The following is a 72089-nucleotide window of genomic DNA, read 5'->3' on the forward strand; positions in this document are numbered from 1 at the left end:
TGTTTAGTGCTGTGAACTTCTTGTTCCGATATTTCGTTAGTTGTCGTACCTGCATTGTAAATCAACCTCGTTTCTTCTTCCCCTTCCAAGAATGTCTGTGCAACCAGTGCTGCTGCCTCTAAGGTCAGGTTCTTGGTCTCTATGAGCTTTCGGAATATTTTTGCGTGGCCTATTCCTTCAATGAAAAAGTCTCTCAGCATTTCTCTCCTCAGTTCAGTGGAGAACTCACATAAACTAGCCAACCTCCGAAGTTCCGCCACGAAGTCGGGTATGCTCTGGCCCACACAGCGTCTGTAGTTGTAGAACCTGTGTCTGGCCATGTGTAGGCTGCTCGCTGGCTTCAGGTGGTCTCTTACCAGTGTGCTCAATTCTTCAAACGACTTGCTTGCTGGTTTCTCGGGTGCCAACAGATCCTTCATGAAAGCGTATGTTTTCGAGCCACAGCTGGTCAAGAGATGGGCTCTTCTCTTGTCTGCCTTATCATCGCCACTGTAAAGTCCTTTCCCCTCAGTACAGATTCACACGAGGCATACAGTGAAGTCAAGGTCACTCTGGATCTGCACCTTTATTTCACAGCTCTGGAATGCTGCACTTGCCTGAGACCTGTCCTTATATACCTGTCTCTTGCAAGTGCACCCCTGGTGGTAAGGTATGCTGGTGGTTACAGGTCATATCTTATTACAGTCATGTATAGTATGTTAGGATACAGTTATATATAATAATGTAAGATACATGACAGAAGGGATCCCACAATCCCTTGGGAGCACCTGTATATAAGGAGGCCTCACAGGCTGGAGAGGCACTCTGAGATCTGTAATAAAGGACTATGGTCACACCTTACTTTGAGCTTGCAGTATCTAGTCTGACTCTTTATTCAAGACATAACAATGACCATCTCCAACAAGCGAGAGTCTAACAACCTCCACTTGATATTCAATGGTATTACCATTGGCAAATTCCCCACATCAACATCCTAGGGCTCACCATTGACCAGAAACTTAACTGGACCAGCCACATAAATACTGTGGTAACAAGAGCGGATCAGAGGCTGAATATTCTGCGCTGAGTGTCTCGCCACCTGACTCCCCAAAGCCTTTCCACCATCTACAAAGCACAAGTCAGGGGTGTGATGGAATACTCACCACTTGCCTGGATTAGTGCAGCTTCAACAATACTCAAGAGGCTTGACTCCATCCAGGACAAAGCAGCCTGCTTGATTGGCACCCCATCCACCACCTTAAACATTCACTTCCTCCACCACCGGCACACCGTAGCTGCAGGGTGTACCATGTATAAGATGCACTGCAGCAATTCACCATGGCTTCTTCGGCAGTACCTCTGAAACCCGCGACCTCAACTACCTAGAAGGACAAGGGCAGCAGGCGCATGCCCTTGCAAATTCCCTTCAAGAAATATATCACTGTTCCTTCATCGTTCCTGGGTCAAAATCTAGGAACTCCCTTCCTTACAGCACTATGGTAATATCTTCAACACAAGGATTGCAGCGGTTCAAGAAGACGGCTCACGACCACCTTCTCAAGGACAATTAGGGATGGGCAATAAATGCTGGCCTTGCCAGCGATGCCCACATCCCGGAAAAATGTTTTAAAAGCTGGGGATTTGAGTGTTTTGTTCACTCCTGATTCCACTGCTTGCTTCCACATTTAATTACTAGCCACTTTTTGTCCTAAACAGCTATTAGAAACAGTGAAAGAACCATTAAAATTATTTACAGTCTTATCAAAGGTTAACAACATTTTTGCCCCGATGAATGACCACTTACCTTTAAGTGGCTACATTCCTTTATAGCTTCCCATTTGCACTTGTCACCATATCTTTAAACTGCTGAGATCAATTAGAGGGTAATTGGAACTACACAGAAATTTCAGGTTACAGGTCACTAATTGGCTTTCTTTCTCTTAAGATTATTTTGCATTTATAACAAGATGTGGTGCTTGGTGTGTGATATCTGTATATCCGCCCGTTAGCGCCCTCGGGATGAAATGAGGCTCAACCAAGAAGCTGTCATTGCCCGGTGCACTTTCAGAGGGTGCTCCCGAAATTTGGCTCCATGGCGAAAGCGATCCGCTGTGCATAGTGATGATGTCCTCACTGCCGGCGCAATGGAGTGGGGGGCACTACCGGTTACTGCCACCGCTAAACTCCCACGGAATTTAGCGGGAGTCGTTAACGGCGCCTTGCCCAGTCCAAGGTCGTTTGCGCTATGTTATCGCTCCCAGGGGTGCTAATGGGAGGCACAAATGATCCCGATTTCTCTCCCTTTGTTTCCTTTTCTATTGACATGCGACACAGAAATTTGAGTGTGACTCTTAACTTGTGACAGGCACAAAATGCATGCTAGACATACCAGAAACCCTGGGTTTCCAAATTCTGATGGAAGTGGGAGCACACACTTAATGTGTCCCTCTCCTTCTGCACGGATATCAGAGTAAGAGGCAGAACTGTAGGTATAACATAATTCGCCAGAATTCTTGGCAGTTACACTTTATTTGCATGAAGCAGGCATAATTACTTGCCAAGACCTGCTTCTGGCAAAAGTAGGGCCAGTAAAATTTACAGGGTAATTGATTGTTGAGTGATTGCGAAAGTGGAAAATTAAACATTCAAAATTAAACAATAAAATGTTTTTGAGGTCTTGGACCATTTATACTGTGGCAGGGTTCTCCAGCAATATCTCTCTCTATTATCTAAGGTGGGTTCTCCTGTTTCCCCTGCCCAAAATATGGAAATGCACTTGATCTCAGGATTTGGGACTGAGTCAGGAAAGAATCCAATCATTCATAGAATCATAGAATGGTTAAAGCACAGAAGGCGACCATTTGGCCTGTCGAGCCCATGCCGGCTCTCTGCAAGAGCATCTCAGCTAGTCCCACTCCCCTGTTTTCAAGATATTAAGGGGAACAGATCTGGAGAAACTATTTCTGCTGGTTGGGGATTTAGGACTAGGGGCACAGTCTAAAAATTAGAGCCAAACTTTTCAGGAGTGAAATTAGGAAACACTTCTACATAGATTGTACTAAATCTGGTATAAAGGGTCCCATTATCTGTTTGAGTCATGAACTCAACAGGAAAGGATCTGGACTATATTAGGCTATTATACAATATATAACATCCATTTATATAGTACTTCTTACGTCCTCAGGATGTCCCAAAGTGCCTAACAACCAATAAGTTACTTTGCAGGTCTGTGGAGAGAGAAACAGAGTTAACGTTTCAGGTCGATGACCTTTCGCCAGAACTGTTCTGCTGAAAGGTCGTCGACCTGAAACATTAACTCTGTTTCTCACCACAGATGCTGCCTGACTTGCTGAGTATTTCCACCATTTTCTGGTTTTATTTCTGTCTTCCAACATCTGCAGAATTTTGCTTTTGAATAAGTTACTTTTCCTGTAGTCTCTTTTATGTAGACAAACACAACAGCCGATTTGTGAACAGCAAGGTCCCACAAACACCAAAAGAGATAAATGACCAGATAATGTGCTTTGGTAATGTTGATAAAGGAATGAATTTAAGTCAATTTGTTGTTTAGGCACAAAATGCAGAAAAGACTATCAAAATAAATTCTTTGAATTTACATTTACACAGGAAATAACTCAAAAGAAGAATAGTTCACCACTCAGTCGAATAACCATTAGCTAATGAAAATTGTGCTAATGAAAACATTTATTGAAAGGGACCATTTGATGAAGCATTGATTCAGTCCTAAGTTTCCTTAATAGGAGTGACTAATAAAAGGAATGTTTTGTTTGTCAAGGAATTTTCCATTAAGAGACTTCTACTTGGTTCAGGAAAGTAATGGCAAGAAGGAGGATCAAGGGGTATGGCGAGAAAGCAGGAATGGGGTACTGAAGTTGAATGTTCAGCCATGAACTCATTGAATGGCGGTGCAGGCTAGAAGGGCCGAATGGCCTACTCCTGCACCTATTTTCTATGTTTCTATGTTTCTATGTTTTCTATGTTAAGAAGCACTGATCCTAGGGAGGTAGTTGGCGATCCAGGAGATGGAGGTTGGCGATCCTGGAGGGGATGAGGAGGGGGGTGGGGTATCGGCGATCCTGGGGACGAGGAGCAAGTTATGCTTCAGGTTTACAGATTCTTGGTCAGACCGCATCTGGAGTACAATTTTGGGCATTACACCTCAGGAAGGATATATGGGCCAGATGCCACATTGAAGGCCAGCAACTTCTAGGTGTGCAGAACACCCGCCTATCACAGGAGCTGGGCAGGTAACATAAGCAAATGAAGCCCCAGGCCCAATTTTGCTTGAGACTCAGGCCGATATTGTTGGGCGCTGTTGCAAACGCGTCACCCATTTCTCCCCCAAAGTTTTTCAAGAGTTTGGCTGTTTTATTCAGCGGGCCTTCTGGGGCTTCCCATGTGCCGACACGTTACAGCTGATTGTGCCCAGAGAGAATATTTCTGGAGCTGTTGGACTGAGGCATTTGTTTAACTTTTTTTGCGAAGAAGAATGGCACACCTGTCTCATATACGTTAAGTTCGTTTGGCGTGGTTTCAGTTGGGGAGGGGGGAGGGAGGGGTTATTTTTTTCCTCAACTTTATTTGAGCTGGAAGTTTTTGAACAAGGAGTACTGTGCACAGTGCCAATGATTAATGCAATTTATTTGGAATCGTACGGGGGCACACATGCACAGGGAAAGGTGTAAAGTACACACAAAGACCATCCTGTCCGCGCTTTGTTTCATTTGGAAGCTCTTGGTAGCAACTTAAACAAGGTCATTCAGACAGGTGGAGCTAGGGCTGGGACTCCTGGTTGTCGGTTTATTATCTTGGAGCTAGGAAGTGAGACCAGAGCAGTGACATGCAGCTCGAGCTCGGAATGAAGGAGGATTGGTGTGCACACTTTGCCACTGTATTTGTGGAGATTTGTGCACCTGCCAGCAAGGAGTTAATGGCTTCAGGAGAGATGGGGAAGCGAGAAAATGGATGAGAAAAAAATTCCAGTTTACAATATCTCAACTGAAATTTCACATAATGTGGAATAAATATAATTTATTTTTTGCCTGCAAAAAATATTGCTTTTCTGTTTTTTTTCTGCTGACAGAACTATCAAAGCATCACTTAAACCACACTACATGGAAAATGAATAACTGCAGTGTTTTCCCTCTGGGTCTCTGCATTCTAAGCATGCCACTTTAAAAAATGCCCCAGTGGGGTACTGAGGAAAACTGTTCAGAATGATTTTCATCAGTTCAAGGGCAATCTAAAGCATTTTACAGCTGGTTTATTGCTATTCTTCTGCTGTTTAAACTGTCTTTCATGTCAAATGTCTTTTCCTGCTTACAAATCATCAAGAAGAATTCTGGCGACCATACTGCTCACCTAAGCTGCTCCAGGGGTTCCTGCCTTTGATCAGTTGTATCATTTGCAATTGAGTTAAAAATAGGAAGCTGCTGGGATAAGCCTCCTCTCTGTTCATAGCCTGGGCTTCCCTTCTGTGTTTAAACTCACTGCTTTTTTTAAATATACAGCTTTGTTGTTTTTCTTTATAGTGTCTGTGAACACAAAGTACAGCACAGGGGGTGGGGAAGGATTTGGAAGTGCACCTCCTTGTAAATCTACTGTTCAGCCCGTGTTGAATGGGGCCTCTTGGTAAACAAAGCGGATAGTTAATCCTATCAGGAAATGGTAGTTAGTACATGTACATGGGGGTGGGTCCACCGTCCCACTCCAAAAAAAGTGTTTACAATGTTTAAAAAAGAACACCAAGTGGAGTAATGTAGCTCTTCGCTTTGAGAAATGGTAGTTATGTTATATATAAAGGGAAGGAAGAAAAAATTGGACGAAGAGTCACTCTGGCCGGTCTGGCAAACCGCCAGTCATAAAACAGCATGCGCAGAGGTCAGGGAGCAAATCACTTGGTTGACCTCTCAACGTGAGGCAATGTTTGGCACCAGGGGGGGTATGAAAAGGAAAGCAGGGAAGATTATACCGCAACTTGTTATGTGAAACATAAAATGGACTTTTATTCTTTTTAAAACCTATGATAAACAAAGAGTTTTATATATCTTGGTCCCAAAATTCCTGGTTTGGAAGAGGGTGTGAGATCGGGCGACCTAGAACTTGGGGCTGCCAGGATTCCACCCATTTAAAATGGACCTTAAATTCTAGCCATAGGGGTTTGGAGGTGATGGCATGAGCAGATCTTCTGCTTGCCTCCCCTGCACCTAGGGAGCATACTGGAGGGAGTTCCTGGGGTTCCCTGGGACGTCCTCACTATCTTTCCTTGAAAGGGCTCGGCGGAACACATGCCATCTTGCAAAAGTCATTTTGAAGCTTGTTGAAAGTGTGAAATCTTTACTAGAATAAGATAATTTATCCCAGAGGGGACTGATTTCCTCTTTGAGCATTGAATGGCTTCAGTGGGAGCCAAAAACCTTTAGGAAATAATTTTCTATTTGGGCCTCGAGCAGACCGAGATGGGTGGATTGGATGAGGCAGGGTTAGAAACATAGAAACATAGAAATTTACAGCGCAGAAGGAGGCCATTTCGGCCCATCGTGTCTGCGCCGGCTGACAAAGAGCCACATGGCCCTTGGTCAGCAGCCCTGAAGGTTATATATAAAACTATGAACAATGAACAATGGCGGAAAGGTAAAGAGCACCCCACAACTGCAACACCCCTTGCACTGAAATATTCTACACTCCACCCAACCAGAGCCATGTGATCTCTTGGGAGAGGCAAAAACCAGATAAAACCCAATCAGGGATACACCTTTGCAGGCGATGGCAGTCTGGGGATAAATGGTTACAGCTTCATCATAGCAGCAGAATACAGCCATATAGTTCACATGCTAGATACGAGACTCCCAAAGCAAGCGCTCTACTCGGAACTCCTTCACTGCAAACGAGCCAAAGACAGGCAGTGGAAACATTATAAAGACACCCTCAAAGCCTCCCTGCTAAATTGCAACAGCCCCACTGAACCTGAGGGTCCCTGGCCAAAGGCCGCCCTAAGTGGAGGAAGTGCATCTGGGAGGGCGCTGAGCACCTCGAGACTCATCGCCGGGAGCGTGCAGAAATCAAGCGCAGGCAGCAGAAAGAGCGTGCGACAAACCAGTCCCACCCACCCCTTCCCTCAGCAACTGTCTGTCCCACCTGTGACAGAGTCTGTGGCTCTTGTATTGAACTGTTCAGCCACCGAAGAACTAATTTTAAGAATGAAAACAAGTCTTCATCGATTCCGAGGAACTGCCTATGATGATGATGATGATGAGGAGCAGAATAATAAAGGATTATTTTAAACGAACCTGCCCGGTGTGAACAGGGTGGGTTCGAGTCAGATGTCCTTTTACACCCTGGCCGATTTTACGCTCCATTGAAGCCCACGGAGAGTAATGAAAGCCCTGCCCCATGATCTCCCCTCCGACCCATGATCACTTCAAGTCGGCACCCACCACATTCTCTCCCCTGACGCATGATATAGCTGACTGCTGGCCAAGAAACGGTGAAAAAAAATTGCAAATGAGGTCCTGTCGTTAAATTTGGCAGGACCTCTGCATTACCCACGTTTCCGGGTTTCACAGTCGCTATGACTCTCCACCCTCCCGTCCCTCCCTCCCCACCTCCCAGTAAGTACCATAGCCAATGGGTCCGTGTGTGTGACTGACTGACGTATGAAGTTCTTCACCTTGGCACAGAAAATTCCTTTAATCTTCCATCTCCTTCCTCTCCCAAGAGGATGATATACTGTCATGATAGGACTAAATGCCATGTTACAATCTTTCTATTGTTTTACCCTTATGCAACCTGGTTGTTTTTACTATGTATGTGGCTTACACCTTCATTGGTGTGCATCACTACATAAGAAGATGCAATGTAGCTAAAATTAGTGCAAAGCCTGTCAGAAATGACAACCACAGCAACACGGCCAAATAACACTTAGATCCTGAAATTATGCAGTGGGATACGAATGTACAAATGTTTTCACGTGTGTCTGAATTGTTTCCCCCAGCAAAGGTATTAACCAGTTTAAAATAAACAGGTTAACATATCCACTGAAATAATAGAGAGGAATTTTAGATAAATGCATTAAAAAGTTAGGCCCTGAAATTCCATGTGAGTTCTAGTGGTCTCTCATCATAACTCCAGTGGGGGATTAGTGGAACCCCCAAGGAAAGGGTGTAAATGGCGGGGGTTCTGCTGGGATACTACCAGAGTTACAGCTCAGCTGCTGAATTTTAGAGCAATATATTCGAATATGAAACACATAACTTCAATGTGTTAAAGCCTAGAATCTCAATTTTTTTTTACATAGCAGTAAATTGATAATAATATGAATGACAGGTGGAAAATTAGCTGCAGTGCAGCTTAACCCCAACTTTAAAACTGCATGCTGTACTGCAGCATTGTGAGTTCTCTACCCCAACCATTCTTATATACCTGCTGAATGAGATTGCCAATTGGTGCCACATTAGGAGCAGTAGTGTCCTGCGGTAATGTGCTCACTAGTAGCTATGTTTAGACTATCCAATCTCATTTAATAAAGGACTATATCAGAGAGAAGAGACATTCAATACTGTTCCACTTTACCCCCCTCTTACCTTTTCTCCCTATCCCTCCCTGACGGCTCTCTCCTGTCGTCATGCCTCCTTTCATCTCTCCTCTCTCAGATACTCTGCACTCCCAAATCCCGACCCCAATCCTTCATTACTCTTCAACCTTCTGCTGCCGTCCCAGGCTTGACTCCCACTTAGATAAGCCTACAGCTTCCCTCTGTGCCTCTTTTGGCATCCTACAAAGGGTCCATCGAGGCACTCGTCACTGCCTCCTTACGAACAGCAACCCCAACTGTCCCATCCTACGCTCTCACCAAACTTCCTGCCCAGCACGTCCACTGGGAGCTAAGCTTGCTAATCCCCTCCCCATCCAACTCATTCCCCCAGTGCTGACCCAGTGGACGCTGGCAGTGGGGCAGCCATCAGCGACCCTCTCCGCATCTCCCTCCAGAATGTCCATTCGCTTGCGAGCAAGGCCCTTGCCATCCATGAGCTCTTCGTGGATGATTGCATTGACATCATGTCCCTGACAGAAACTTGGTTGAGGGGCGATGACACCTGACCCTTAAATGAAGCCTTCCCACTTGGCTATGCATTCCACCACTTGCCCCGCTCAGACCGTTGTGGTGACGGTGTGGCTCTCACCAGCAAATCACACCTTGGTCTGACCTCCTACTCCTAGAATCATAGAAATTTACAGCACAGAAGGAGGCCATTTCAGCCCATCGTGTCTGCGTCAGCCGACCAAGAGCTATCCAGCTTAATACCACTTTCCAGTTCTTGGTCCATAGCCCTGTAGGTTACAGCAATTTAAGTGCACATCCAAGTATTTTGTAAGTGTGGTGAGAATTTCTGCCTCGACCACCCTTTCAGGCAGTGAGTTCCAGACTCCTATCACCCTTTGGTGAAGACATTTCCCTTCATATCTCTTCTAAACCTCCTCCAAATTACTTTAAATCTATGCCACCTGGTTGTTGGTCCCTCTGTCCAGGGAAACAGGTCCTTCCTATTCACTCTATCCAGGCCCCTCATAATTTTATATACCGCAACCAGGTCTCCCTTCAGCCTTCTCTGTTCCAAAGAAAACAGACCCAGCATTTCCCATCTTTCCTCATAGCCAAAATTCTCCAGTCCAGGCAGCATTCTTGTAAATCTCCTCTGCATCCTTTCCAGTGCAATCACACCTTTCCTGTAAAGTGGTGACCAGAACTGCACGCAGTACTCCAGCTGCGGCCTAACCAGTGTTTTATACAGATCAAGCATAACGTCCTTGCTCTTGTATTCTCAATCAATCATAGGCAGTCCCTCGAAGTGAGGATGACTTGCTTCCACGCCAAAAAGGGATGAGTTCACAGGTGTTTCAATGAAGGACCTCATACTCCAGCTCCTGAAATACATTTCGAAGGGTGGAAGATGCCTGTGTGTGGATATTTTTAATGTGTGGTGGATGTTGCACCCCAGCCACCACACGGGCTTGACAGAGCTAGGTCTTGGTCCAGTGGCAAGTATTACCCAAGATGACTGGAGACCAGCTCTGCTGCACAGACTTAGCCCACACACATATTGCAGTGTGGGCTGGCCTGTGCTGCCCCTGGGCCATCGCCTCTGCTGGGGCCCAAACTCACGCCTCTCCTGGGCCCTGGATCACATCCCTCTACGAACTCTTGCCGCTCCTTTGCCCCTCCTGCCATGCCTGCCCGCAATGCAATCAGCGACCTGGTTTTGCAGCTGTCGCCCTCCTGCAGCAGCATGCGCTGCTCCCTGCAGGGGTATGCCGCCGCATGCTGCTCCCTCCAATGGCCCCATATAATAAAGTCAAGTATTCCATATGCCTTCTTAACCGCCTTATCTACCTGGTATGTTATTTTCAGAGATCTGTGGACCCGAACTCCAAGGTCCCTTTGTTCCTCTACACTTTTCAGTGTCGTACTATTTAATGTGTATTCCCTTGCCTTGTTAGACCTTCTCAAATGCATTACCTCAAACTTATCCGGATTTAATTCCATTTTCCACTGTTCTGCCCATCTGGATAGAGGATTATTGGTATATAAAAAGGAAAAGGGTGGCTAGAGTAAATGTTGGTCCCTTGGAGGATGAGACCGGGGAATTAGTAATGGGGAACATGGAGATGGCAGAAACCCTGAACAAATATTTTGTATCAGTCTTTATGGTAGGGGACACTAATAATATTCCAACAGTGGATTGTCAAGGGACTATAGCGGGGGAGGAACTTAACACAATCACAATCACTAAGGAGATGGTACTCAGTAAGATAATGGGACTAATGGCAGATAAATCCCCTGGACCTGATGGCTTGCATCCTAGGGTCTTAAGAGAAGTAGCGGCAGGGATTGTGGATGCATTGGTTGTAATTTACCAAATTTCCCTGGATTCTGGTGAGGTCCCAGCAGACTGGAAAACTGTAAATGTAATGCCCCTATTTAAAAAAGGAGGCTGACAAAAAGCTGGAAACTATAGACCAGTTAGCCTAACATCTGTGGTTGGGAAGATGTTGGAGTCCATTATTAAAGAAGCAGTAGCAGGACATTTGAAAAAGCAAAAATTGGTCAGGCAGAGTCAGCATGGATTTATGAAGGGGAAGTCATGTTTGACAAATTTGCTAGAATTCTTTGATGATGTAATGAACAGTGTGGATAAAGGGGAACCAGTGGATGTAGTGTATTTGGACTTCCAGAAGACATTTAACAAGGTGCCACCTAAAAGGATACTGCACAAAATAAAAGATCATGGGGTTGGGGTAATATATTAGCATGGATAGAGGATTGGCTAACAAACAGAAAACAGAGAGTTGGGATAAATGGTTCATTCTCTGGGTTGGCAATCAGTAACCAGTGGGGTGCCGCAGGGATCAGTGCTGGGACCCAACTATTTACAATCTGTATTAATGACTAGGAAGAAGGGACTGAGTATAATGTAGCCAAGTTAACCGACGATACAAAGATGGGAGGAAAAGCAATGTGTGAGGAGGACACACAAAATCTGCAAAAGGACATAGGCAGGCTAAGTGAATGGGCAAAAATTTGGCAGATGGAGTATAATGTTGGAAAGTGTGAGGTCATGCACTTTGGCAGAAAACAATTAAAGAACAAGTTATTATTTAAATGGAGAAAGATTGCAAAGTGCTGCAGTACAGCGGGACATGGAGGTACTTGTACATGAAACACAAAAGGTTAGTATGCAGGTACAGCAAGTGATCAGGAAGGCCAATGGAATCTTGGCATTTATTGCAAAGGGGATGGAGTATAAAAGCAGGGAAGTCTTGCTACAGTTGTACAGGGTATTGGTGAGGCCACACCTGGAATACTGCGTGCAGTTTTGGTTTCCATATTTACGAAAGGATATACTTGCTTTGGAGGCAGTTCAGAGAAGGTTCACAAGGTTTATTCCGGAGATGAAGGGGTTGACTTTTGAGGAAAGGGTTGAGTTGGCTGGGCCTCTACTCATTGGAATTCAGAAGAATGAGAAGTGATCTTATCGAAACGTATAAGTTTATGAGGGGGGCTTGACAAGGTGGATGCAGTGAGGATGTTTCCACTGATAGCGGAGACTAGAACTAGAGGGCATGATCTTAGAATAAGTGGCCACCCATTTAAAACTGAGGTGAGGAGAAATTTCTTCTCTCAGAGGGTTGTGGATCTGTGGAATTCGCTGCCTCAGAGAGCTGTGGAAGCAGGGACATTGAATAAATTTAAGACAGAAATAGACAGTTTCTTAAACGATAAGGGAATAAGGGGTTATGGAGAGCAGGCAGGGAAGTGGAGCTGAGTCTATGATCAGATCAGCCATGATTGTATTAAATGGCGGAGCAGGCTCAAGGGGCCGTATGGCCTCCTCTTGCTCCTATTTCTTATATTCTTGTGTTCTGACCGGTACATTGATATCTTCCTGCAGTCCGCAGATTTCTTCTTCATTCTCAATGGGACAGCCTATTTTAGTGTCATCTGCAAGCTTCTTAATCATACCCCCAACATTCAAGTGCAAGTCATTGATATATACCATAAAAAGCAAGGGATCCAGCACTGAGCCCTGTGGAACCCAACTGGATACAGCCTTCCAGTCACAAAAACACCTATCAACCATTACTCTTTGTTTCCTGCCTCTGAGACAATTTTGGATCCAACTTGCCACTTTGCCCTGGATCCCGTGGGCTTTTACTTTCGTGACCAGTCTGCCATGTGGGACCTTATCAAAAGCTTTGCTAAAATCCATATACACTATATCATATGCACTACTCTCATCGACCCTTCTGGTCACCTCCTCGAAAAATTCAATCAAGTTAGTCAGACACGACCTTCCCTTAACAAATCCATGCTGACTGTCCTTGATTAATCCATGTCTTTCCAAATGAAAATTTACCCTGTCCCTCAGGATTTTTTCCAATAATTTTCCCACCACTGAGGTTAGGCTGACTGGCCTGTAATTACTCAGTCTATTCCTCTGGCACTTTCTCTTCCTTTAAGCATTTCACCGTATTCCACCCCTCTCACCTCTCATTTAAAATTCTCCTTCTCTGCTGCACACCCAAGTACCATTACAATCTTATTACCGATATTACTTCACTGCTTTCCTCCCTCAGCCGCTGCACCGAACGACTTCTCATCCTCGGTGATTTCAAACTCTATCTCGATTCATCATGCTCTCCTCTGAGTTCACTAGCCTCTTATCCTCCCTTAATTTCTCCCTCCATGTAAACTCTCCAATCCATATTCACGACCACCCCTCCACTTTGCCATCTTTCGTGGCCTCGTTACTCCCATCGTGTCAATCGCAGATAAGACAATCTCTGACTACTTCCTCGTATCGCTCTGCACCCACATCCCCCTTCCACCGCCCTGCTCAACCCTACCTCCTTCTGTTTCCCCCCTGGAATAAACTCTCTCCCAACTCTCTTACAACTGCACTTATGAACTCCCAACTCTCCAGCCTTTAGCCCTCCATTCATGATGACATTTCTGTAGTTTCCGATCTGCTCAATCACATCCTCACCACCACCTTTGATGCCCTAGTCCCTATTAAAACAATTTCTCTCTCTCACCCTGGCCGTTCCCCCAGTACAGCCCTCATTTTCACTTCCTTAAGTCCAAGAGACGCAGACTTGAATGGATGTGGCGGACAACCGGTTTAGCCATTCACCACCAGATCTGGCTGGATCACATAAAGCATTATTGAATCCTCCTCTCATCTGTCAAAATTGTTCACTATTCCAGAATCATTCTGAAATGCAAAGATAAACACCGGCTTCTATTCTCCACTGCTAACCATCATCCGAAACCCCGCTCCACAGTCTCCACCCTCACCTCCGACAATAAATGTAAGGAGCGCATGGACTTCTTTGTCTCCAGGATTGAGGCCATCTGTTCAGCTGCCTCTGCCTCTTCCCTTCCTTCTCCCATCCCAGCGGGCCAAACTTCCTCTAAGGATTCCCCCTGCCCTAGCCCTGACCTCACAATGTTCTCCAGTTTCTCTCCGATCACCCCTCATGACCTCTCCGAGCTTATCTTGTCCATGAAACCAACTTCCTGTTCCCTTGACCCTATTTCCAACAAAATGCTGATCACGCAACTTCCTTTCTGGCTCCCATGTGAGCTGACACTGTTAACAGTTCTCTCTCCTCAGGTATTGTCCCCCTCTCCCTCATAGCTGCCATCATCACCCCTCTCCTCAAACAAACAATCCTTGACCTCTCTGACCGCTCCATAGAGGGAGTGCTACGAAGATTCACCAGACTGATTCCTAGGATGGAGGGATTGTCCTGTGAGGAGAGATTGAGCAGACTAGGCCTACATTCTTTAGAGTTTAGAATAATGAGAGGTGGGGGTCGAAATTCAGGCCTGCCAGAAAGCTGGCGCACTTACAATTTTTTAAGTGTTTTAACTGCTATCTCGGAAGAGGTCGACTCTTAATCGATATTCAGGCCTTTGGCTTCTTTTTTGAGCGGACTGGAAGTCGGTCATAATGGGGGCAGATACGCGGGTGACGGGCAGAAGCGGAGGCGGGACAGATTCTCCGCCGCTGTCACTCAGCAGCAGAGTGGTGGTGATGTCACCACATATCTCCCCTGCTTTAAATGGGAAATAATCAGCCATTATTTAGGATCAGCCACAGGGCCACCAGGGAGGGTTTCGGTCGGGCCAGTGGCCTGGCACCCAAGTGGGCTGCCAGGCTGCCAACCCCAGCTGAACCCATAGGCCATGGAAGTCGGCCAGCAAAAAAACTAAAATGGCGGTCCCGGCAGTGGGCCCTTGCCTTTAATGGCTGCCGCGCAGCCAGGGCTCCCAGTGAGAATAGAAGGTGCGCCGACAGAAAAAGAATGGGGTTCGGACCTGGTTTACCATGGTTTAGAATGCGTAGTGCCATGGCTGAATCATGATAGGGTCCCCATCATAGACATCGGGCTCGTGTGTAGGCTGGTGCTGATGAGCGAGTGTCGGCAATTTCTCGTCATATTGAGGAATGGACCCTTCTTGTTGGTTGCCATCTCGGGAGGAGAGGAGCTTGAGTCGTTCGGTGCTGCATCGATGTGTGCTGGGACAGCTGTTCGTTCCGATACGGATGGCCGAAAGCTCGGGGCTGCTGCTTGAAGCCGATTTATTGGGGCAGACCTAGCTGACATGCCAGCGAGATCTCGGAATTACATGGCATGGTCATTTGAGGTCTGTTCTGGTGAGGTTCGGGGCCAAGCTATTAGTTCATCTTGCTCGGCTTGCAGTATCGCATCTAACCTTGCTTCTCTATGGCGGCGGTTTGTCTAGCATGAAATGTTTGGAGGTCTGCCTTGGCCGTAGCTCATTTTGCTAGTTGTTCGGCTTCCACTTTTGCCCTTGTCTCTTCTTCTGCTGCCCTTGTCGTGGCTTCTGCAACTGCCCTTGTCTCTTCTTCTGCTGCCCATTGAGCTTTCAACTCAGCTGTTTGTTTTGTTATGGCCTCCTCAAAAGCTGCGTTCTCGGCTGCAGCAGCAGCATTGGCTAGAGCTTTGACCCGGCACTCAGAACTGAACTGGGTGATCTTGAGCTCCTTACTGCATGTCCGGACCATCTGCAGACGTTTGAGCGTGATTCTGAGTGCAGAGCCTCTCCATTGTGTGAGCAATAGTGCTGTTCCTAAGGTTACAGTTTTTTCGAAAGGTTGATTTAGTTTGGTGGGCATCTTCCTTGAATGTTCCCATTTTGTCTTGGGTGTAGAGATCCTTGAACACAGATAATAGCTCAGTATACGTCTGGAGTGCCAAGCGAGCTTCAGTCAAATCCATTTGATTGGTGGTTTCATCATCCGGGGCAACTTGTAGGTTTTCAAGAATTTGTTTGGTTTTCCCCCAGTGTTGATGTTGTTTTATTTTCCCTGCTTCCACATCATTGTTGGGAGCTTTCAAAGTGGGATGTCTCTCTCTCTCTCTGGTCGACTCAAAGGGTCTGTAGTACTGGGAGCGATCTCATCGAGCTCTGGCTGTTGAATTTCACCGTGAAGGAGGATCAACGTGATATCAGGGACGCCTGACATGATGATCTTTTCTGTGTAGTGACCACTGGGCAATTACTCACGGGTAATTCTTAAGTCGGTTCGTCAAAGTTATTTTCACTGTACTGGATTCTGTAAGAATGTAGCTTGCGGCAAGTGATAATTCTTATTTTCCCAGCGAGTGTCAACAACAACACCAAGAAATATGACTAAAGATCAGAGCTTCAGAATCCAAATCCTTTAATAAATGTATGCAGTGAACTGTAAAACAGAAACAAAACAGACTCTAGATTTCTTACCGTACATCAAAGAGAAAACTACAATAATCCCCAAACGATTGGATAAAGCAGCAATAAAGAGAAATTATTTTCATAACTGTGACTCTGGAGGGGTCACATAAACAGAGGTCTAATTCCTAAGTAACATTAAGTTAAAGATTTCACAACAAAATGGAGAACTGTCTCCATGCTACTGGCTTCACTCTGTCCTGAATCTGAAAGGACGCCACCCAGTGACAGGAAACGGTAAGACACGATATGGTCTCTCTAAGATGCCAAAAAGCATCTCAGTCCAGCACAATGCTATATGCAGCACAAGCAGATGGATCTCCTAACCTAATGATTTTCACAAGCTATGGGGAGTTCAAATTACAATTTTAACCTAAAAGTTTCGTTTTTGGCTTTTTTTATGCTGGTGACATCACTGGAGGTCCTAGATTACACCTGATTCTGCTGACAAGCTCTTCATTGGAAGTCCCTTTATGCGTCAGTGAATTGCAAGATTTGACTGTTCAAAGAATTCTAAATGTACAAGTGCCAAAATGAAATGCAAAACAAGTATTGCGTATTCAACTTTTAACATGTCGAGAAAAAAAAGGACAATTAAATAAATAATGTGCCTCGACATTGGTTACCACAGACCTGTAAACTTTTTATTATTAAATCCTTGAACTAAAAATGGATACAGCTGTCTAGGCTCGCTGCAGGCACAGTAGCTGTCAGTTGACCCTTGATTCGCACTGGCGGTGGTTATAAGAAGACTTGCATTTATATAGCATCTTTCACGACCGCCAGACTTCCCAAAGCACTTTACAGCCAATGAAATACTTTTTGAAGTGTAGTCACTATTGTAATGTAGGAAACGTGGCAACTAATTTTAACTCAGCAAGCTCCCACAAACAGCAACGAAATAATGACCAGATAATCTGTTTTAGTGAAGTTGATTGAGGGATAAATATTGGCCCCAGGACACTGGGGATAAATCCCCTGCTCTTCTTCGAAATAGTGCCATGGGATCTTTTATGTCCACCTGAGAGAGCAGACAGGACCTCGGTTTAATGTCTCATCTGAAAGACAGTACCTCCGACAGTATAAATAGAGCTGGAATATCGTGGGCTGTCCCGACCTGTGTGAGAACACCACCGCAGGTCGGGGCTATAAGTAGAGCTGGAGCGCCAAGCCCTGGAACATCGTGAGCGAAAGTGTGGCGAATGAGGGTACGGGGCCCAGAAGAGCCGAGGGCCCAGAGGCAGCACGGGCCTGCCCACACTGCGATATATGCTTGCACTACATCTGTGCAGCAGAGCAGGTCGCCAGTCGTTCTGGTTCAACCCTTGCCACTGGATAAAGGCCTAGCGCTATCGAGCCCATGTGGTGGCTGATGTGCGACAGTCACCACATGTTAAAAACATCCATGCACAGGTATCTTCCACCCTCTCAATTGGAGTTCAGGACTGGAACATCAGGTCCTTCATTGAAACATCTCTGAACTCTTGTGGAAGCAAGTCATCCTCATTCAAGGGACCACCTATGATGATATGATGACTGTATTGGAGTGTCAGAGTAGATTTCTTTGTGCTCAATTCTCTGGAGTGGGATTTGAACCCATAACCTTCTGCCTCAGAGGTGAAGGTGCTACCCACTGAGCCACTGGCTGAAAGCTTATAGAGGGTCCTAGGCCTTGCACTGTGTGAAATAGCACATGTGAAATAACACTGAGGGCCAAGAACTTTAGTCCACTTTCACTCCTTGTAGGCGAGTGTGAATGATATTGACAAAGGATCCCATCTGAGGAGTGGGAAGAGAAGCCATTGCAGGAGCTGCTCTGGCTACGATTTGCTAGGTAAGAGGGGAATCAAGTAGGGGTAGCTCCACAGAACTAGATAATGGTTGAAAAGCATTGCAGGTGATGTGGTTGACAGTGTCTAAGGGAAAAGAGCAATCAAAGCAGACGAGGAGGGTTAATGCAATACAGTTACAGTGACAGAGAATGCCAGTTGTGACTTTAGTTATGGCTATTTCAGTGCTGTGGCAGGGGTGGAAACCAGATTGAAGAGATTCAAACATGGAGTTGCAGCAAAGATGGGCATGGATATATGAGGCAACAACATGTTTAATGATTTCAGAGGGGAGAGGGATGCTGGAGATGTGGTAGTAGTTACATAGAAACTAGGTGCAGGAGTAGGCCATTCGGCCCTTCGAGCCTGCACTGCCATTCAATGAGTTCATGGCTGAACATTCAACTTCAGTACCCCAGTTCTGCTTTCTCGCCATACCCCTTGATCCCCCGAGTAGTAAGGACTTCATCTAACTCCTTTTTGAATATATTTAGTGAATTGGCCTCAACAACTTTCTGTGGTAGAGAATTCCACAGGTTCACCACTCTCTGGGTGAAGAAATTCCTCCTCATCTCGGTCCTAAATGGCTTCCCCCTTATAGTTTGCGAGGACAGAGGGCTAATGGTTTTTTGAGGTAGGTGGAGGGGGTGGGTGATGACAGCCATTTTAAAGAGCGGGGGGGGGGGGTGGGGGGACAACCCCTGAAGACAGGGAATTATTTGCAATGTCAGCTAGCATGGAGGCCAGGAATGGAAAGTGGGGGGTTAGCGGCTTACTGGTATGGGCTCTGGGGAGCAGGATGTGGGTGTCACAAACAAGATGAGCTTGGAGAGGGAATGAGGGGAGATATGAGAGAATCTCGAGAGAGATTTGGGTTGAGGGCTAGGGCAGGGGCAACCCTGGGGGGAGGTTTGGGTTGGTGGGAAAAAGGAAGTGAGGGAAGTATCGAGGCAGCTGAAGGTATGTTCTCAACCTCAGTGACAAAGAAGTCCAGGAGTTCCTCACATTTGTTGGAGGTGAGTGTGGAGGGGGCAGGCGAGAGGGGTTCAAGGTGATTGGTAGTGGAGTAAAGTTGGGAGTTATTTTTGCATTCCAGGATGATCCTGGAGAAGTGGGTGTTTTTGGCAGAGGAGAATGAGAGCTGATGGAGGGAATTTTTACATAGAAAAGTGAGTGTTGTGGGGGGGTGGTTAAAAGGGATGAAGCTGACAGTGGGTTGGGAAACCGACTCAAATCCGCCAACTTCCGTTTTTAACTGCAGTGCTTTCAGCTGCGTGCGAGAAATCCCCATAGGAGAGGTAGGTTGGTAATTGAAAAATATTAAGACACAATTAGGAGCTGTTAAGAGGCAATTAGGCGCTGTTTTAACTGCAGATTTGAGCTTTTACTCTGAGTGCACACATTTCCCGGGCTTTCTGGAACTCCCAAGTGAAAGCAAGCTGAGATGACAGCGCAAAATGAGGGGGCTGACCAAATGATTGCCAAACAATCCTGTAAGTACTCAGACCTCATACCTGCTGCCTTGCTTAAGTGAAAGGCTTCTTGAGAGTGTGCTTTCACTATTTAGCAACTGATTTCCACTACTTTGGAGGTCATTTCTGCTACTTTGAATTTTTGTGAGCCTGATCTACTATCAAGCATCAGTTTAGCATGGGTTCTATTTATGCAGCTTTACTTTGGACTTCAGGTGAGGATCAAGATGAGTATCGGCAGCAACATCACCGGCAGCAGGAGAAGCACCAGTAGCCTTCTCCTCACCCACCTGCCGCTGCACAGGAGAGAGGGGATAAGCACAGGGACGCACCTCGCAGGAGGCAATACGGCAATACCTCCGACACAGGGTATATAGGCTGAGGATCAGCTTCCTGGGCATCTCTGAACACCACTGCCTCAGGAGGCTGAGGGTATTGCATCAGGTGGTCGCAGACATTTGCAGCCTCCTGGAAGAAGGCCTCCTGCCAAGTGGAACTGGTGGGCATGCTTTGCCAGTGGCTGTCAAAGTCACCCCCACCCTCAATTTCTTATTCTCTGGCTACTTCCAGGGATCTGCAGGTGATATCTGCAGAATCTCACAATCTGCTGCCCACACAAGCAACTCTCAAGTGACCGATACCATGTTTGCCAGGGCTGGCAATTATGTGCACTTTTCAACAAATAAGGCCACTCAGGATAATATAAGTGAGCGTGTGGCTTTGCGGCTCTGGCTGGCTTCCCACAGGTTCAGGGGGTCATCATGTGGTACACATGTGGCAATCAAGGCGCCCTCACCCCCCTCAAGTTGGTGTTTTCATCAACCGCAAGAGCTTCCACTCCATCAATATTCTGCTCGCATACAACCACAAAAAGATCACATGCAGGTGTGTGCAAGATTCCCAGGCAGCTGTCATGATGCTTTCATCCTGTGCCAGTCCACCCTCCCAGAGCTCTTTGGACCTCGAAGCAGAGTTATTGGCTGGCTCCTTGGAGACAAGGGCTACCCCCTGAAGACATGGCGGATGACATCCATTAGGAACACAAACAATGAGGTCCAGGAGAGATACAATCAAAGCCACAATACCACGAGAAATGCCATCAAGCAAGCAATCAGAATGCTGAAGATGCACTTTAGGTGCCTGGACAGATAGGAATAGGTGCACCTGTAAGGTAAGTGCGTATAAGGAGTGATGTGCTGGAGTCAGCGTGGGAAGAGAATCTCCCTGTGGGCCCTTACAGAACACAGCATCAGCTCTTGGGAGGCACCATTTAAGCGAGGTGCTGCCTTGCCACGTTGGGATTCCATTAATGCAGTTTCTTCCTCTGTTCCCCAACGTGGACAATCCTTCAACATTCATCTTCGCAATTCCCTTGAAATAGTTGAGCTGAAATAGATTCACGTGTGCCGTCATCACACCCCGCTCAGGTTAATTGGTCGGGGAACTCGGAAATCAGATGCTAATGCAGTGGTTTTGTTAAAAACCCACCTGCAAATGTTCTGCTGAAACCTCTGCGTTCCCAACAAGCTCCAAGGCTCCTCTGCTGCCCGTGCTCGGACAGTAAAAATTCCAGCCATAATGTTTGATGTGATCCAGCTAAATCCAGTGATGGATGGCAAACCAATTGTGCATCAGATGCATTCCAGTCTGTGCCCCATTGCCATGAGGGAGTGAGATGAAGGCCATACCAGGGAAACAACTGGGATGTGAGAGAGTAAAGGTTTTGCCGGGTACAAGGGCATCAAAGGTGGAGGAGAGTGAGTGATTTAGCAAATTGACAGCTACAGAAGTATCCTGGTGAATTGGGGGTCAAAGGCCATGCAGTTGGGCATGCTGTTTAGAATTACTCTCATGGGTGTCCATTGATACTATGATCAACCTAATAACATATTGTTTCCCCAATGTTTACACCCTTCTTTCAGCATGTGCCCATGCCATACCATGAGCTATCTGCGAGGACTGGCAGGTGGCCTACTCACAGGCTTCTGTCATTATTACACTGTAACCACTCATTAGTTTTATGAAATAGGCATTAGGTTGATTTGTGCTTCAGCTTTCTCTGTGGGGAAAGCACCACTTATCCCTTATAATCTCCACTCCACTCCCCCCTCCACGGCCGTTCCACCCTCTGCTGCTCCTGGCCAGTTGCTAAACTAAGGTTAGCAACTCACTTGTGGTGAAATTGCGTCCATTCCAACCATTTGGAGCTACAGCAAAGGCACTGCCTAATAACATTTGTACTTTAGATATGTTTAAATTGATCTAAATACCCAACCCAACTAATAATGCTGTGATAATGATTTTCAATATGCAAAACATGATAAGCCATGAATCCTTTTTTTACAAGCCAGTCTTTTAGTGCAATTCATTGTAACAGCTTCTCATGGGAGAAATAAAAGACTGCTGGAACCATCACACGTGGGCAATGTAAACCATGGGGCTATTCCCTCCCCCTGCTTTTGTTTAAAGACTTGGTTCATGTTATAGAAGGACTTAACTCAATTTCAGTCATTTAACTATCTCAACTGATGGATTGGTATCTAAGGTATCCGATCAAATGTTTCACTCTGCAGTCGGTACAGACAGAGGAAATGCAACACTGCCTTGTGGCTGTAAAAGCAGTTGGACAAATTGAGACCTGAGGGGTACCACAGTATTTTTGTGGCTTATTATAAGGTAAGGGAATTATTGGACACCTCCAGCTGCCATTAATCAGACATGGAGTCTGACTGGAGCCAAGGAAGGGGCCTGTGGGTGTATTCAGCTAAGTGCTGGGGAAATGCAATGAGACAGAGACAAATGTTTTTTAGCCTAACAGCGCTGAACCATGTACTTTCACAGTCTTAACATGCATGTTAGAATCGATTTCGTTCATTTACCCCCACTGTCTACTCAACTATTTGGTTTGCAGACTGACAGTTTTATATTTTTATGTGTTTTTCAGTTCAATTAATACTCGCAGCATATTCAAGTAAACAAGATACTCAGCAAAGGCCAACCATCTCAAACAGTTTCATTTTCACTGCATGCATGACATTTATGAGCAGCACAAACAGTGTTACTATTGTAGCACACTGGCTTTCTTACAATATCATAATAATCCATTTCCACTGCAACCTCTGCATATATAATAGACTGAAGTTTGTGCATTGCATGAACTGTCAGAAGTGTATATATAAGAGTTAAAAAGAGAAAGGTTTGGAGATAAAAAATTTTAAAAAGCAGTGCAGTGTTTCAATCTCTGAAGTGCTGTTATGATTATGCACAGATTGCATTACAAAGCCTTAAAGCACGGCTGGAAAGTAGATGTGTACCTGGCACACAGGGCTCCTGCTTTTTTTAACCAAACGTTCCTTGCATAATTTGAAACATCTTCCTGTGCACTGTCAAAAACAGCCTTATAAATAATATGGAAGCACTGCAATTGTAGTACTGTTCTGCAAAATAATGAAGGAATATGCTCTGTTTTACATCTTGTTATTAGTCACAGTGAAGTTATGCTGCAAGCCATCAGCCTGACGGACCATTAGGAGCTGGCTGCTCCCTGGTTGGCGTGCTCACATGTGCCAAGGCAAGCTGTCATGTGGCAACTGTGGGGCGGGTGGGATGGAGTAGAGAAAACCTTAAGCTGGGTTTTTTTGTGCATGGAGGAATTTCTGTGGTATCTGGGAGTCCTGTCAGCTTTGAATAATGAACAGCACTTGGAGCTACATCACTGAAAATTTGTATAACATCAAGGAATAAAACTACTTTAATATCTTCTGGTCAGTGCTCGGGCACACAAGCTGCTCTTGATTTACTCTGTGGCGGTATTAATGCTGGTTGTCATTTTTTCTGCAATGTCTCTAAACATATATGGTGGGAGGGGTTGTATCTAAGATGCCTCATCATTTATTGTTTTTTAGTTTTTTTAAAAGCTTAGAGATTAGTCTTCTCATGGGCTGACAATCTGTATCTGGCAATCTGCTTGCCCTTTCTGCTGAAAGGGAGGGGCTAATAGACATTCTGACAGATTGACCAAGATGGCTATCACCCTTCTATAATGTATTTGCTTCATGAGTTCTTTGCTTAAGAATTCATAGCAACACATTGTTATTAAGAACTAGTTGGTTTATTAGCAAAGGTTTAACAATCGTAACATCCACCAGGCTCACAACCACATGCATCATCATGGATCCCCTGAACCCAACTGGCTGGGGTTTTATGGAGTCTTCTGAACATCACGTGATTGGCTAAGCTACTCACAACTCAACAGCTCTACAACCCTGCGAGCATACTCACAGGTGCATAGATTACATCTTCCACCCATAATCTTTTCATTTAGAACAAGTGTGATGGGTTTTCCAGGATCACTCTTACAAGCACCTGACTTCCATCCTGACCTTTCAGTTGAAATGTCTAAAAAAGTTATTTTTCCAGAACTTTTCTCTGGTGCTAACACAATATGTGCTGGCATCTTTGGAACCAGCCACTGATGCAGAGCCAAAACACTGAAAACTGAATTTTAGTTCTACACATAACACCAGCACTCAGAACATATTATTGAGACACCTTTGAAGGGGCTATACTAGATAGTTACCCCATCAGGATCATTTTTTCCGAGGCTGCAGGACTGGTGCGATGTGAGCTTTACATTCACAAAAGTTGTCAACCCCTCTGGATTCTCTGGGGTCAGTCCTTATTTAATATTGAAGACAAGCTCCCAGCCTGCATTGGATCTTGCTTTTGAGATTTCCAAATCAGAGGGAAAGGCTGCAGTTGGAATTGATAGGGATGTTGCACTTAAAGGTAAGCGGCCATGATTTGGGACAAAAATTGTTTGTAGCCTTTCCAACAGCCAAGTGAGGATTTAAAAAAAAGCCTGGCTAGAGAGAATTGCAAAACAAATGTGAGTAATTGAGTCTGTAGACAGGTTCCTTCAACTTATAATATTTCAAGATTACTTATCTGCTTGTATGACATGAGGACACTCAATACAAGGGATAGACATGAGCTGAAGGAGGAACCAGAAATGGCAAGCCTATGACTCACTTTAAAATCATCTGGTGAAAATGAAACCGCTGGCCTGTCCAGACTCATGATCAGTATCTTTCCGCTCTTGTTATGTCTTGTCCCCTATTCACTCACACATACGTAGTCATGCACACACTCAGACAAACAGCACACATATGCGTTCATTTTATGAGTGAGTGGATCTGGAATGTCCGATGGCAGCTTGCATTCATAAAATTGACCCAATAGTACTTTGCAATGTTTGAAAGTATGTCTTGGAGCCACAATTCTCACACATGTTCCTTTTCTGTCATTGCCAGCCCACCAACAGAACAGCATCTCAGAACATCCTACATCCCTCTCATCAGTGTTTGCAAACGCGAGCACAGCTACACACCTCCCGAAGAATAGTTAGTGAGTTTAAGGACGTAGCATGGAGTGAGTCACAGTGCCCAGTTGAGGAGGAGCAAGTGGTGATGGCAGGGAAGTAGCTATCCAGATGGTCACAGGCTGCCATGAATAACCTCTGTACTTGGGGAACTGGAGCATTGTGATGAAATTAGGCAAACATGAAATGTTCCTATTCCTATTCATCGGAAAATGGAAAGAAACTGCTGACCATATTGACCAAAGTTTGATACATGTGTGGGCAGCACATTGGCTGTTGCTGCAAATGATCCTGATGCCAGCCTGCAAGGAGGTGTTGAGAATGGTGGTGACCTTCATTGCATTGGCAGTGCTGTGCCTATGGTGTAGATTGGCTGGAGGTGGCCTTGCAGCGGATGACACAACTCGGTAACTGGCTTGTTACTAATGTGTTAGTTGTAAACACTGCTGTTCCTGATCATGGCCAGGTAGGTATGACAGGGCCTGAATGTACAATTCAGAGCATAATAGCAGGTGTGGCATTGTAGACCTGGAGGCTGCTGATCTCCCTGGTATGTCTTCCTTAATCTTTTACTACTTCAGCCATGAAGTACTGGCTCGGATTTTCCTGCAATGCCCAGGTTTGGTGACATGCACTATAAATTTAGCTGTACAGTGCGACGATCTCGCCGTCAATAGGTTCCTCCATATTTTCCTGCAAATCTAACTAGAATACGGACAACGAGTCAGGCGACAGATCGAAAGCAGCGTGGCCATTTTTCCCAATGATTTGATAAATATATAAACAGGATGTCAATGTAAAGTCTTAAAACCAGCTTTTATGCAAAGCTGAAGTATGGCTCTCATCAAAATTGCGACTATTACCAGGCCAATCCCTCCTCAGCAGGACCGGTCAGCCTGCATCCGTTTAAATCATATTGTTGGTGTGTCATGAATTTGAGTACGGAGATTCCATGGGTGCACTGAGCCTGTTCTCTGATTCAGACCGGCCCATATCTAATTGTGCAAATAAAACAAAAATGATCTTCAGCAGTAATACATGTCAAGCCATCAGTGTCATTGGTTTTCAGTCTAAGTGGAAAAACTATTGAGAATCCAGCAAAATTGCAATTGCTATTGTTTTTAGTGGGGGCAGAGCTATGAAAATTAGCTTCAGACTGTTTATGACTAGGGATGACTCTGTCTTGTTGCCCGTATTCTAGTTAGATTTTCAGGAAAATATGGAGGAACCTATTGACGGTGAGATCGTCGCACTAGACAGCTAAATTTATAGTGTATGTCACTTAGGAAAATATGAAGTACCTTAAGTGATGGCGTAAGTCATTTACTCCATAATTTACTCTTTCTCTTGCGCAGTTCAGGGGCCCTGATGATGTAGATTTGCCATTATAATGGTGCAACTCTCCAGGAGAATCTGGGCCACTGTATTGCGAGAGCTTTAAACACAGATCCATCATTCATTTTAACTTGATTTGCACAAGTGACACGGACTGCAGCTTAAAGTTAAATGCGTGTCGGTACCTCAAATTAAAAGAATGGGTAACCCGACCCCAAACCGCCCACTTTCAGTTTTAACAGAGGCAGGTTGGTGGGTGTCGACCTCAGGAGGCGAGTCAGTCAGTAAAATATTTTAAGGAGGCTGCGTCCCTCCATTTTAACATTGCTTTTATTTTTAACACCTGCAGGCAGGGAGGTGTGAAGGGCCAGAAGGAATAGGTAAATGGCTTTAGAGCACTGCATGTGGGCCATGAGCAGCAGGAATGTTTCTCCCCCAGCCCAACAAGCAAACCTGTAACCTCTCCCGTGATCTGACTGACCGCCAACCCCCCTCCCCCACGAAGGCCCACCCCACTCCCCCACCTGCAATCTGACCGACCCCTACCCGATGACTGTTCCCCTGCCAATACCAGGTCCCCGGCTGTAGCCTGGAGTCGCAGGCCTATCCGCCCGACAGCCAGCGAGCCTTCAATCTGGCTGGCTGCAGCCGGGAAATATAATTTAAAAAAAATCAGGTCCTTCCATTAAATTCAGCAGGAATCATAGAATCATAGAATCATAGAAAATAGGTGCAGGAGTAGGCCATTCGGCCCTTCGAGCCTGCACCGCCATTCAATGAGTTCATGGCTGAACATGCAACCTCAGTACCCCATTCCTGCTTTCTCGCCATACCCCTTGATCCCCCGAGTAGTAAGGACTATATCTAACTCACTAACTTTACGGCAGAAGGTCAAAAAATTTAACGCTCCCGCCCATTTTATATCGCTCGCGGTAACCCCCATTTTCAAAAGTGGAGACTAGGTGGTTTGAGAATGTGCGAGAAGCCGGCGATCTGAAAATCGTTTTATACCGCCCATGCCGGAAATAACGCCCATTTTTGGATGATAACCGCATGGAGGTTCTAGCCCCATGTCACCTTCTAGAGCTGATGCCATCTTGTAAAGTGTGTACTATGATGTCGCAAAGAATATATTACATGTGTCAGTAAGTGTGGTGCAGTGTTTTTGAGTGAAGTTTGTTAGTGAGTGCGGTGCAATGTGTTGGGTGATGTGCCTGTCATGGTTGAATAGGTGGCAGTGTGTGCAAGCTGTGAGATATGGGTATGAGTCTTGCAGCAGTGAGGGTGAGGTGAAGCTATGAATGTGAGCTATAAGTTGTGTTTGGTAGAGATTGTTGTTAAGTGAGTGATGGGGGTGTGGTGTATTGAGCAATGTGTGAGGCTGGTGGTGCAGATGGTCGGATATGGCACTTGAAGATGCATTCACTGAACTTGACCACCTGTGTGATGTCATTAAACTTCTTTCTGCACTGCAGTCGACTTCACTGCTCCCATTGGTGTGTTTGAGTTTCCCTGGAGGGCCTCGTGGCCCCCTGTGGAGTCAGGACCTCGTTCCTCCTTTCCACCTCCTACACCAAGGCCTTCAGTGCTGCATCAAAGAACGTTGGTGCACGCTCTCTCCCCTGTTGTGAAATCACTATTGTGTCTTTCTCCAGCCAGTTGCATGAGCTGCTGCAGGCAGGATGCACCTCCCCCTTTAAGAGGTGCAAGCTAGCTTTCATTCTCGCACGAACTTGGGCTCCCTGCTGAGCATTCATCCACCTAGCATGTTGAGCACTGGGCTGGACGCTACAATCATTATACGTTCCTTTCAACGGGCGCAGGGTGATCAAGCATCGCCATCCCTGCGCCCATTTTCAGACACAATCCAATTTTTAGACCCCCCAAGTTTCTCCCGTCTCTCCTCATAATTAAAGCCTGTCATCCCAGGCACCATCTTGGTGACTCTCTTCTGTACATTCTCCAAGGCCTTGACATCCTGCCTAAAATAAAGTGCCAAAGGAGAACGCAATAAAGTCCCCACAGCTTACAGCGAGCACGTTGGTGCGAGCGTGATCAGCCTGCTAACCGCGATGTATATTGGCCATCACATGGCATGTGCTATAGCTGGGACATCAATTAAAACAGAATGTTGAGAAAACACAGCAGGGATTTATTTCGAGGGGAAACGGGCTCCAGATCTTTATCGCAGTCGTGCATTACAATTCTTTTTATTATACGTGCACTGTGAATGTTTCTGACCCTCTCGCTGGGATTTTGTCCATTTGTTTAAGCAGATGACTAAGCAGGACCTCCGGGAAATGTACTTCTGGGTTTCCTGGTACATGAAACTTCCCCCTGCCACCACCCCCAACCGCCCTGCACCCTGCCTGACTCCCCATTATTATCGGGACCATTGTGTTATTTCCTTAAAGAACTCTATTAAGTTGGCCAGACATGGATTTCTGAATTCATGCTGGCTGTCCATAAGTAACCCACTTGTTTCATCTAATATTATGGCCTCCAGAAGTTTATCCATACCAAAGTTGACTCATTTATAATTACCTTTTTTTATCTCTTTCGTTCTATTTGAACAGAAGTGTTTCTTTGGCAACCCTCTGCAAGAACATCCCTTTGCTATTTTCTATCGATGATGGGGATTCTAAAAGTTTGATTATTTAAAATTTGTATCTTTATTTTTTTTACACACTCAGGAAAAAGTGCAAAGTGATCTCTGTTTTGCAGCTTTATATCCTGCTAAGAAAAAAACAAGGTTTTTAAACCGTTTTCTTGAAAAATGAATAAGAATGCATTAAGACAGAACAAAAGCACTTCTGAAATGCATTGCTTTCAGGGGAAGCAGCATTGACTTGAACCAACCAATTATACAGAAGTGTGTAAGTTCAGCGTGGGTGTCAGATGCTGTCCCAAAGACCCCAGTAAAGGCAGTACATAAAACATCGAAGATAAGTAGGTGGTTTTTAGCTGTCCTCTGTGTGCACAAGGGTCAGTGCACTTTACCCGGTGGCTCAGTTCTGCATGTTTCACATGTTACTCGAGCTGCTCCTTGTTAAAGAAAAAACAACAAACTCTGGAAGGGGTGATGGAGAGGGCTGAGGATCCGTTTTCATCCCTACTGCTTTGGTAGCACAAGGCAAATATTTTTTTTTCTTAAACTGAAGTCTGTCATGATCCACCTTCTTGTATGACACTTTTCACAGTGATACCAGTATATTTCCTCATAGTTCTGTTTCCAGAGTACAATTATTTTTCTGTCAGCTATTTACTCACTTTAGGAAGTGAAAGTGGAATATTGTAGTATTAAATTATATTTGTGCAGAATTTCCAATTTTTCTGACCAAATTCTGCAATATTGGCCATTTCTTACATCTTTGTCATATGATATGAACCGTGGGTTGTGTATTTGTTTTAGTAACTATTCTGTATCTTTCTATGTTGCTAGATTGAAGCACTGGAGCTCAGCCTTCTAACTTACAATCACCCCACAAAGATTGATTAGGAAGCTCCTGATCCTTTGGTTGAGCAGAGTGTGGTCTTTTAATACTTATTACAATTTATATCACAATGGAATGCAAAGCTAATTAGAGGAAAGCCAATCAATACTAAGTAAATCTACTCTTTGTTTTGTTATCTGTTCAAAGTCAGCAAACATCTCGAATTTCTGGAAGTTTTGTTCCCAGCATCAGACAATTGGAGGAGGTGTGAAATTCTGACATCATAATCCAGTGAGGTAGTGATGAGTTGGCAGGTACAAGAGTACCCTTTCTTTCAAGCCTGAGCATTCAGAAAGACAAACAGCAATTTGATGTGAGAACTGCTTGGCTTTGGAAAGGTTAAAGTTGTTCTGCGTCATTATTAGTGGGCATTTTGCTAAACAAAATCAGTGAGGTGAGAGTATTTAAGACACTAACTGAAACTGGATAATCAGGAAGCAGATATTGGTAGCTAGGTCTGCACAAAGAATATTCCAATACATCGTGCCATCTTTCGACTTTAGAGTTTGTCTTGGGTATTTCATTACCTTTTCTTTGACATGGGTCACCTGGTGTAAAATCCAGAGGAAGGAGCTTTAAAACAAGACCTGGTCAACCAGGCATTTGACATAATAGCTATCAGGACAAAACACTGGCATGACCCAGACCTCTGGAAATAGCATTGCTTGGTTTGTAATGAGAAAAGTCCTGGGTCGTTAAAATAAATTAGCAACCAAAATATGGTGAGAAGAAGAATTATAGAGCTCAATTTTGGCCAGGAGTTGCTCCGTTTTTTTTGGAGTAACTTGGTTTTTCTGGCGTAACTTAAAAATCCCCATTTTCCCCAATCAATTTGCACCAGTGTAGCTGAGTTAGTTATGATTTTTTTAGTTTCGTTCTTTTTTCTCAAAAGAGGGTGTTACCAGCCACCTATGCCAGTTCTGCCCATTTAGGCAACTTTGGCCAGCTAACAGTTACTCCAAATCTACTTAGACCAGTGTATGTGGCCACTTCAGAAAACCCTTAAAGAAATCGGCGCAGGTAGGTACATCGGAGGCCATTCAGCCTGGGATAGAGGCGGGAAGCGGAAAGGACCTGCCTGCACCTAAACCACCAAGCCTTACAAACCACTAAACCTTGCAAACAAAAAGTAATAATAATTCAACAAGAAATAAAAAATTGAAGTAAGTCCTACCTTCATCTTCAAACTCGGGCTGGGAAGGCAGCGGGCCAGCCGGTGTGGGAGGCCACGCGGCCAGGGCTAGGGGTAGGCAGGAGAACTGATAGTGCTCCTGCCTGGATGATTTCTATCAGTTCTCCTGCCCGCCCGTCCCTAGCCCTGGCTGAGTGGCTTCCCGGTGCGATCGATCTCTTATAAATCGCACCGGGAGGCCACTCAGCCTGGGCTAGGGACGGAAGCAATTCCAGTGGCTGGCATCGGGTCCCACAGAACGGCTGCAGCAAGACACGGTGAGGCTGGGGGCGAGGAGTGATTCCAGTGGCCGGCATCGGGTCCCACAGAGCAGCTGCAGCAAGACACGAAGAGGCTGGGGGCGAGGAGCTGCTGCGCATGCACGGACACTCCACTGCGCATGTGCAGACGTCCCGGCACAGTTTTCGGCGCAGGACGCTGGCTCCACCCCCGACTCGACTGGCCACACCTCGCGACCACAGGCAAGAGGCCGGACAGCAGTCAAAGTGGGAAGGAAACTTTTCGGCGCACTTCTGAACGGAGAAAAGTGGCGCAACTCTGGTAAGTGCGCCGAAAAACGGGCTGGGCCAAAATTGAGGCCTTAGTACTGTATGTTGTCAACTCATTTGAGAACAAGCTTCAAATCTAGTCCAAGTTTTTAAGCATGTCATTTCCTATCTCTGTTGCTTGTAAGGGCTCAATGTGAAATGAGTTTGGGCAGACTAAACCCAGTTCTTCGTTCTCATGGGCCTACAGCAGAACACTATCCCCAAATTCAGCACAAATTGGCAATACCATGCAGACTGGTATGAGTGGAACATTTCACACTCGTGGATTATTGGGTGCTCCTATGTATTTGGGGAAGTGACATATTGTTGGGTAGAATCGAGAAAGCGTTACTCTCCGTTTAATCATGATATAGGAATATGTGATGCTGACACCGGAGGTGCAAATTTACCCATTCTGCATGCTCAGCAGCGAGCCGTGCTTGAAGGGAGCAAGTTTTGGAGAAAATGCTACAGTGCTGTAATGCTGATTCTATGAACCATACTCTCTTTGGGCATGGCTCCCCTGTTGAGAATGTGGGATCAGTGAAATTACCTGATAGATGCTCAAAATGGGAAAGTGTTCTATTTCCCAGAGCGAACATTCCTCACCTTAAAGTCAATCACAAACCCAATAGAATATGTTCTAAACTGTCAGCTGTTGGATCTTTTATTCAAACCATAGTTTAAAATCCCGCCAAAATAGGATGTTTTTCCTTTTTCAACTGAACTATACCTCTGCATGATGTCTGGAGTAAATGGAATGTTTGACACGAGCTTTCAGGTATGTATTAAAAAGATTTTTAATCATTTTAATAAGGGTACAGATTGTACATGGTCTGTGGAAACCGAGGGAATAAAGAACTGAAAGGCCTTTTTCATTCCATGCTTTCTTAATTCCTTGTATTACCATTTTGAAAGGAATGGTAGTTCTGTTGATCTGCTCATTTTTAGCCCAGCCTGCCATCTAACTGTTTGATCACTAAGACTACCTGAAAAAAAAACCTGAAACCTAACACTATCTTTACCATCCAGTCGAAATTTGTAAAACACTAATGGTAACACATCTCAGGACAAAAATCCCAACTATGATTCCTCTGTCAAATTCATTAATGTCAGCTGATGTCAGAATGCAAGAAAGTTTGCAAAACCACCTGTGAAGTCTGTCAAAATACAGAGAAGAAATCACTGCCTACATTAGCAGATTAAAATAGTTCCTCCTTTAGGACACTACTACAGCACGTAAACCCAGTTGACATTTCCCTTCTGTCAATGTATATGTCAAAGTATTACCATAAAATATAATTTAAGAATTCATAGCTGTTATCAAATTGGTCACCTCCTCCTCAGCATTATATCAATGCGTCTTTGACATGGTGATCGGGATGTCATGCTTGGGGGAAAACCTGGGATGTAATCTCTGTGTCCACTCGACTTAGCTACCACTGACTCGGGTGAATTTCCTCATATGATATTTTTCATGGCTTCCTGATGGGATTCCTGCCTGTGCTGGGGAGCTTGCCTCTAAGGAGTGGAATATGGATGTTGCAGGCCTCAGGCCTCATACACCTACAGGAGCTGAGTGGGACCATCAGCCTCCAGAAAATTTTTACATTTATGGAGTGCCGGCATTTAAGATGATTAAAGAATTTGATAGGGTAGAAAAAGAGAAACTATTTCCTTTGGTAGGATTGTCCAGAGCAAGGGGGCAAAAACTTAAAATTAGAGCTAGGCCATTCAGGGGTGAAGTCAGGAAGTAAGCATTCACACCAAGGGTAGTGGGAATCAGGAATTCGCTCCCTAAAAAGCTGTTGGGGTTAGGTAAATTGAAAATTTCAAAACTGAATTTGATAAATTTACGTTAGGTAAGGGTGTTAAGGGATATGGAACCAAGGCGGGTCAATGGAGTTGAGATACAAATCAACCATGATTTAATTGAATGGTGAAACAGGCTCAAGTGTTGAACGGTCTACTCTAGTTCAACAACAACTTATATACAACAACAACTTACATTTATATATTGCCTTTAATGTAGTAAAACATCCCAAGGTGCTTCACAAGAGCACTAGCAACCAAAATTTGACACTGAGCCACATAAGGAGATATTAGAGTAGATGACCAAAAGCTTGGTCAAAGAGTTAGGTTTTATGGAGTGTCTTAAAGGAGGAAAGAGAGGTAGAGAGGCGGAAAGGTTTAGGGAGGAAATTCCAAAGTTTAAGGCCTTGACAGCTGAAGGCACGGCTGCCAGTGGTAGGGTGATTAAAATCAGGGATGCTCAAGAGTCCAGAATTGGAGGAGTGCAGAAATCTCGGAGGGTTGTGGAACTGGAGGAGATTACAGAGATATGGAGGGGCAAGGAGGGATTTGCAAGCAAGAATGAGAATTTTAAAATCGAGTCGTTGCTTAACCGGGAGCCAATGTAAACCAGCGAGGACAGGGGTGATGGATGAACGGGACTTGGTGCGAGTTAGGACATGGGCAGCCGAGTTTTGGATCACCTCAAGTTCCTATGAGTGTAATTGATCTTCTAGTGATTGATTATGCTCTCTTTGAGGGGGATATGAATTTTAAATCTTGTCCACCATTGCAACATCAAAAACCAGTAGCGTGCTGGCATCCCATATATTCAGGGTTCTTATGTCTGTAACAGTGGGAAATACAACGTCTGATATCAACCCATCATTACTGCCACTTTAAATGTGCCCACCCACATTTAGGATGGACTTATTCAATGTTTGTTGTCATTTCCGTTGGTAAATTCTGGAAGTGACAGCAATCAGTGGGGAGCCACCAATCTCTCCATCCAACCCACTCCCTGACCCTTGGCTCACCCTAAATCATGCAGAAAGGAGTTCCTATGCGTGTCTCACCACTGAAGTTATTGATAAATAATATTGTTGTTTGAAAAGGTTTGTGGACATGAAAGTTTATATGGTCTACTCCTGATAATTCAAAGCACTTCAATTCAAATTACCGGATAATTATTTTTTTTTTACTGTACTGTTGAACTTGCATCTACTAGCAAGTTCATTCAAATTAATGAAATCACCAGATAGGTTTGGCTGATGAAGGTCTTTCAACTCATGTGACCTCACCCTTGCAGACTACCAACCCAAAACATAGTGATCAAACCCGCACCCTTGTTATTATTAGTATCACATTCTAACCAAACAAAAAAAAAGAAAGACTTGCATTTATATAGCGCCTTTCACAACCTCGGGACGTCCCAAAGCACTTTATAGTCAATGAAGTACTGTTGTAAAGTAGGAGATGTAGCAGTATGTGTGCACAGCAAGCTCCCACAAACAACAATATGATAATTGACCAGATAATCTATTTTTAGTGATGATGATTGAGGGATGAATATTGGCTACTTGGGAGCACTCTGATGCTCTTCTTCAAAATAATGCCATTGGGTCCTTTTTGTCCACCTGAGTGGGGAGACATCATCTAAAAGATGGCATCACTGACAATGGCATCAGCACTCCCGCAGTGAGCTAACTTCGCCATTAAGTTAATTAAAGCAAAATATCTTTAAAACCCCAATATAAAAAATCTTGTTTCGGTCCATTTGTACATTTCATACAGCTTTGCATTCTGATTTCAACCAGGAAATTAACAGTTAAGAATGTAACTGAAACCTGAAGACTCCAGCAATGCCCTCCCTCTCACTGGAAGCAGGAAATACATTGTTACTGGTAATATGACAATTGACAAATTGCTAATATGACTGTCTGAGCCACTCAATGTCACTGTCTGATATTTAAACATAAACTACATACCAGGGATTAACCACATTATGCCTGCAGTTTGCAGAATAAACATCTTAACAGGCATACATGACACAAACAGATGTTCTAATTGCATGTCTGAGAACATGATATTTACTAGTTTCACCACAGCTTGACCTTGGGACCCAGGTACCTTTTAGTCCCTTAAGGGATTATTTATGATTTACTGATTTGGGAACAATGAATAATTCAGAGCTTGACACATTTTTGACGCTAAATGCATGTTAAGATTCTGTCTAGCAGGAGATTGAAGAAACAGTAGGCAGAATTTTCGTCTGCCTTTTTGCTGGATCTGCGGTGGTGTCGAGGTGGGCGGGGTCAGAAGATCTGGTGGATTCTGTAACATTTGGATCTTTGCCTATTTTTCAGCTCAACATATTTTCCACTGGAAGTGATGCTGGTCATCAGGAGCGCCCACTCACACATGGACTAGCACATTAAAATGAGGCGATAATGACAGAATAACATCATATGCCACATTTTCTGTCATTATCGCCTTGGCAACGCTGCATGCAACAATACCAGCGTTTAACAGGCCTTCTGTGTTGCTAAATGGGCTTTTGGACACAGCAATGCCTTTAGTTATCGAAAGGAGAAACGAGGAAATAATCTCAGTGCAGCAAAGTCAGCTCTTTAATGAAAGGCAGCTAGATTGACACTTTGGCAATGCTGCCTGGCCCTTTAAGCTGATGCAGTTATCCAGCTTAGCAAGCAGCAGCCATTTCCCGCCCCCCCCACTACCCACAGCGTCAAAGTCCTAAGGACAAGTGCGAATACCATTAGAAGCCTACATAAAAATGAGGCTGACACCAGAAACTTTTCTGGGATCTTCCGTCCTGTCCCCATTGGCAGCTACAAAGTCTACCTCACATACAATGCCATAGATCAGGCTGGAAGTCAAAAAGTCCCGACAACTGGGTCCCACTCTTACTGTTGCTAATGCCTGAGTAACTGCTATTGGCACAACGCACAACTTGTAGTAAAACTATTTTTTCAACGGGAATAAGCTGGCAGCGGGCAATGAATCCTCCTCCGATCTCAAAAAGAACTAAAAAAAAAAGTTTTTTTAGAAATGGCCTCCTGTAGTCCCTTTAAGGACCACTGGTTAGGCTGCTCAGTGTCTGGATAAACCAAGACCAGTATACACCTCGAGGTTCCTTCCATTTCTACATTATAATTGTAATCGGGGTCCTACAATGGCTCTGATTTGTATGTTTAAACATCCTTCCACCTGTGTTAGGCAGGAGTGCTGGTTGCCCATTTAAATGTCTGGCTGGAAATTGAATCAGGCAGGCAAAAGTTTGTCTAGGTTCCTGTCGGATATTCAGCTGCATGGACTCCTGCTTTTCAGGCAAGAAACGGGTGCCCAGTGGTTGAAATGTGCCCCCACCCCTGCCCAAGATAATTAGGCAACAGTTCCCTTTGCACGGAGTTAAGATGAGTTTCTGACTGCTCAAATTTTCACTGGAGGTAATAGTCATATCATAGGCAGTCCCTCGGAATCGAGGAAGACTTGCTTCCACTCCTGAAGTGAGTTCTTTGGTGGCTGAACAAGAGCCACAGACTCTGTCACAGGTGGGACAGATAGTCGTTGAGGGAAGGGGTGGGTGGGACTGGTTTGCCGCACGCTCTTTCCGCTGTCTGCGCTTGATTTCTGCATGCTCTCGGCGTTGAGACTCGAGGTGCTCAGTTCCCTCTCAGATGCACTTCCTCCACTTAGGGCGGTCTTGAGTCAGGGACTCCCAGATGTCAGTGGGGATGTCGCACTTTATCAGGGAGGCTTTGAGGGTGTCCTTGTAGTGTTTCCGCTGCCCACCTTTGGCTCATTTGTCGTGAAGGAGCTCCAGGTAGAGCATTTGCTTTGGAAGTCTCGTGTCTGGCATGTGAACTATGTGGCCTGCCTAGTGGAGCTAGTCGAGTGTGGTCAGTGCTTCAATGCTGGGGATGTTAGCCAAGACCACCCCAACCTCTGTCGTCGAGCTACAGTACGCGGGCGACGCTTGCGTCTGTGCACATACAGAGGCTGAACTCCAGGACATAGTCGACGTATTTACTGAGGCGTATGAAAGCATGGGCCTTAAGCTAGACATCCGTAAGATAAAGGTCCTCCACCAATCTGTCCTCACTGCACAGCACTCCTCTCCAATCATCAAGATCTACGGCGTGGCCCTGGACACCGTGGACCACTTCCCATATCTCAGGAGCCTCCTATCAACAAGAGCAGGCATCAACGACGAGATCCAACACTGCCTCCAGTGCGTCAGTGCAGTGTTCGGCTGCCTGAGGAAAAGAGTGTTTGAAGACCAGGCCCTCAAAACTGCCACCAAGCTCATGGTCTACAGGGCTGTAGTAATACCCGTCCTCCTGTATGGCTCAGAGACATGGACCATGTACAGCAGACACCTCAAGTTGCTGGAGAAATCTCACCAATGATGTCTCCACAAGATCCTACAAATCCCCTGCGAGGACAGGCACACCAATGTCAGCGTCCTCGTCCAGGCCAACATCCCCAGCATTGAAGTAATAGTAGCTAGGCTAGAGATGACGTCTGGCTGTTTGATGGTTGGATTTCTGAGCAGGTTGTTGCTTTTTGTTTTTAATGTAAACTGGACAGCAACATCCACCTTTTCAGGACTTTGTTCTCACTTGTGATACTTTTTTTGACTGATTTTTATTTGTTCAGTATTGTGGATTTTATTATGAAATATCAACCCCTAACTGACTCAAAGTATTTCTCCAGGCCTTCCGAACACTATCAGTAAAGAGAGATATACAATCTGTAAACAGAGAGGGGAAAAGCTCATGCTCACACTGTAACTGAGTGCTCGGGAATTCCTCCAAATTTATATTGGGACCAGCACAAGCTGAGTCCAAAAATGAATACAAAATATCGTACAAATATTAAACTGCAATAAAGAGCCAGAAATATTGCAAAGGGACAGGTGTAAGGAAATCTGGTAACAGAGATATAAAGATAAGCAGAAAGTGCTGGCATTAACATAAATTACTCCTTAAATCAGTTAAATATTGAGGCCACACAACAATTAAAATCATTTGCCTTATTACACTTTTAAAAGTTTGCTCCTAAGCTCTGTTCTTGGCTCTATCTCTGTCCAGTTTTGGACTTGGGAATAGGTGGTAGCTCAAAACACGAGAAAGAGACATTAGAGAGCTGAGCACTGGCTACCCACCAAATGTGGCCATTCTTGTTCTTTTTCCATAGCCACATGATTACTGCACTTGCAGAAGGAGTCGGTCAGACTGAAATTGCTACACTTATGCAAAAATAGTTACAGCAGAGGTTTCCGGTGGGCTACTTATTCTGGCAAAATCAGCCACTGTCTGCCTCAAAAGGTAGCTGCAAAATTGTCGTCTTTGCCGAGCTGACAGGTATATGTTTTAGCAAATATTATACCTGCTTTATTTGAAATATTTTTACTATTGTTTTAAATGTTCACTCTTGTAAAATGAATTGAAATTAAAATATCATCGAGGCCCTTTGGAAAGTGCCCATGTTTAGACCCAGGTTTGGGCTCACCTGTGACATCTTCCATAAATAATCAACTGACAATACTCGCAGGCCACACATTATCATAGGCAGTCCCTCGGGGTCGAGGATGACTTGCTTCCACACTAGAAATGAGTTCTCAGGTGACTGAAGAGTCCAATGTGGGACCTACAGTCTCTGTTACAGGTGAGGCAGACGGTGGTTGAAGGAACAGGTGGGTGAGGTGCCTGGGTTGCCACGCGCTCCTTCTGCTGTTGACGCTTGGCTTCAGCTTGCTCTCGGTGAAGAGACTCAAGCTGTTCAGCGCCTTCCCAGATGCTTTTCCTCCACGTTGGGTGGCCGTGGGCCAGGGATTCCCAAGTGTCAGTGGGGATGTTACATTTTTTCAGGGAGGCTTTGAGGGTGTCCTTGAAGCATTTCCTCTACCCACCTGGGGCTCGCTTGCCATGTCGGATCTCCGGGTAGAGCGCTTGTTTTGGGAGTCTCGTGTCAGGCATGCGGACGATGTGGCCCGTCCAGCGGAGCTGATCGAGCGTGGTCAGTGCTTCGATGCTAGGGATAGTGGCCTGAGCGAGGACACTGACATTGGTGTGCCTATCCTGCCTGAGCAGGAGCAGGAGCAGAGCAGGAGCGGAGCAGGAACAGAAGAGGAGCAGGAGCAGGCTACACAGTATGCATGGTCACCATGGCAACATACCAGAAGACTGCAAGTACCCCAGTGTTAGCGCAGGAGGGGACACAAGCGGAGACAATGGAGTGGCAACAGAAGAACAAGATAAACATTTCTTTCTAAAACATTTGTAATAAGGTGAATTGGCCGGCAAACATACTGTTAACCAAACGATGCATTTACTTTATTGGACTGCCATTATTGGGAGCATTGCTGTTGATGGCAATGGAACAAAATAAAGTGGAGTTGCTGCCTCTGCTTTCTTTGGATGCTTTCAGAGGCAATGTTACCCCAATAGTAAGACTAGACTGGATTCCTGTTAGATGTCACATTACTCATAGTTTCTGCCTGGTGGCCAGTTAAAACAGGTCTGTGAAGTCGTTTTATGACCGGTGAACTGTACTGACCACCCCTATCTGGTGGGAAAGCTGCAGCAGTCACAGAATTAAGTTATGAATTGCAGTTAAAAAAGAGCAACGGTACATGTGCATATACAGTTGGTCCTTGGTTGTTCTAATGTTGTGGAATCCATTCCATTATATACAAATGGGAAGAATAAACAACACCTGGATCCTTGGGCACTATTACAGATGTTTTGTGAAACAGGTCTTGCAACATGAATATGGCATAAGAGAAGTAAACAGCTGGAGATGGGCCTGCAGGTATATGACATATTTACCTCTTATTGTATTTAATGGAAGGCATTATACCCTGATGTGAGAAAGTTGCAATATAGGGACAGGTAACCATTATACAAACATTTTATACTAGAGATCTACAAATAATGAAATACATATGAGCACAGTTAGATAGCTCTTCCTGATATCACAATGTTGGGAGTGAGGAAATTGAAGGTGAAAGCAGATTTCTCCGAGGGAATATCCTAGTTCAGGGTGGTGGCTTCTCAATCTAAAATTAAAAGTTTTTCGCATCTTGACAACTCATGCGATTAGTATGATAAATATGAACAAAGGGTTCCTCCAGCTTGTTAATTATCACTTGGATCAAGATATAAATGAAAGAACCACCTCATTTCTGGCAGGAAAGGGGAGCGGCCAGAGCTGTCAACCACTTCAGACAGACAGAGGGATGGAGAGAAGGATGGAAAAACTGGAGGGTAACGCCGAGTGACTACTCAAGCACGTCTTTGGTAGAAGAAAGGAAACAGGCCACCTACCTCTGCTCTTGGTTAGAGAATGATGTGAGCTACAGGGGAACAGACCCCATTTTCTATTGAGAAATCTGATGGTTTAAACATTCTGCTTCTCGTTGTTTGATTTATAAGGCAGTGGTGGCATGCTTTACTGACTAACAGCAATCTGTCAAATTAAAAGCTTCATGCTGATATAATAATAACCCTTCAGCCAGTCAGCTGGGAATCATGAAAGAGATTAACAAAAATCTAGCAACGTCCACATTGTCTGATAACATTAAATAAATACCATAATTACACAGGGAGTAGAAATGGAAGATAATACCAGCCTCTTCAAAGATATTCAGGGACATCTTGCTTGGTTAGCTCTACATTCTTGCCTTTCAAATGCATAACGAGACAATCATTAACAATTATGGATTATCACTTTAATACCCAAGTGCCTTTAGAGGCTGTTACCAGGGTACCAGAATTACTTAGTGTAATGAACGAATGCAACTCATGAAATAGAGGATACATAGTGGGAGAGCAGTGGAGCGCCAAATTAATGCTGTAATCAAAAATGAGTTGCATATGAAGGTAAACATTTTTGGTCCTTAAGGCTGTGAGCAATTGGCTCCACAGGTCAGCATGAAGTCAATTGCAGATCTGTGCAATCTGCTGCAAGGACATTGCTGTCAACTTGGATGTCAGTAAGTGACCATCATGCAGTGTTACTATGTGAGGCCCTTTGAAGTTGCAGCTTGAATGTGTGTCCAGTTGGAGTATGGGTACCCATGGTTATCAGAGAAAGAGTTGTAATGTTGTGTGAGAGATTGTCATGGGCCAACAGCAAATATATAACACTGCAACAGGCAACACTTTGTGGCATGCATACCTCGGCCAACTACCCGATAAATTTTACTGTTGGGTAATCCTGTTTTGGGCCCTTCTTTATGGTGTGCTATATTATTTTACATCTATTCCAGGGTCTTTTACACAATGTTGACCCTGGCTGCCACCTACTGGCAGGCATGCTGAACATCAATCATCTGGGGAGGTGCCTTGGAGTGCCACACAGGTCAAGCCCCCTCACCTCATGCAGCAGAACTACAATCGGGGAACTCCGGTTGTGTGCTGCTTTATCTTTTGGCTACAGACTCTATTTTCTGCCTCCATGTTTATATTGTCATCCCACCATTGGCAATTGTGTCTTTAGCTGTCTCTGCACAACACTCTTGAATTCTCTCCATAAATCTCTCCACCTTTAAGACCTTCCTTAAACCCATCTCTTCGTCCTTGCTTTTATTCACCCCGCCTAATATGGTTTTCTTAGATTCGGCATCAATTTTCTTTCTGATCACGCATCTGCGAAGTGACTTGGGACTTTTTTTTATGTTTAAGGTGCTATATAAATGCAAGTTATTGTTATTGCCAGCTACTTTTTTGCTCCATAGTCTTTGGAAAGAATTTTTAAAATACTTAGAAAAAAGTAGTAACCTTAAGAAAGACTCATATGTGATCTGTTATCTTTAAATTATCCCAGCAATCTTTAAGATGTGCTGACTCATAAGCTGGGAATTTTAACTCCCAGTTGGGAAAGTGGCCTGGAAATCTGTTGGCTCGTCCAGGAATGCCAGCGGGAGATCCAAACGATTTAAATGGCCGGGTCTGACAAAAATGCCACTGCCGACTTTCTGCCCAAAGCGGGAGGGGAGTTAATGAGAAGTGCCGGATATTGGGTTGACCACATGCCAGGCTCAAGTAAGTGTGGGGATGGAGGGGGAAGAACAGGGGTTCCGGGACAGTCAGTGGTTTGAAAAGTGGGGCGTGGGGTTGGGGGGAAGGGGGGGTGTTAGTTTGGGTAAGGGAGGCCTGCACTTTCCTTTTCAGGTGGAAATGCCCCCTTGGTCTTCAGACCAGAATGTTGCTATCAGGATAGCCAGTGCACGCACCCAGCTGACTTCCTGGTTAAGAAGGTGTCGGGGTCCTATTGACTTAACTGGAATCCGATTTCTAGAAATGTATGAGATTAATTCAGATGGCCTGAAAGATCAGTCATGTTCAAATTAGAACCAAGCAAAATGGAATGGATATTTCACACAATCCATTTTAACTGAGATAGAAATGGACTGGGGAATATACTCCCCACGATTGCGATCACTCCTCTCCCCGAGCTTTGTCGTTACCTCCCCTGCCGATCATTCTTCCTACCATCCCGCTCCAATCATTGTTCCTCCCCCCCCCCCTGCAGTCGTTATAAGATTCTAAGGGGGCTGGACAGGGTAGATGCAGAGAGGACATTTCCCCTCATGGGGGAATCTAGAACTAGGGGGCATAGTTTCAGCATAAGCGGTCACAAATTTAAAACGGAGATGAGAAGGAATTGGTTCTCTCAGTGGGTCATAAATCTTTGGAATTCTCTACCCCAGAGAGCCGTGGAAGCTGGGTCATTAAGTATATTTATGGTAGAGATAGACAAACTTTTGAACGATCGGGGAGTCAAGGGTTATGGGGAGCGGGCAAAAAAGTGGAGTTGAGGCCAAGATCAGATCAGCTATGATCTTACTGAATGGCAGAGCAGGCTCGAGGGGTCAAATGGTCTACTCCTGCTCCTATTGCTTAGGTTCTTATGTTTCTCCTACCTCCCCGCAAAAGTGGTCACTACCTGCCCCCCGAACCCACTCGTTCCTCCTACCTCCCCCTAATCGTGGTCACTACCTAGCCCCCCACCACCCCATGATCGTTGCTCCTAAATCACCCCCACGATTATTGCTCCTATCTCCCTGCCCCTGATCGTTCCTCCTACTACCACCCCTCCCCCTCCCATACACCATATCATTGCTCCTATATCTCCCCAATGATTGTTGCTCCTACCTCTCCCTGATTGTGGTCACTAACTTCCCCCAATCCCCAGCACTACCCCACCAGCCACCACAAACTCCAGCCCCCCGCCCCCTGCTACTGCTTCCTTCAATTGCCCCCATTGCCGGACGCCCCATTCATCACTTATCTAAGGGCGATTGCTGGTGTTGCAGCAGCCTGATCTTCAATCACACAAGCTGCCTGTTATTGCTCTCAGCTTGCTGGTGTGAGCATTAGAAATAGCATCGAAGAAAAATTTATGAGCAGAAGAAAACCTTTGCATGTGACTGTGAAAAGTGTATGTACGACAAATATATCTCATTGAAAAGAACCAGGAGAGTGGGATGTACTATCTTTACAACAGTTTACAATTCTATAGCACTCCCTTATGTCTTAAAGTGCTTCAGTGGATGGAGAATAAACAGTGAACACTGAGCAGGAAGGCAAAAGGTAAAAGATGAGTGGGAGAAGAAACAACTGAAAAGAATGGAGCAAAGGAAGGAGGGATGAAAGAGTAAACTGTGAGAGCATTGGAGTGTGCAGGGAGAGTGCAGAGTGGACAAGGGAAAACCAGTAGATGTGGTGTATTTGGACTTTCAAAAGGCTTTTGACAAGGTCCCACACAAGAGATTGGTGTGCAAAATCAAAGCACATGGTATTGGGGGTAATATACTGACATGGATAGGGAACTGGTTGGCAGACAGGAAGCAGAGAGTCGGGATAAACGGGTCCTCTTCAGAATGGCAGGCAGTGACTAGTGGAGTGCCACAGGGCTCAGTGCTGGGACCCCAGCTCTTTACAATGTACATTAACGATTTAGATGAAGGAATAGAGTGTAATATCTCAAAGTTTGTGGATGACATTAAACTGGGTGGCGGTGTGAGCTGTGAGGAGGACGCTAAGAGGCTGCAGGGTGACTTGGACATGTTAGGTGAGTGGGCAAATACATGGCAGATGCAGTATAATGTGGATAAATGTGAGGTTATCCATTTTGGGGGAAAAACACGAAGGCAGAATATTATCTGAATGGCGGCAGACTAGGAAAAGGGGAGGTGCAACGAGACCTGGGTGTCATGGTTCATCAGTCACTGAAAGTGGGCACGCAGGTACAGCAGGCGGTAAAGAAGGCAAATGGTATGTTGGCCTTCATAGCTAGGGGATTTGAATATAGAAGCAGGGAGGTCTTAATGCAGCTGTACAGGGCCTTAGTGAGGCCTCACCTGGAATATTGTGTTCAGTTTTGGTCTCCTAGTCTTAGGAAGGACGTTCTTGCTATTGAGGGAGTGCAGCGAAGGTTCACCAGACTGATTCCAGGGATGGCTGGACTGTCATATGAGGAGAGACTGGATCAACTGGGCCTTTGTTCACTGGAGTTTAGAAGGATGAGAGGGGATTTCATCGAAACGTATAAGTTTCTGACGGGACTGGACAGGTTAGATGCGGGAAGAATGTTCCTGATGTTGGGGAAGTCCAGAACTAGGGGACATAGTCTTAGGATAAAGGGTAGGCCATTTAGGACTGAGATGAGGAGAAACTTCTTCACTCAGAGAGTTGTGAACCTGTGGAATTCCCTGCCGCAGAGAGTTGTTGATGCCAGTTCACTGGATATATTCAAGAGGGAGTTAGATATGGCCCTTACGGTTAAGGGGATCAAGGGGTATGGAGAGAAAGCAGGAAAGGGGTACTGAAGGAATGATCAACCATGATCTTATTGAATGGCGGTGCAGGCTCGAAGGGCCGAATGGACTACTCCTGCATCTATTTTCTATGTTTCTATGTACAGCTAGTGGAGATTGAACCATATAAATCACTGAGGTAGGGTGGCACAAGGCTATGGAGAGATTTGAGGATCTTGAATTCAATTTGCTGCAAAATGAGGAACTTGAAAAGAACTGGGGCGATGTGAATACTGGACCTGAGGCAAGTGGGGACATGAGCGGCATTCTAAATGAGTTGTAATTTACTTAATTATAGTTTGAGTGAAATCATTTCTAACAATACTTGTAAAAGTTTGTTTAATATGATGCCATATATGAGGTCACTTTTCTATGAAGATAAGCCTTCACAATTTATATTTTGTGCTAAAACCATTATTTAAATTAAAAAAAGGAAATATTTTGCAGTGGGTGAGTTTGTAGGGATTAGGAGCAGTGTTCATCAAGAAGGAGTTGTGAAGACTTGTATCTTACAAAGCAGTGAGTGTCTGCTTGGAACTGTAGTGCTTGCTGGACACATTACCAAATCACACTTGAAGGAAACAGACATTTCAAAACCATGCATTCCTGAGACTGTGTTAGCGGGTTAAAATATGAAGAAAAACTGTTTCTTTATCCCTTTTTTATGAACAAAGGAAAATATTGCCTAAGGTGTCTGCGCACAAGTAGCCCACATCATTGTGTTTAACCTGGCATTTTCTTTCAATATGATTTGGAAGGAAAAATGCATGTTTGAAAGTTTGAGGCTAAGGAATATTCTCTGAATATCATATTTTGTTATTTTTTTCAGGTTGAAATGCTGATTAGCTGTGTTAAAAATTTACTGTCGCCATATGGAGAGTTTTTGGGACTACTCTGAAAATGTTGCATTAAGGCTACAAACTTCTCCCTGACCTAATTTTGCTATGTTTCAAAAATGTTTTACTGACAAATTCAGGCCAGCAAAAGCAATTGGCAATTCATTAACTTCATTACCTCACCGGATCCGGGCTCAAGTACCTCTGTTAGTAGAGCTTTTTTGCAAGACTTTTTACCAGATGACAATGCCCCTATAACTGTGGAAGATAGTTGTTTGATAGTGATCCCATTTAACTCAATGGGCTGGATCTGAAAGCAAATGGCTGCTTCAGACTGGTGTCTATTTACAGCAGCTGTCCAGAGGGGTAGATTTTCCTGCATGCACTCTGCATTTTAATTCATTTCCTAATGTGAGGGTTAGTTTGAAAATTGATACATTAGAAGAACATACATACAGATCTTATCCATATAATAAAATTTTGATTTTCACACTATATTTCCTCAGACGTTCTTGGTAAATTTGAAATGAAGTCGGGTCATTCTTATAAAGATTTTACTTCAACTTTGTTGAACTCTGGCTTTGCAGCATGTTCCTAAATTTCATTTTAAATTCAATTTGTCTTGCATTCAGCCTTCAATGTACTATTCAATTTCATACTTAGATAAACACTATCCCATGAGTCCTTTCTCATTATATGGATAGCTCATAGACCCAAATATTTTCTTTCCCTAAAGAAGTTATTGGCAGCACTTTAGGCTTAAAAGATTATATTGCTAGTTACAACAATAAGAGAAAATGACGTCCGCTTGACAAACCATGGGTAAATAAGAGCCAACTTTATAACTAATAGAGGGGCCTAGAAATTGGGTCATGTTACACCTGTTTTTCAAGCATTATGTGGCCACCTAATGACCTAAAATGGTGGGGGACTGGAAGTGCGCAGCCGCTTTTTGGTGCAGGAGGTAGCGCTTGCATCAGGAGTGCATGTCGGCAGGTTTTAAAGCATCCTGAAAATTATACAGGTGAGGGTGCAGGATGCGATCTCCATTTTGAACTGCCCCAGCTATTCAGCTTCCACATGCTGACCTCACTCAGCATATCACAACGCTATCTGGCGTGAAGGCCCCTTCACGAGCGATGTTTAAAGGTACATGTTAATTCAAAAGCAAAATACTGCGTGTCCTGGAAATCTGAAATAAAAACAGAAAATGTTGGAAATACTCAGCTTCTTTCAGGTTGCAACAGCTGAGATCAGCAACATCTCACAGATCACATGCACTGACATATCAGCGAGGTCACCGAGACGAGGAACACTTACATCTTCTTACTTATTAACAGAGCAAAGCAGGACAGGAGACCATGAGGTTTTGCCTGGATGGAGGACTTACCCATGGTGCAATGCGTCATTGACTGCAAGCACATTGCCTTGCATGCTCCACATCAGCACCCTGGAATATTCCATTGGAAGTGATTCCATTCTCTCAACATAAACGGGTTTGCGACCACAGGCAGTCCATTATGCAGATCTGTGCTGCTAGCCTGGAAGCAATCACAATTCCTTCGTTCTGCACCAGTCTTCTGTTTCGCTTTTATTCAAACCAGGCCTCTAAGTTACAGGCTGACAATGGGGCGGCAAGGGTTATCCGCTCTGGACATGGCACATGACTCCTGTTAGACACTCACACACAGTTGCACAATAGGCCAGCAGAGCCATGCTGCCACAAGGAACATCATCAAGCAAACAATGCTTCCGTTGCCTGGACCGTTCCTGAGAGGTTTTGCAGTATACACCCAAGCGGGTATTCAGATTTGAAGTCGTCTACTGCATGCTCCACAACTTCACTATCATGAGGGAGCAATCTTTACCTCCATCTGTGAACCAACAAGTTCAGGGGGAGGAGCAGGAAGAAGAGGAGGAGGAGAGGCAGTGACCAAGAGAGCCCCTATCTGCCAGAGCTCTCAGAGACCAGCTCAACGAGTAGTGGTTCAACTAAATCACTTCTATCACTTCTCAATCACCAACAGTCCCACAGTTATTACCTCTCTTCTTACAACCTCCATCACATTGCCTTCCTTCATCACACTTGTTGCGTATAGAAGAACTCAATGAGGCTGAGTACTGTGAGCTAAACTTAGTGTGACCTTGGTCTTCTTTATTACAACTCCAGAGTGCCTAAACAACATGGCAGCCAACCTTTTAAACTAGCCCTGCACGTGTGTTCAGGTGACCATTAGGACTCCAACAGTTGCGCCCTCTGGTGGCAAGTATTACATAGTTACAGACATAACAACACTTATTGGTCTTTCCTCGAGGGTCCAGCTATGGACTGCAGAATCTTGGCGTGGGCTGCAGCAACCTGAACCGACTGGCTGAAGGGAACCAGCAAGCGTACTGGTGGAGGAGCCGGCATCCTGAGAGAGAACAGCAGGTTCCTCTCCCACGGAGCCAAGGCCACTCTTCTGGGACGGCACTTTAGCACTCCTCGAGGATGGAGTGCGAGAGTGATGTGACACCCTGGAAGCCCCTTTCACCAATGGCTCCCAGAGCTAAGATGGCAGCTGTCTGAGCTTCCATGGCAGCAATTTGTGCTGCAATGGAAGCTGTCAGATTCGTCATTCCATCAAGAAATAGGAACTCGAGTAGGCCATACGGCCCCTCGAGCATGCTCCGCCATTCAATAAGATCATGGCTGATCTGATCATGGACTCAGCTCCACTTCCCCGCCCGCTCCCCATAACCCCTTATCGCTCAAGAAACTGTCTATTTCTGTCTTAAATGTATTCAATGTCCCAGCTTCCACAGCTCTCCGAGGCAGCAAATTCCACAGATTTACAACCTTCTGAGAGAAGAAATTCCTCCTCATCTCTGTTTTAAATGGGCAGCCCCTTATTCTAAGATCATGCCTTCTAGTTCTAGTCTCCCCCATCAGTGGAAACATCCTCTCTGCATCCACCTTGTCAAGTCCCCTCACAATCTTATACGTTTCGATAAGATCACCTCTCATTCTTCTGAATTCCAATGAGTAGAGGCACAACCTACTCAATCTTTCCTCATAAGTCAATCCCCTCATCCTAGTGAACCTTCTCTGAACTGCCTCCAAAGCAAGTATATCCTTGCGTAAATATGGAAACCAAACTGCACGCAGTATTCCAGGTGTGGCCTCACCAATAACTTGTATAGCTGTAGCAAGACTTCCCTGCTTTTATACTCTATCCCCTTTGCAATAAAGGCCAAGATACCATTGGCATTCCTGATCACTTGCTGTACCTGCATACTATCCTTTTGTGTTTCATGCACAAGTACCCCCAGGTCCCGCTGCACTGTGGCACTTTGCAATCTTTCTCCATTTAAATAATAACTTGCTCTTTGATTTTTTTCTGCCAAAGTGCATGACCTCACACTTTCCAACATTATACTCCATCTGCCAAATTTTTGCCCACTCACTTAGCCTGAATATATACTTTTGCAGATTTTTATGTCTTCCTCACACATTGCTTTTCCTCCCATCTTTGTATCGTCAGCAAATTTGGCTACATTACACTCAGTCCCTTCTTCCAAGTCGTTAATGTAGATTGTAAATAGTTATGCAACATTGTGTACAAGCTCTCCAGCCGGCTGCCCAGTGCACCAAGGATTTCCTGGTGTATGTCCATTAGCCTTCTTCAGTAGCCTGGCCCATCAAAGTCTGCTTCTCAGTCCTCTGCAGCAGAACTAGTATGTGACCTCACCCTCTGGTGAGCTGGTACCTGTGGCATCCTAGCTCTTGTGAACTTTTGCCCGTGAATCAGATCTCTTATCGAACCTAACCTCTAATGTTCATGTGGCATCAGTATCTGAGCTGGTGGCTCAGAGAATCCGAGATCAAGTGCATTTTTAGATCCCTCTGCTCCTCTTCTTCCACTGGCTGAGGGATGCCGCCATTCTGAGGAGCTAACATTAAAAAGGGACAGGGTTAGTTTGCGATGTGAAGTGAGAACAGAGTGAGAGAGAGTTGTGAGTGGTGAATGCATCTGCAGCTTGTCATGCAGAGTGTGTGGGGCAAGGCAGAAGCTAGAAGAGACAAAGCGGGTGAAATTTGGGTACTTTTCGCCTCCCGTTAGCACCCGCGGGGGGCGCAGGTTTTTGCCCGGTCATTACGTGAACAGCGCCTCTCGCTAAATTGGGCAGGGGCTTTGCAGCAGCACTAACAAGTAGTGCCCTGCTCAACTGCGCCTGGCGATGAGTGACGTCATCACCGTGCGCAGCACCCCGTTACCACATCGGGAGCTAAATTCAGTCGTGCCCCATGTGTTTCCGCCTGGCGCTGACAACAACAGCTTCAGCTATTGAGTTTCAATTGGGAGTTGGCTGGAGGAGCGCTATTTAACAATGGCATCTTTGGGAAATAATGTTGTCGGCCATTACTGTTTGCAGCTTATGTTATATATTTAATACTTTGCAACCTGTATTACACTACCACCAGCGGGCTCACCTGTTGGAGTCCCAAGGGATCTCAGCATCCCTTGGGAGCGTGGTATATAAGCAGGGCACCCACGAGGTACCTGCACTCTGGAGTCTCATTAAAGGAGCTCAGGTCACACTTGCTCATTGTACTCAGTTTCATTCTTTATTATGCGCTTATCAATTGGCGACGAGGTAACGAACAACTGCGCGAAAATGCAAAGAACAGTTGGTATCCTGGAGAAGTTCTCAGAAGGGGATGATTGGGAGGCCTTTGTGGAGAGACTCGACCAATACTTTGTGGCCAATGAGCTGGAAGGAGATGAGAATGCTGCCAAACAAAGGGCGATCTTCCTAACTGTCTGTGGGACAACAACCTATGGCCTCATGAAGAATCTCCTAGCTCCGGCAAAACAAACAGTTAAATCCTATGAAGAATTGTGTACGCTGGTCTGGGAACATCTAAATCCTAAGGAAAGCGTTTTGATGCCGACATATTGGTTCTACACGTGTCAACAGTCGGAGGGCCAGGAAGTGGCGAGCTATGTCGCTGAACTAAGGCGTTTTGCAGAACATTGTGAATTTGAGGGATTCCTAGAACAAATGCTTAGAGACTTTTATGTACTGGGCATTGGCCATGAGGCAATCCTTCGCAATCTGTTAACTGTTGAAACTCTGAATCTAAGTAAAGCCATAATGATAGCCCAGGCATTTATGTCCACCAGCGCCAACACCAAGCAGATTTCGCAGAGTGAAGAAGTTTCGTCCAGTTTGTGAACAAAGTAACGTCGTTTTCGAGCAGGAATATACATGGCAGAACGTACACGCTGGCTGCTGCTACCCGACCTCAGATGACCCAGAGTCCGCCATCAATCGTTAATGCGAGGCCTTGTTGGTGCTGTGGAGGTGATCATTGGCTCCATCAATGCCGCTTCAAGCATTATGCGTGCAACGGTTGCAGAACAATGGGACACCTCTAGCAAATGTGCAGGCGAGCTGCAAACCATGCAAAACCTACAAACCACCACGTTACAGGGGAAGATCGATCCACTGTGGATCAGACTGAATTGGAGACTCGAACTGAGGAGGCAGAAGTGTACGGGATACACACATTCACCACGAAATGTCCACCAATAATGTTGAAAGTTGAACTGAACGGAATTCCAGTATCGATGGAACTGGACACAGGCGCGAGTCAGTCCATAATGAGTGAAAAGGCCTTCGACAGGCTGTGGCGCAACAAGGCACACAGGCCCAAACTCAGTCCCATTCACACCAAACTAAGGACTTACGCCCTGTAATTGGCAGTGCAGAAGTCAAAGTCTCCTATGATGGAGCAGTACACAAACTCCCGCTGTGGATTGTGCCAGGGGATGGCCCCACATTGTTTGGCAGAAGCTGACTGGGAAAAATCCGTTGGAACTGGGACAACATCCGAGCGCTGTCATCCGTCGATGACGCCTCATGTGCCCAGGTTCTGAGCAAGTTTCCATCGTTGTTTGAGCTAGGCATTGGAAGCCTCTCGGGGGCAAAGTGCAGATCAATTTGGTTCCCGGTACGCGACCCATCCACCACAAGGCACGGGTGGTACCCTATATAATGCGTGAGAAAGTGGAAATTGAGCTGAACAGGCTACAGCAAGCAGGCATCATTGCGCCGATGGAATTCAATGAGTGGGCTAGTCCGATTGTCCTGGTACTTAAAGAGGACGGCACGGTCAGAATTTGTGGGGACTATAAAGTAAGGATTAACCGTTTTTCGCTACAGGACCAATACCTGCTACTCAAGGCAGACGACCTATTTGCGACCCTGGCTGGAGGGAAGATGCTCACCAAGCTGGACTTGATCTCAGCCTACATGACGCAGGAGCAGGAGGAGTCTTCGAAAGGCCTCACCTGCATCAACACGCACAAAGGTCTGTTTGATAGGTCCTTACTATACAGTATAAATGCACACGAGGCCCATGCTTGAGAGAAGGTCAGTCTGTGACCTGTCCTTTATTCGTTAGCATTCCAAGTGATGAAGGTGGGTGGAGCTTCCCCTTTTGTACCTGAAGGCCCAGGTTAGGAGTGTCTCCCACCTAGTGGTCATTATTCTCACAGTGTACAACTTAGGTCAGATTATACATGGGTTATAATGCTGGTTGAATGTATGACATCACCTCCCCCCAAAGTCTTATTGGGATCACAGGTTGAGTCTCTCTGGTGGTTTACGCTCTCTTGTAGAGCGCCTGAGTTGGGGCTCCGGTTGCTGGGCGCTGGCCTGAGTGTCTGCTGTTTGCAGTGCCTCAGGCCTATCCAGACTGCCCACAATAATTAGGCTTTCCTCCCTTTGGTTCCTGTGTTCGGTCACCTGTGGTCATCATGTTCTTCCTCTGCTTCTTCTATGGGGTTGCTGAACCTCCTTTTTGTTTGATCCACGTGTTTGCGGCAGATTTGTCCATTGGTAAGTTTAACTATCAAAACCCTATTCCCCTCTTTGGCAATCACAGTGCCTGTGAGCCAGTTAGGCCCTGCAGCATAGTTGAGGACAAAGACAGGGTCATTGACATCAATACATCACACCCTATCATTCCCGTCATGATAGTCACATTGTGACTGGCGCCTGCTCTCAACAATTTCTTTCATGTCGGGGTGTATAAGAGATAATCTGGTTTTGAGCATCCTTTTCATTAGTAGCTCTGCGGGTGGGACCCCTGTGAGCGAGTGTGGTTGAGATCTATTGGCCAACAGGAGGCGTGATAAGCGGCTTTGTAGGGAACCCCCTTGGATTCTGAGCATCCCCTGTTTGATTATCGGCACTGCTCGTTCTGCCTGGCCATTTGAGGCCGGCTTGAACGGTGCTGTTCTGACATGGTTAATTCCATTGCCTGCCATGAAGTCCTGGAATTCAGTGCTTGTGAAGCACGGGCCATTGTCGCTGACCAAGACGTCCGGTAGACTGTGGGCGGCGAACATTGCCCGTAGACTTTCTACCGTGGCAGAGGCTGTGCTTGAATTTAAAATGTTACACTCGATCCATTTGGAGTAGGCGTCTACTACAACCAAAAAAAATTTTCCCATGAAAGGACCTGCGTAGTCCACATGGATGCGTGACCAAGGCTTGGCGGGCCATGGCCAGGGGCTAAGGGGGGCTTCCCTGGGCGCATGGCCCAGCTGGGCACACATGTTGCACCTGTGAACACAAAGTTCCAGATCTGCGTCTATCCCTGGCCACCAAACGTGTGACCTGGCAATTGCCTTCATCATGACAATGCCCGGGTGCTCATTGTGGAGTTCTCTGATGAACACCTCTCTGCCCATCTGGGGCATGACTACGCGGTTTCCCCACAGTAGGCAATCGGCCTGAATCGAGAGTTCATCCCTGCGCCTGTGAAATGGTTTAAATTCCTCAGGACATGCCCTGTACGTGGCTGCCCAGTCCCCATTCAGGACACATTTCTTAACTAGCGACAATAGCGGGTCTCAATTTGTCCAGACTTTAATCTGACGGGCTGTCACGGGTGAGCCTTCGCTTCCGAAAGCTTCAACAGCCATGACCATCTCAGCAGCATGCTCGGTAGCCCCTTCAGTGGTGGCTAGTGGGAGCCTGCTGAGTGCATCGGCGCAGTTTTCAGTGCCCGGTCTGTGCTGAATTGTATAGTAATAGGCGGCTAACATGAGTGCCCACCTCTGTATGTGGGCCGATGCGTTTGCATTTATGGCCTTGTTGTCGGCCAAAAGGGACGTTAGGGGTTTGTGATCTGTCTCCAGCTCAAATTTCCTGCCAAACAGGTACTGGTGCATTTTCTTTACAGAATATACACATGCGAGCGCCTCCTTTTCTACCATCCCGTAACCCCTTTCTGCCTGGGACAGACTCCTGGAGGCCTAAGCGACCGGCTGTAACTGACCCTTGACATTGACGTGCTGCAACACACCCGACACCATAGGATGACGCATCGCACGTTAACACAAGTTTCTTACATGGGTCGTATAGTGTTAACAGAGTGTTTGAACATAACAAATTGTGTGCTTTATTAAAAGCTCTTTCCTGGCTGTCTCCCCAGACCCATTCACGACCTTTGCACGTGTATCGGCTCTAACAGCGTGCTCAATTTGGGAAGAAAGTTACCAAAATAGTTCAGGAGCCCCAGGAACGAATGCTGCTCCGTCGTGTTATGGGGTCTGGGTGCTTTCTGGATCTCTTCCGTCTTGGACGCAGCAGGGCTGATCCCGTCTGCTGCTACCCTCATCCCAGGAATTCTACCTCTGAAGCTAGGAAGACGCACTTCGCCTTTTTCAGTCGCAGCCCTACCCGGTCCAGTCTGCGTAGCACCTCCTCCAGGTTGTGGAGGTGTTCTTCAGTATCGTAACCCGTGATGAGGATATCATCCTGAAAAACCACCATCCCTGGAATCAACTTGAGGAGGCTTTCCATATTTCGTTGGAAGATCGCGGCGGCCGAGCGAATCCCGAATGGACATCTGTTGTACTCAAACAACCCCTTGTGCGTCGTGATGGTGGTCAGCTTCTTCGACTCACTCGGCAGCTCCTGGGTCATGTAAGCTGAGGTCAGGTCCAATTTTGAAAAAGAGTTTGTCACCGGATAGCGTCACAAAGAGGTCCTCCGCTCTCGGTAGCGGGTACTGGTCTTGGAGAGACACCCGATTGATGGTGCCCTTGTAATCACCACATATCCTGACCGACACATCCGCCTTGAGCACCGGCACAATCGGGCTCGCCCAGTCACTGAATTCGACTGGCGAGATGATGTCTTCCCTCAGCAGGCGGTCCAATTCGCCTTCTATCTTTTCCCGCATCATGTATGGCACCGCTCTGGCCTTGTGTACTGGCCTGGCGACCGGGTTTATGTGAATCACTACCTTGGTCCCCATGAAAGTGCCGATGCCGGGTTGAAATAGTGAGTTAAATTTGTCCTGGATCTGTGAGCATGATACTCGCTCCACAGAGGAAATTGCATTGACATCGCCCCATTTCCAGTTCATGACAGCAAGCCAACTCCTCCCCAGTAGTGCGGGACCGTCCCCTGGGACAATCCAGAGTGGCAACCTGTTCTCCGAATCTTTGTGGGTCATTACTATCGTGGCGCTGCCTAGCACCGGAATGGTCTGCTTTGTGTAAGTCCGTAGCTGTGCGTCAATCGGCGATAATTTTGGCCTCCTGGCCTTGGACGCCCACAACTTTTCGAACTGTTTGATACCCATCAGAGACTGGCTGGCCCCTATGTCTAGCTCCATTGATACTGGAATGCCATTGAAGAGCACTTTCATCATTATCGGTGGTGTCCTGGTGTATGAACTGTATACGTGCTCCACATGAACTCGCTGAACTTCAGCTTCCAGCAATTTCCCCCAGCGTTCATTTCTGCAATTTCTGCAGGTATTTTGCTCATCTCTGCAAACTCCGGCTGAGTGTGTGCCTCCACCCCTCCAACATGAGCTGTTGTTGGAAACAAATGGTCCCTTGCCAGTCGATCGTTCCTGACTGCCCCTGTTAATGTCCTTGAGTGCGCCATTAACAGGTGTTGATGGCCCCATTACTGGCCGCATTGTCCCTTGCAATGGCGTGAATCGCCGTTCAGCTTGCCATTGTCTCTGTCGAACTCCCCCTCTGGGTTCGACCACATGTTGGGGCATGCCCGATTGCCCTTGTCTGCCTGGAGAACTGTGTGCTGCTTTAACAATGTTGAATCTCTGTCCCAACCATTCCTTAACACAGTACCTCTCGTCTGCTCTGCTAGTGGCCATGCTCGCGTGGTTTAAATCCCAGTTTCTCGTCGCCATTGATAGGTCCTTACTATACAGTATAAATGCACACGAGGCCCATGCTTGAGAGAAGGTCAGTCTGTGACCTATCCTTTATTCCTTAGCACTCCAAGTGATGAAGGTAGGTGGAGCTTCCCCTTTTGTACCTGAAGGCCCAGGTTAGGAGTGTCTCCCACCTAGTGGTCATTGTTCTCACAGTGTACAACTTAGGTCAGATTATACATGGGTTACAATGCTGGTTGAATACATGACACTGTTCATCTATAACAGATGCCTGTTCTGGATTTCGTCGGCCGCAGCAATCTTCCAACGGAACATGGAGAGCCTGCTAAAGTCTATTCCTCGCACCATGGTTTTCAAGGAAGACATACTGGTTGCAGGTCGGGACGCCATCGAACACTTGCAGAACCTGGAAGAGGTTCTTAGTTGGTTGGATCGCGTGGGGCTCAGGTTGAAACTCTCAAAGTGTGTTTTCCTGGCGCAGGTGGTCGAATTTTTAGGAAGGAGAATCGCTACAGACGGCATCAGACCCAGCGACGCCAAGATGGAGGCCAGCAAGAACGCGCTGAGACCACAGAACGTGACGGAGCTGCGGTCATTCCTGGGACTCCTTAACTATTTTGGTCATTTCCTACCTGGGTTAAGCACCCTGCTAGAACCCCTACATGTGCTACTGTGCAAGGGAGACGACTGGGTATGGGGGAATTCACAAGAGGCTGCCTTTAAGAAAGCCAGAAATCTGTTGTGTTCAAACAAACTGCTTGTCCTGTATAACCCTTGTAAAAGATTATTGCTGGCTTGCAATGCGTCATCATAAGGGGCAGAATGTGTATTACAACAGGCTAACAAATCAGGGGCTTTGCAACCGGTCGCTTATGCGTCCAGGAGTTTGTCCAAAGCCGAAAGGGCCTACAGCATGTTTGAAAAAGAGGCTCTGGCGTGCGTTTACCGGGTAAAAAAAAATGCACCAATACTTATTTGGCCTCAAGTTTGAGCTTGAAACTGATCACAAGCCATTCATATCGCTGTTCTCTGAGAGTAAAGGGATTAACACCAATGCCTCTGCCCGCATCCAAAGATGGGCGCTCATGCTGTTGGCATGCAACTATGTAATCCGCCACAGACCGGGCACAGAGAACTACGCAGATGCTCTCAGTCAGCTGCCATTGCCCACGATTGGGGTGGAAATGGCACAGCCAGTGGACTTGCTCATGGTAATGGATGCAGTTGAGAATGAGAAGTCCCCCGTCACAGCCCGCCAGATCAGGACCTAGACCAGCCAGGATCCTTTACTGTCCTTCGTAAAAAACTGTGTCCTCCAAGGGAGCTGGTCCAGCGTCCCAGTGGAGATGCAGGAGGCGATTAAGCCGTTCCACAGTTGCAAAGACGAAATGTCCCTGCAGGTGGACTCTGTTGTGGGGCAATTGTGTGGTCTTGCCCAAGTAAGGCAGAGATACGTTCATTTGTGAACTGCACAGCACCCACCCAGGCATTGTAATGAGGAAAGCCATAGCCAGATCCCATGTATGGTGGCCCGGCATCGACTCAGATTTAGAGTCATGTGTATGCCAGTGCAACACTTGCTCTCAGCTGAGCAATGCATTCAGAGAGGCACTGCTAGGTTTGTGGTTGTGGCCCTTCAAACCATGGTCGAGGATCCACGTGGACCATGTGGGCCCATTTCTAGGAAAATGTTTTTGGTTGTTGTGGACGCTTACGCAAAATGGATTGAATGTGCGATAATGTCTGTAAGCACATCCACGGCCACTATTGAAAGCCTACGAGCCATGTTTGCGACGCATGGCTTGCCTGATGTCCTGGTCAGTGACAATGGGCTGTGTTTCACCAGTGCTGAATTCAAGGACTGGTGAAACACATCTGCCCCGTTCAAGCCCGCATCCAACGGCCAGGCAGAACGGGCAGTTCAGACCATTAAGCAAAGCTTGAAACGTGTGTTGAAAGGCTCCCTGCAGACCCGGCTGTCCCGAGTGCTGCTCAGCTACCGCACCAGACTCCACTCACTCACCGGGGTTCCCCCAGCCGAGCTGCTCATGAAAAGGGCGCTCAAATCAAGACTCTCTCTTGTCCACCCTGATCTCCATGATCACGTGGAGGGCAGGCGGCATCAACAAAGTGTGTACCATGACCGCGCAAATTTGTCACGCAATATTGAGATCAATGATCCTGTGTTTGTACTTAATTATGGAAATGATCCCAAATGGCTCACTGGCACAGTCATAGCCAAAGGGAGGAATAGGGTGTTTAAGTTCAAATTGGCCAATGGACTACCGTACAGAAAACATTTGGACCAAATCAAATTGCGGTTCACCAACAGCTGCAAACAAACAAAAGAAGACACCACCAACTTTGACCCTCTAACACACACACACAAGTGGCAACTGACATCATGGTTGACCACAAAGCCGAACTCACCTTCCCTAGCAGCCTGGCAAGGCCGGCTGCCCAGCAGCCCAGTGAAGAACTAACCAACTCACCACACCCACATTTGTACCGAGACGATCGACAAGGGAGCGAAAAGCCCCAGATCGTCTCACCTTATAAATAAGTGTACTAATGATTTCATGGGGGAGTGATGTTATATACTTAACCCCTTGCAACCTGTATTACACTATCACGAGAGGGCCTACCTTTTGGAGTCCCAAGGGATCCCAGCATCCCTTGGGAGCACGATATATAAGCAGGCCACCCACGAGGTATCTGCACTCTGGAGTCCCATTAAAGGAGCTAAGGTCACACTTGCTCGTTGTACACAGTACTCAGTTTCATCCTTTTATTATGAGCTTATCAGCTTACTTCCACATAAGCAGACAGGCTTTTTGACATATTTCAGTGATTTTCAGTTGAAGGAGTGTTCTGGCTGTTAAACATTTCTGACTTTCATTGAGGGCAAATTTGAAACGACATTATTTATATTGTTACATGGGGGCTGTGTTGGCACTTGACCCCTGCTCTGACGTCACTGTCGGAGGCAACTTAAGCAGAGAGAATGGCAGGGAGAAAGACAGCAAAATGTGGCCTGAGGGAAGAGGCCCAACAGGGCTGTCAACAGGAGACCTTCCCCTCCCAGAGTATTCCGGCAGCAGATCTCATACATCAATTTCACTGGGGAGCAGTGTGTTCGAAGGCTGCGCTTCAGCAAGGACATGATCACAGAGCTCCGCCGTCTCTTGCTACAAAACCTCGAGCCTCAGACTCGGGTGAGGCCGGCTCTCTCAGTGGCAGTCAAGGTCACCATCGCGCTCAATTTCTATGCCAGCAGATCCTTCCAGTGTCCAACAGGAGACATCTCCAACATCTCTCAGTTTGGCATCCATTGCTCCCTCCGTGAGGTCACAGATGCTCTGTATAGAAGGAGAAGGGAGTACATTTCCTTCCCCATGACCAGAGAGAAGCAGCTGGAGTATGTATGTGACTTTGCCAGGATAGCGGACCTCCCCATGGTGCAGGGCACCATTGACTACACCAACGTCGCTTTGTGAGCACATCACAATCCTGAGGTATTCCATAATCACAAAGCTACTACTCACTGAATGTGCAGTTGGTGTGCGACCACACCCACAGAATCCTCACTGTCAATGCCCGTTATCCTGACAGCAGCCACAATGCATTCATCCTGCACCAGACCGATGTGCCAGCTCTCTTCCAGCCACCACATCAAGCTCAGGGCTGGCTGCTCGGAGACAAGGGTTATCCGCTCTCCACCTAGCTCATGACTCCCCTCCGCAACCCCAACACTCCTGCCCAGCACTCATATAATGAGAGTCATGCCACCACCAGGAACATCATTGAGTAGACCATCAGAGTGCTCAAGCAATGGTTCTGCTGTCTTGACCACTCGGGAGGAATCCTCCAGTACTCGGATGAGCGGTTGTCCCTTTTTGTTGTCGTCTGCTGCGTGCAGCACAACTTGGCCATCATGATGTCACAGCCATTGCCACCAGGCATAGCTCCACCACCTCAGGAGGAGGAGGAGGAGGACGATGGGGAGGACGAGGAAAAGCAGGAGAGCAACAGCAGCGATGGCTGAGGCAGCCACTCAATTGCGAATCTGCAAAAGACAGTCCACGACTGTCTCATCAGACTTCGGTTCAAGAGATTTCCATCCCACTTCCCGATTCCTCTGCATGTCCCCATCAGCACATCCATTTCCCCTCCTATACTATAGTCCCAAAACTGAAATGAGATACATCGCCAAAGATGCAACATTCCAATTAAAATTTATCTCACAACATTTAACAGAATCATAAACAACAAATATATTAAGAATTACCCCAGTGCAATATCTTATATCCCCTCTTCACACTATTCTAGAGCTCCTCCACAGTGTGTGTCCCCTGTGGATGCAGCAATGCTGGTGGAAGGCTGATGTGTGTTAGGGCCAGAGGCTACAAATGGCCTTACAGGATGCCCTCAGCCAGCTCTGGGCCTGGAAGGTCCGGCTGCAGACCGCACCACCGCAGGATGGGCTGCTCGGTGACAGACAGTGACAAGTGCAATGGCAGAATAACAGTGGTGTGATTGGGAGTGCTGTCATCCTGAGAGAGGACAGCAGGTTCCTGCTCCACTGACCCACTGCCATTCCCCCGGGGCAGCACCTCAGCATCCCCACCAATCTGCTGGTGCACAGATTGGTGACTTGCTCCAACACCGTGAGACCCGTGGTGGATTGTGGCGGACTCAGCGATGGTAGCAGCAGTCAGAGCATGTGTGGCATCCAGCTGAGACTGCATGAGAGCAGGATGGTGCGTAACATGGAAGGGAACTTGCAGGTTGTGGTGTGCCCATGCGTCTGCTGTCCCTGTCGGTGGTAGAAGTCATAGATTTGGGAGGTACTGTCGAAGTAGCCTTGGCGAGTTGCTGCAGTGCATCTTTTGGTTGGCGCCATCATAGGCAGTCCCTTGGAATCAAGGAAGACTTGCTTTCACTCTTAAAATGAGTCCTTAGGTGGCTGAACAGTCCAATATGAGAACCACAGTCCCTGTCACAAGTGGGACAGATAGTCATTGAGGGTAAGGGATGGTGGGACAGGTTTGCTTCATGCTCTTTCCGTTGCCTGCGCTTGATGAGATGATGAGACTTGAGGTGCTCAGCGCCCTCCCGGATGCACTTCCTCCACTTAGGGCGGTCTTTGGCCAGGGACTCCCAGGTGTCAGTGGGGATGTTGCACTTTATCAGGGAGACTTTGAGGGTGTCCTTGTAACGTTTCCTCTGTCCACCTTTGGCTCCTTTGCCGTGAAGGAGTTCCGGGTAGAGCGCTTGCTTTGGGAGTCTCGTGTCCAGCATGAGGACAATGAGGCCTACATAAGAACATAAGAACATAAGAATTAGGAACAGGAGTAGGCCATCTAGCCCCTCGAGTCTGCTCCGCCACTCAACAAGATCATGGCTGATCTGGCCGTGGACTCAGCTCCACTTACCCGCCCGCTCCCCATAACCCTTAATTCCCTTATTGGTTAAAAATCTATCTGTGATTTGAATACATTCAATGAGCTAGCCTCAACTGCTTCCCTGGGCAGAGAATTCCACAGATTCACAACCCTCTGGGAGAAGAAATTCCTTCTCAACTCTGTTTTAAATTGGCTCCCCCGTATTTTGAGGCTGTGCCCCCTAGTTCTAGTCTCCCTGACCAGTGGAAACAACCTCTTTGTCTCTATCTTGTCTATCCCTTTCATTATTTTAAATGTTTCTATAAGATCACCCCTCATCCTTCTGAACTCCAACGAGTAAAGACCCAGTCTACTCAATCTATCATCATAAGGTAACCCCCTCATCTCCGGAATCAGCCTCGTGAATCGTCTCTGTATCCTCTCCAAAGCTAGTACATTCTTCCTTAAGTAAGGTGACCAAAACTGCACGCAGTACTCCAGGTGCAGCCTCACCAATACCCTGTACAGTTGCAGCAGGACCTCCCTGCTTTTGTACTCCATCCCTCTCGCAATGAAGGCCAACATTCCATTCGCCTTCCTGATTATCCGCTGCACCTGCAAACTAACTTTTTGGGATTCATGCACAAGGACCCCCAGGTCCCTCTGCACCGCAGCATGTTGTAATCTCTGCCCAGTGGAGCGGAGTACATGCTGCAGCCAAGTTGCGCTGGTGGTGGAGGGAGTGAATATTTAAGGATGAATTGCTAATCAACTGGCTGCTTTATCCTGGATGCTGTTGAGCGTCTTAAGTGTTGTTGGAGCTGCACTCATCCAAGCAATTGGAGAGTATTCCATCACACTCCTGACTCGTGCCTTGTAAGTGGTGGAAAAGCTTTGGGGAGTCAGGAGGTGAGGCACTCGTCGCAGACTACACAGCCTCTGACCTTTTCTTGTAGCCACAGTATTTATGTGGCTGGTCCAGTTAAGTTTCTGGTCAATAGTGACCCCCAGGATGTTGATGGTGGGGGATTCACCAGTGGTAATGTCATTGAATATCAAGGGGAGGAAATTAGAATTTTGCTTGTTGGAGATGGTAATTCCCTGGCACTTCTGTAACACAAATGTTACTTGCCACTTGTCAGCCCAAGCCTGGATGCTGTCCAGCTCTTGTTGCATGTGGTCACAGATTGCCAAATTATCTGAGGAATTGTGAATGGAACTTAACCCTGTTCAATCATCAGCGAACATCCCCACTTTAGTGAGGAATCATCAGCGAACAGCCCTACATTTCAACAGTGACTACACTTCAAAAAGTACTTCAATGGCTGTAAAGAGCTTTGGAACATCCTGCGGTCATAAAAGGTGCCATATAAATGTAAGTCTTTCTTGTCTTACTTCTGACCTTATGATGGAGGGAAAGTCATTGATGATGCAGCTGAAGATGGTTGGGCCTAGCACTCCTGAGGAACTCCTGCAGTGATGTCCTGGGGCTGAGATGATTGGCTTCCGACAAACACAACCATCTTCCTTTGTGCTAGGTATGACTCCAGCCAATGGAAAATTTTCCCCCTGATTAATGTACTGCTGATGCCATTATACGTGATAACCTGCCTGAAACAAAGGCTCTTGCATTTGAGTAACGTGGATGATAGAAAGTGTGAAATGTTGTGCGTCTCAGAATTGAATATTCCATGTTTGTTGATATTGATTCCCCCAGGCATATTGAATATCTGATCTAGTGGGGTTTTTCTGAGGGGCAAGCCAAGGAAAATTAAAACAACTCTTCTGATGGAGGGAGGGGAAAGTGAAAAGGGGGAATCAACCTGTTTTTCTATCTTCCTTTCTTAGATACTCATCAGAGGCTCAGCATATTATTTGAATCAGGAAAAGGTGTATGTGCATGACACATGGCATGTGGTGCATGGTGCATGGTGGACCTTGGGAAGGTGTGTGATGAACAGTACATATGGTACACTATAAGGGGCAACTTACACCAGCACCTGAGGAAGGCTGATGTTGATCTGTGGTCTGCACAGAGTGGTCTTCAATGGCTTAAACAGTGTAAAAGTTGGGAATTTAGAGTGAGTGGGAATTCAGTGCCGAGGGGAATGAGGTGCTGCCTTTTGCCTGCAGTACCTGCAATGCTTTGTGTTACAGGTAAATAATTAATTTAATCTACCTATAACTTAAACAAAATCAAGTAATTAGTTCAAAAAATTAAACTGTAAGCTAATTAAACACAGAAACTTTAATTCATTAAATAAATAAAACATGCAGGTGCTGTGCCACAAATGCAGCATGTGGGAGTTTGTGGAGAGCATCGCAATCCCAGATGAACATGTCTGCAGTCAATGTCTGCACCTCAACGAACTGCAGCTCAGAGTTCTTGAACTAGAGTCTGAGGTGCAGACATTGCAGGGCATCAGAGAGGGGGAGAGTTACCCGGACACTTTGATCCAGGAGGTAGTCATATCCCTTAAGTTAGATAGTGGTCTGGTGGTCTGGTTGGTGGTCAGCGACAGGAGGGTGTGTCTGCGACTCAGGCTGATAAGGGGACCTCAGATGCAGTGCTCGAGGAGCTTTGGCCTTTTCCCTTACCCAACAGGTACGAGGTTCTTGCTGCCTGTATGGATGAGAGCAACGTCTGCAGGGTGGATGAGCAAACTGGAGGCCATTCAAGTGGGGGGAGTGCAAAGGAATGTTGTAGTGGTAGGAGATAGTATAGTCCGGGGGATATATACTATTCCCTGCAGCCGCGACCAGGAGTTCCGAAGGCTGTATTTCTAGGCTCAAGGATATCTGCTCACGGCTGGAGAAGAACTTGGAGTGGGAGGGAGAAGATCCAATTGTCGTGATCCACGAAGGAACCAACAACATAGATAGAACTAGGAGTGAGGTTCTGCTGAGAGAGTTTGAGGAGCTAAAATGCAGAACTTCACATGTAATTATTGTATATGTAGGCACTCTGTTAATGACTTCATGAGGCAGGGGTATGGCACTGAACTGTATAGACTGTAGTCCTTTATTGCATTTCCTCGAGTGAGGACACCAAGAGGTGAGCTCCCTTTTAAACTGGGTTGCCTGCACTGTATAGGTGACCCTTAGGTCTCCAGCAGCAGCACCCTCTGGTGTGCAGGTAAGGCATATATAGGGTGATGGTACATTCAGGCCTAGTGTACAGTACATCATTGGCATGCATACATAACTACACTCCCCTCCCCTCCCCTCCCCTCCCCTCCCCTCCCCTCCCCTCCCCTCCCAAGCCTTTTTCAAGCCGTTATTTCTATGACCAGAGGAGGTGATCAGTAGTGGGCTGTGGGAGGTTGTGGTGAGGGTTGTGTGGGTGCCAAGTGTGATCCCTGTGCTTGAGGCTGACCTCATACATCCGCCCCCCCCCCCCTCACACACAGACCATGTGGGTGTCACTGTTGGAGGATTCCTCAGTGGTGGAGCCAGTGCGTTGGGTAGGGTACATACACTGTAGAGTGGGTAAGTGGTGGTGTGTGGTGGTGGGCAGGGCCACAGGACTGTGTGGGTTCCTTGTCCTCCATTGGTGGTGGAAGTCTGGTCATCGCAGGGACCGCCAGGAAAGCTGGAGGGTACTGACCTCTCGCTCCTGGTGCTGGCCCTGGTGGCCAGGGGGTGTAGGGTCGACCTAGGGCAGGTTGCCAGTGATGGTGGCTGTGCTGCCCATTGACCGCTGTCCCTGCACTGGGTCTGCTCCCACTGGGTGTGTGTGAGCCCTTCCTGGGGCATCACATTTGTCCCAAAGTTCCAGGCTACATGGTCGGGTAGCCCGCTGGACCTCGGGGTCTCCCACGGGGGGATACTCTGGCATTAACATTGTACCTGTAGAACCCGGTGTCCTTTAACAGTCTACTTTCTGCATACATGACACATTGGCTCCAATCATACATAATCGATTCTACACTGTTATCTCTCTTTACATTGTTACTTTCAGCACTTACATCACTTTCTTGAATCTTGGTGTTTCCATATATGGTTACATTTGTCATATTAAAATTTCTATCATCATTTTACAGTACAAACTTGTTCTTAACATCACTTTCACAAGCATTCATTACATTTTTTTCATCAGTTACTCCAGCATCACAATTCAACATTACGTTAGTATACCTGCATTCGCTCACTGCACTTTTAACTTTAAAGTCCTTGGCATCTTTAGAGTGAAACTGTCCTTTTAATTTCTTTGGTTTACCGGTCTCCTTTAAGGTGGACTTCCAATTCAATTCACTGCTCAGTGCCACATGTCGCTCCTCCAACACTGCCCCTCATGGTCTGGTCGTGGCCATTTTGAGTTTAGGTTCTTCGCCTCGTGGTGCGGCCGCCATTTTCCCACTCTCCTCCAGGTAGGCTGTCATGATCTTTTTCTTCTTAGGTTCGACCACAGATGTTGGGAATCCACCTTTTTTGCCGATCTTCTTCCCTCAGAGTCCTGCCACGGCCCAGAAAGTGAGGTCTGGATGTTCGGTTTGGGTGATCTCACCACGGTATTGTGCAATCTTCGCTGCGCAGTCGAGGTGGACGGTAGGATTTCTAGGTGCAGCGATGGATCCAAGTTCGGGGCTGCGTGGGATGGCGATTGCTGGAGCCAGGAGACCATCATTGCTTCGACCGACTTGGACCTGCTTCATCCAACTTCTTCCCAGCAGCATTGGATCATCGCTGGCAACAATCCACAGTGGGAGCTTGTTCATCACGCTGCCCTGGGAGACCTGGATGTCCACGCTGCTAACGACTGGGATTTTGCCTTTGGTGTAGGTGAGCAGCTTTGCCTTGACAGGAGACAGTTTTGGTCGTTTGGCGGGATTGGTCCAAAGTTTTTCAAAGGTTGCCTGGCTGAACAAAGATTGGCTCACCCTGTGTCGATCCCCATCGAAACTGGAACTCCGTTGATGTTTACTTCCATCTTCCACGGGGAACTCTCGGTGGAGCAGGTATAAATTTCATATTCTTCTTCCAGGGGTTGAGCAGCATTACCTTCTTCAGTGTCAGAGCCCAGGTGATCATTCAACTCTTCAGCGATGCAATGAGTAAAGCTTTTTCTGCACATTCTCTGAAGGTGACCTTTCGCGTTGCAGCATTTGCAGGTTTAGTCTTTGTAGTGGCACTGGTGGGCCCTGTGGTTTCCTCCACAGCGCCAGCACGGGGCTAGCTGGTTGGCCCCATGTGGCGGAATCAGGGTTGCGGGACTCAGGGCAGCATTTGTCTTTGAAAGTCGCCATTCTGTTCATTGCGCTCGTCCTGGGTGTGGGTCATCATTCGCTTGGAGTCGCTGATCGAAATCATGTAGGCCTGGCTCACTTTAATTGCCTTCTGCAGGGTGACTGTGATGTCCACAGAGAGCAGTTTGTGGAGGAGGCCCTCGTGGTTGATTCCGATAATGAATATGTCCCTTAGTGCTTCGGTGAGGTAGTCGCCAAAATCACACGGTGCAGCCAACCTTCTTAAATAACTTTGCAATTTCTTGGCCTTCGGGTCGCCGGTGAGTGTAAAACCGGTGCCTGGCTGTGAGGATGCTTTCTTTAGCTATTAAAGTTAGGAGTTCCCCATAGCTCTTGGATGTTGTCTTCACTGGGGCTAGCAAGTCCCTGACGAGGCCATGGATAGTGGGCCCACAACTAAGCAGGATGGCCCTGCGATTGTTCGCCAGTGTGGCCGCTGAGTCCCCATCCAGGCTGTTGGCTATGAAGAAGTGTTCTAACCTTTCCACGAAGGCGTCCCAATTTTCCCCATCGATGAATTGTTGGAAGTTGCTGAGATTAGAGATGTTGTGCGTGGAATTTGTTACCTCGTCGCCAGTTATTGTATATGTAGGCACCCTGTTAATGACTCCACAAGGCAGTGGTATGGCACTGAACTGTACAGACTGTAGTCCTTTATTGCAGCTCCTCGAGTAAGGAAACCAAGAGCTCCCTTTTATACTGGATTACCTGCAGTGTACAGGTGACCCTTAGGTTTCCAGCAACAGCACCCTCTGGTGTACAGATAAGGTATATACAGGGTGAAGGTACATTCAGGTCTAGTGTACAGTACATCATTACATCATTGGCATGCATACATAACAGTAATAATCCCTGGATTGTTACCTGAGGCACATGCAAATTTGCATAGGGACAAATAGATTAGAAGGTCTGAAAGTGTGGTGTTGAGGCAGGGATTTCAATTCATGGGGCACTGATACCAGTGCTGGGAAAAGAGGGAGCTGTTCCGTTGGGATCGGTGTCAAAGAGAAAAAGACTTGCATTTGTATCGTGCCTTTCACGACTACCAGGCGTCTCAAAGTGCTTTACAGCCAATTAAATATTTTTTGAAGCGTAGTCACTGTTGCAATGTGGGAAACACGGCAGCCAATTTGGCCACAGCAAGCTCCCACAAATAGCAATGTGATAATGACTAGATAGTCTGTTTTTGTTATGTTGATTGAGGGATAAATATTAGCCAGCACACTGGGGATAACTCCCCTGCTCTTCTTCGAAATAGTGCCATGGGATCTTTTACGTCCATGTGAACGAGCAGACGGATGCCTTGGTTTAACATCTCATCCAAAAGATGACACCTCTGACAGTGCAGCACTCCCTCAGTACTGCACTGGTGTGTCAGCCTAGATAAAAGTGCTCAAGTCCCTAGAGTGGGATTTGAACCCACAACCTTCTGACTCAGAGACGAATGTGCTACCCACTTTAAAAAATATATAATTCATTCAACATTGAAAACATTTACAACATTGTGATCATTCCATTGTATCATACAAATCCATTCCGCCACACTGCACAGCCGTTCCTGCAACACATATTAACATCAAAACCTGAAGTTAATTTGTCTCCTGTAACATATAAAAATTGATCATAACCAAACCTTCCGAACTCTTTCTCGGATATCCTCATCCCAACAGGTCAGTGCCTTTAAAACACTGCAACAACTGCTGCAATTTCTTCTCCCCCAGTCCGTTCACATTAATCAAGACCAATGTAATCATGACTCCTAATAAAGGAAGTGTGCCTGATATTCCCCCCATCATTTAATCTCTGGCTATTCCCTTCTCTCATGCTCCTTCCCAACTTTTCGAGCAGCTGTTGCTTTCTCCTGCAGCCTCCGGCTCTTTTTCACCTCCTGTTTGAACTTTCCCTGCCATTTCAGCTTCGACCTTACATTAGGTTTAGGCCGAGGGGCTGCCCCTTCTCCCTCCTTCTACCCCTCACTAACCTTTCCCTTTTCACATGATGCCACCCCATCCTCCACTTCCACATCTCCATGTAGCCCTGAAAATAAAGGATAGGATAAAGAGAATAGAAAGAAAGCATCTTGGCTCAGAAAAACAAGATGTAGAATCATTTTTGATGGATCTAAGAAACAACAAATGGCAGAAAACATTGGTGGGATTAATTTATAGGCCTCCTTATAGTAGTTGTATTGTCAAGCACAGTATAAATCAGGAAATTAGAGGTTCATGTAACAAGGGTAATACAGTAATCATGGGGGACTGGGAAAATTTGCAGTAATAGTGTAGAGGCTGAATTCATGGAATGCATTCAAGATAGATCAGTATGTCTAGGAACCAACGAGGCAACAAGCTATTTTAGATCTAGTATTGTGCAATGAGACAGGGTTCATTAATAACCTTATATTAAAGGAGCATCTGGGGATTAGTGATCATAATATGATAGAATTTTATGTTGAGTTTGAGAGTGATTTATTCAAGTACAAAATTAGGTTCTTAAATTTGAACAAAGCAAACTAAGTAGGTATGAGAAGTGAGTTGGCTAAAGTAGGTTGGGAAACTCAGAATAAGGTGTTGGCTATTTAGGACTGAGATGAGAAGAAATTTCTTCACTCAGAGGCTGATGAATCTTTGGAATTCTCGACCCCAGAGGGTTGTGAATGCTCAGTTGTTGAGTATATTCAAGACAGGGAGTGACACAAGATAAAAGCTCACTGGGTTGGGGGTAATATATTAGCATGGATAGAGGATTGACTAACTAACAGAAAACAGAGAGTCGAGATGAATAGGTCATTTTCCGGTTGGCAAACAGTGACTAGGGATAGGTGCTGGGTCCTCAACTATTTACTATCTATACTAATGACTTGGATGAAGGGACCGAGTGCAATGTAGCCAAGTTTGCTGATGATACAAAGATGGGTGGGAAAGTCAACTATGAGGAGGATACAAATAATCTGCAAAGGGGTATAGACAGGCTAAATGAGTAGGCAAAAATTTGGCAGATGGAGTATAATGTGGGAAAATGTGAGGTTATCCACTTTGGCAGAAATAATAGAAAAGCAAATTATAATTTAAATGGAGAAAAATTGCAAAGTACTGCAGTACAGAAGGACCTGGGGGTCCTTGTGCATGAAACACAAAAAGTTAGTAAGCAGGTACAGCAAATAATCAGGAAGGCAAATGGCCTTTATTGTAAGGGGGATAGAGTATAAAAGCAGAGAAGTCCTGTTACAACTGTACAAGGTATTGGTAAGGCCACACCTGGAGTACTGCATACAGTTTTGGTCTCCGTATTTAAGGAAGAATATACTTGCATTGGAGGCTATTCATATAAGGTTCACTAGGTTGATTCCAGAGATGAGAGGGTTGACTTATGAAGATAGGTTGAGTAGGTTGGGCCTATACACATTGGAGTTCAGAAGAATGAGGGGTGATCTTATTGAAACATATAAGATAATGAGGGGGCTCGACAAGATGGATGCAGGGAGGATACTTCCACTCAGGGGCATAGTCTCAGAATAAGGGGCCGTCCATTTAAAACTGAGATGAGGAGAAATTTGTTCTCCCAGAGGGTTGTAAATCTGTGGAATTCTCTGTCCCAGAGAGCTGTGGAGGCTGGGTCATTGAATATATTTAAAGCGGAGATAGACAGATTTTTGAGCGATAAGGGAGTAAAGGGTTATGGGGAGCGGGTAGGGAAGTGGAGCTGAGTCCATGATCAGATCAGCCATGATCTTATTGAATGGTGGAGCAGGCTCGAGGGGCCAATGGCCTACCTCCTGCTCCTATTTCTTATGTTCTTATGATAGTAAGAGAATCAAGGGATAGAGCGGGCACATGGAGTTGAGGTAGAAGATCTGCCATAATCTTATTGAATGGGAGAGCAGGCTTGAAGGGCCGAATGGCCTACTCCTGCTCCTATTTCATATGCTCTTAAAATGTTGATAGTGATTCACTGTTTTATTTTGCTGTTAAATAGAGACTAAAAACCTTACTTTGGATTAGAGTATTGAAAGATTTTTTTCTTGGTTTTTATGTTAAAAGCACAGTTTTGTTTGGAAATCTCCTTTGAGATTGTTTTTTGTTTGCAGCATTGCCCTAAAATGAGCAAGAAGGATATTTTTCACACCTAGATTGCCATGTTTTAATATTTACTTGGAGGAAGAAGAGGAGGAAGAACAACTGGCAACCCAGGAAGCCACATTTTTAAGGATGCAGCATTGGAGAGCCAGATTCTGTTATACCCAATCACAGGGGCATATAACCATACAAGATTAATCCGCAATATATCAATAGAGTTATGTGTCAGGAAGCCTCTGGAATAAACGCATCCCAGGATGCTCTATGTTGTAGAGAAACTCTGATAGTGTTGCGGAGGATGGCATTGGACTCAGCTGATCTTCAGAGAGTTCATATGGTTCTGATGCTCTTCCAGCATTGGTTTTTTCATGGCAGGATCCTTGAGATCATTGTCTCAGTGCTCAAAAGCCAGAGTCTGACAACTTCTAAGCCTTTATTCAGGCACCGTTCCTTGTGATTTGTAAATTACCCTATGTCAGTTCCTCATGCCGACTGTCAGAGTCATCCCTAATTAACCTATCTGGGCTGAAGCGTGCAAATGATTGGGTTCACAATGGAGTGGGCCAATTTCTCATGATAGTGCCAGCTGTTTAAGGCTCTGGCATTGATTTTTTCTCTCTCTTTTTAGTATGTTTCTTGACGCCAAATTCTTTGGATACAATAATAAGAAGAAATTAATGCGCTTCCTGCTGTACAGTTTTTTTTCTTCCTGTTAGGCTCATGTAAAGGTCTCCTCAGAGAAAATACACAATTTCTGATCTTTTACCATTAGCAATTGATTAGTCAACACAAGCCACATGTGGCGTGGGACCTCTCATGTCTCTGCCCCCTACAGCATTAGCTGAGTCATTTCTTGGGATTTGCTTTGCCTCCTTCTCCTGCTGTCTCTCCTCCTGTGGCCTGTTCTTAAGAATTGTGTGTAATATTTTCCCGTATAACAAAGAAAGATTGTCATTGTCAGTCGCAGACTATTGCATTTGACAACTATTTGATAACTCTCGTCATTTCTTTTATGGACTTCCCACTAAAGTAGTGAGGCATCAACAGGCATGCATGTATTGCAGGATGCTATATCCATTTAACTGAAGTCTTCCATGTGTACTGTTGGCACAGAAACTTTTAAATTATTGAACTTTGGGTAAATATAGGTCTACTGTCTGAAATGT

Source organism: Pristiophorus japonicus, chromosome 2 (genome assembly GCF_044704955.1).
Source record: "Pristiophorus japonicus isolate sPriJap1 chromosome 2, sPriJap1.hap1, whole genome shotgun sequence".
NCBI lineage: Eukaryota > Metazoa > Chordata > Chondrichthyes > Pristiophoridae > Pristiophorus > Pristiophorus japonicus.